Raw genomic sequence first — 57,536 nt, 5'->3', positions numbered from 1 at the left:
TCAAAATCCACCAAAAGGGGCAACCAGGCTTCTTTTTTTCTTTTTTCTTTTTTTTTTTAATGATTGAGTTCCGATAGTAAAAGTTGAGAGAGAAGGCGGTCTGAATGAAAGGGCTGGTCCACAGCAGCCGGCTGAGACTATTCCTTGTCAACATCCATCGTTGGGGTCGGAGGCCGACCTTTTAAAAACCGAGTAAAGTTTGACGACTTGAAAACGGATCAGTGAGGGCTGCATTTACTGGATTAATATCCTCCTTCATTCATGTATCTCAACAATTTAACGAATCAGACACTACTAGAACACCGCCATACGGACGGGCAGTTCCACGCATTGCTTATGTTTGATATGAGATCACTCGAACAACCCACCCGGATTTCTCGGAGGAGTGGTTTTCTGTTTTTTGTTTTTAATTTTGTTCAACTTTCGTTCGATGCATTTAGCCTCACATTTATCTCTCAAAGTGACATACTGACACCAGCGCCATTATCTTACCATTTATCTTCCCTCAAGAGATAGTATGGAAAATTGTTACTATATGATTCTCGATAGTTGATCCTGAATTTAAACTGTTGCTGATTTCATTTCACCCCCCTTGCGTACCAAATTATCTTTTTAACTGATCGCAATTCAATTAGGTCCACGGAATTAACTGAATTGGGAGTGCGCTAAATCCCTTTAATTTTTATAAAGGTAAATGAAACGGCAATATTAAACAATTAAGTTAGCGGATTTGCCCGGGCAAATGTGTGTGTGATTGAATTTTTACCAATTGCATGGCAAATATATGCCCGGACAAACTCACACCTAATACCTAACGACTGCAAAAAATAAAAAATAAAAAATACATAACAATAATAATCTTAAAATTTGTCGTTACTTGTTTGACTGCGAGCATTTTTCATTGATGGTTAATAAACAGGCCTTAAATTAATGCATGTAAGAAGCCTGTGATCAAAATGAAGAGTACAACTGGAGATCAAAGTTAGCAAGCTAATCACCAAGTGGAACACCGTTTGAACAAAAGGGGATGATCAAAGAAGTTGATAGAATTAGGTGGCGAACGCGGAGGAAAGTGGAGGGAAAATTCAGGGGCATGGTGGCCGAGAGGAGAAGTTGAAATTGAGTGTCTTAGAGTGACATATATTCACACACGTGGAATCATGAGTCGGCTATTGAGTTGAATATGTATTTATTATTTGAAGTGCCAGATCTCTATTTCACTTCCCATTGGATTTGGGTGTTCTGGTGCTGCGTGGAATCATGAGTCGGCTATCTAGAATGAATATGGAACCCTGGAAAGGTACGCGAAGCATCCAGTTCAATCCAACGCCAACCACACATGCACTTCCTTCTAAATGAATCCCACCATATATAGCCTCTTCTCTCTCTTTTGTGTCTCTCCCGAAAATTTGAGCCTCTTCTTGCTCGTTCTGGTGACACGCGTGTCCTGACGTCATTCGAGTGTTAAGTTTGACCCCCCCTTTTTAAAATCCATTCGAGTGCGTTCTATCAAAGGTCAGGAATAAGAATACATTTTAAAAAACACAGGAAGAAGAAAGCCAAATTAATTACTAATTACTCAAGCTAAAATAAAACAACACTAAGCTCGTGCACACTTGTATTTTCTTAGGTAAGGTGATCGAAGCAGTTCAGTTGTACACCATGCGACTAATATGATCGAACGGAAAACAGGATCGATCCGCTTATATGTATTTCTGCTCCTCAAGCTGTGTGCTTGGCAGGGATTCGTGGTGCGAAGTGCGAATATGTAATCACCAATCATTACACGTGATAAAATTTGTAAAAATATCGGTTTCTCATGTTCATAATTGCATGTTGATTTATTTTTTGTAAAGAAAATTCCATTTATTTAGGCGGCAAGAGACAACTCACGAGTCCCTTTCCGACGAGCCATACTCGTAGCTGGAACAGTGAAAGTGAAATGCAAGGGGTAGGGACGTGTGGTTTCCGCGCTAGCGGACTGTGTTATTCCTATTTTTATATATTGATCCTCTGCCACCACCTCAAATGGGTTAATAATATATACTCTTGGATGAAAAATATTTTTAAATAAATATCACTTTTTAATAAATTAATTATTTATTTTATAATTAATTATATTTTTATATTTATTATTATTTAATATGATATTTATTTTACTTTAAGATAAATATAAAGTGATTTATTTAATAAAAATATTTTTTTAAAAAAAGTAATAATTACATTTTAAAATATTAAAAATGCCTCATTATCAATATTAAATATATATATTTTAACAATATATATCTCTCACCAATATTTAATCGAGGATGGAAGAAAAAATTTGAATTGCAAATTTAGCGAGGTGACTTGGAGATAAAATAAAAAAAAGTTCTTTCTGCTTTATAAATAAAATTAGAAGAAGTATTAATTAACTAGAGCAAACAATTATCGTGAGAAAAAATCGTAAACCACGATGTTTTTGTTTTGGTTTCCTGTGTTTTGTATTGCGTATGCAGAACCGACTTTTGTGAGCCTTTTCTTCGAAGTTTTTTATGTGCCAAGCTGCGTCAACGGCTTTAATTATTTTGAGAATTAAAATTGTATTGCCAATCATTAAACATATAATAACCACCGAGGTCGAGGTTCAGCCTATGTACCCTATGGATATGGTGATCCCTGTGATACCCTACCTCCAATGGGCTGAATTTCGGTGAAAATTATGGAGGGCGACCTTAGATGTAATATTAATTGTGAAATTAGTATTAGTTGATGGCCGGCGATTTGCTACACTTTGCACGACGGTCGGTATAATAAAAAAAAAAACTATAACTTTTATTCCCTATGCTTTTTACATAATTTTCTTTTAACTGTTCCTACACTTTATTTTTGACATTATAAGTCTTTATAATTTTCTCCATTTACACTTTAAGTCATTACACTTTTAGAGGGATGACGATGTAGCATTAACAATATTAATTATGTTAATATAAATAATAACACTATTAATTATATAGTGACATGTCAGTTAGTTACTCGTGTATTTTTTTGGGGGGGAAAGAAAGAAAAGTTTATGTATACTCCTTTTAATTTTTATTATAAGAAACTTTCAACTATTTCACACACTTTAAGAAAAGTTAATTTTTTTTTGATATTATAAAAAAAATGATGTGTACTTTCGTTTTTATCCTGACTCGAAATAATGATACAACTGTATTAAATACTTTCATGATAATAAAAAAGAATAAAATTAAAAAATAGCTTAATTATTATAAAGTGTTTTATATTTTGAATCAAAAATTTTTTCTAAAATATGTCTTATAAATAGGATTCGGGGGAGTATTTTTTCAATAATCAAAAAGTGAAAAAGATTTCTCCCAACTTCAAATCTGAATAATATATTTTATATACATTGAAAAATAATAAATCATCCTAAATCTAATCTCAAACCTGACTTTGGAACACAAAATAACAAAAAAGCACCCTGAACCACAAAATTGTAACAACCCTGAAAATAGACATGTGATATTTTTTTTATAGCCTTAAATCTTACTTATATATATAATAATTATTACTTATATATATAATAATTATTAAAAAATACACATAAGCTTTTTTCTTTTTTTTCTTAAAAAAATACAACCAGGCACTAACTGACATGTTATCATATAATTAACAGTATTATTATTCACATCAATATAATTAACACCGTTAATACTACATTAGCACCCCTCTAAAAGTGTAGGGACCTAAATTACAAATGAAAAAAATTAAAAGAATTTAAAACATCAAAAAATAAAATATAAAAATTAATAATAATAAACTATGTATAAAGTGCAGAGGGATTGAAAGTTATCGTTTTTGTAATAGAAATTTAATTGAGTATATTTCTAAAATATCTGTTTTTTAATTATTTTTTGTGAAGTTCAGTGCATTGTTATTCCATAATAAAAGGCAGCGACAATGATAGGGACTGAAAACTGGTCTCCAAATCCCAACTTGGAACTCTAGTGCTTCCCACTCTGTAAATCACGTATCGCCCCATCTCTTTCGGCTTTGGCTGAAGCAATCCACTTCAAATTCAACTCTCAGATCTTCTTCATAGCTCGTCACCGAATTGATTACACCGATTATTAATCATGATCATCATCACATGGGTCTAATTAAGACAGTCTGTCTAGTATAGTTGGATCTAGTAGTAAGTTGATGAATATAGATTTTCAAAACTGGAGGTGTTAAAGGAATAATGTGAACTTACATTTTAAAAAAAAAAACCTAGAAAGGTGGAGCCTCATTAATAGTAATATATATAAATTGAAGGTGGATTAGGTGGCAGGCGAATTGGAAATGTGCAGGGCCTTGATGACCAGAGGGTGAGCCAAGAGCAGCACGTGATAAATAAGTTGAGTAATTACTTCGAATATTTGAATGTATAAAGTTGGATTAGGGGTTGTTTTGGTTTTGGATAGAGGCCCCACAGTCGAAAGGCAATACTGACTCGGACTGCTAAATAACACACAGCATTCGGTCCCAAACAAGCGTCGGTTTTACTGACTCGGACTGCTCAACCTGGATCCACCATCCTGCTCCGAATAAAATCGACTGACTAAATTGCAAAGCCCAAAGTAAAAACGTGGGATTCTTCTCAAGGAACCTTTTCAGCCCGAGAATGGATGGGTATTGTTAACATGTAAAGCAGGACAAAAGAGTGCGCATCGTTAGCTCAAACTAAAATTATATAATAAATACACTCCCTTGTGTCCTTGTTATCACATATTTATAACATTTTTATCTAGATTAAGAAAAGTTGTAACGTGGATTTATCTGTCCCAAAAAATATTCAAGTGTTTCAATCATACCCTTGTAATGTTCAGTTCTTTATGAAATATATCATGAGATGAGACAACGACTCAAGCCATGAGATCACTATTAAATTCGGGAGATGAAAAAAAAAAAGAAAATTATTTGTTATTCTAAGGCAACACCTTATAAACCTGACGAATATTACTCAACAAGAAGGGAAAAATCAAGGTGGATAGGCAAGTAACGCATCGCAACGTGTATGGGGGAAGGTGAGGGAGATGGGGTTACGATTGGGAATTATATGACTTGACATTTTGTACCAGTGATTTTTGTGGCAATCGTCGCGAACTTAGAGTAAATATATTTTAATTTAGTTCGTGATTGTACAAGTATTAGGTTATCTTTTCTGTCTTAATTTATAAGATGTTTTTATTTTTTTTAGAAAGATGTACATCCTTAAATATAAAATACATTGATAAAAATAAAGTTGTATTGATAATATTTTTTAATGTTATCATTATCGTATGTTCTATTTCTTTAATATTTTTTATAAATGAATTATTAAATAAATAACATTTTTGGAAGTTTATTTTTTGTGTTGAAACAATAAGGATACAAAACGTTTTTAAGATATATTAATGCGTGTGTGTGTGATTTTGTTCAGAAATATTTTATAAATTAAAACATAAATATTATTAGCCAAACTTATTTGCTCTTTGGACTCTGGACTTGTGTGTTCATGTGTTGTGGGTTCCCTGGAGCCTCACATCTTCAGCGAGTAGTGCTATCTTACCTGGCATTCTGGAAAGGTTGGAGATGCTCTCCATTCTGGCCATGTTGGTCCAAGATATTTTGACTTGTACTCACTTCAAGTACGAATTGAGTGGGGAAAAAATGAAATGTCAATTTTAAAGGTTAAGAGGCAAAAATACTTCAAATATTTTATGAAAGAGGCAGTGAATATTTTTACCTTTTAATTGAAGTAATGTTTTTCAAAAGTTTCCAAAGAGATGCAACTTTACCCTACCATTAATCTTTACTAACTTTGACTGTTAAATGTTACCTTTTAATCAAAAAAATTGACTAATGTGTCAACTGAGCTGGACTTTTACTCCTTCTTTCTCCCTCCCCCCCTCATTGTAACAAGCCAATAACATGTATTCATGAAAATCATTAGAGCAGTTCAAATGAGAAATCTAACAATAGGTAAGAGAAGGAATATGGAAACTTAGATAGGTTTAACAATATGTTAAATCACCAGCATATCGAAGCAATTTCAGCACCAATGGCAAGTCCTGAAACTTCAAGCTCTAGCTTGAAAAATGCTGATAAACTTATGAAAACTAAAACAATCAATATCAAATTTAGACGAGAAATTCAATAATAGATGGGAGAATCCCTTGTTAAGGCTCATCTAAATCCACTTGAAAACAACTATAATCAATTCTAACAAAATAAGAAAAAAGAAAACAAAAGCCATTTGATTATAGAGAGAGTGACCACTGAGACAAATTTCAAAGGTTCAAATGAACTTGAACATCCCCTAAACCTAAAGACTTAGGGTAGTTCAATTGTGTCACCTAAGCCAACATCATGTCTTCCTCATCTTCCCACACCACCACATACTCTTGCATGAACGCAGCCAAATGCATTCGGATCTATTGTTGCACGGCTACCTAAGTTGCTTTCATTGAGGTTTTGATCTCTACCGTCTAGCTTTCCATTAACATTGCAGTTGAACAAAGTTATCAACGTCCCCTGCTTTTCAAGCCGTCGCCAAGATATCTGAGAGGGTTGAGATGGGAATCCACTCATGAGCTTGAAAATTGACATAGACTAGGAAATATGCAAGCTTCAACAAAAGATTTTATGGCAGAAACAAGAGATAAATGACAGGAAGGACAAATCTCTATGGAAGAGGAAGGAGCTACACAAGGGAGGGGTTAAACTTTGAGGATGAAGGATATGACTGGATTATTAGGAAAGAGAAGGGGGAAGTTGACACACGAGTCTTTTGTTTCTATCAAAAAGTAACATTTAACGATCAAAGTTAGTAAAAATTAATGACAAGGTAAAATTGTATGCTTTTTAAAACTTTTGAGGCAATATTGTACTGACTAAAAAGTAATAAAACTTAGTGCTCTTTTTATAAAACTTATAAGATATTTTTATCTCTTAACTCTAATTTTAATTTTAGGTTAGTAAAATAACTTTAACTATTAAAAGAAAACTGAATTATCATAATATCTTTCATAAATTATAAATTCAAAGAAAGTATTTTTAAAATTTCTAACTAGGACAAGATCTATTTACTTACCTTTATATACTTAACATACTTTTATCGAATCAAATTAAGACATGTGAATTTTAATATGTTAATAATATTAATAATAAAAAATTATTATAGAATAAATAATTCACAATAAATATTTATGTCTTGATTTAATTGAAAACAAGTACCTTAAGTGTAAGGTTTAAGTTTTTTTTTTTGGGTAAGACTTATAAATTTAGCCTTGTATACTCAATACACTTATATCCAATTAAATCATGACAAGTAAATGTTAATGTGTTAATTAAATTAATAATAAGAATTTATTATATAATATATAATTTATAAAAGATCCACATATCTTAATTTAATATGAAATAAGCACATTAAGTTTATCAGGTTAAGTGTAAAAGTTTTTTTCCTATTAAAATTGTTGGGCGATTCCATCAATTTTGGGACAAATTTCCAAACTCGCATCATGTGAGTTCTCTATCCTGGCTACATCATTTTATGGAAACAATTCTTTCCAGGAAATTGAATGAGATGCTCAAAACTCCAACTAAAATGTATTTTTGAGATCTTAATTGCTTTCAATGAAACTGAGTCTGATTAGAGATATATATTAGGGCAAGACTTGTATAATTATCCTTCTATATTTAATATACTTTCATACAATCAAATCAAGACATGCAAATCTTAATGTGTTAATAATATTAATAATAAAAATTTATTATAAAGTAAATAATCATAATAGATACATATGTCTTTAGTTAATTAAAAACAAACACTTTAAATATAAAAAGTTAAGTAATTTTTTTCTTATATATTAACACGAGTCCTTTCCCCTTTTTTATCCCTTGTCCTCAAAAATAAAAAAGACATACCATTTTTTCCCAAGTTTTTAAACAAATGGATTCACTCATGCAGGATGGTGTACAGACTTAAAAGGCCCGAGAGATATAGGTCCGGCCCAGCATGCACACTTGAAACGAGACAGCGGCACCAGAATACCATTATTCATTTACTCTGGCGAAGGACAGAACAAAGATTCGCCAAACTTTAAAGAAATGAGCTGGGGTGGCATTTCGGTGAATGAATGAACTGGGATTATTTATTTGTGTATAACATCATTTATTATAAATTTATATTTTATAAATATTGATATAGTGATCAGAAATTTATTTTTTTAAAAATGAAAAAATAAAGAGAAAACGGAAACCAACTTTAAAGGTGCGGACCCAACAGGCTTTATATTGTATGCTTAAGATCCAACGCACTTTCAAAAAAATAGTAACAATAAATGCGTGCTTAGTTTTTTTGTTAGTTAAAAATTTATTTGACAAAAATTAATTTAATAAAATTTAATTATTGTAATAAAATTTATATTTAGATATATTTTTTTAAAAAGTCATTTTTAATAAATCAAAATTTGTTTGAATTATTTATAGTGAAATTTGCTTCAGAGTATACAATTATAAAAAAAAAAAGTTATGATGATTTTTACTTTTTGCTGTATAGATGTAATATACTTCCTTCATTTAAAAATAAAGATATCTTTCATCAAATCTCACTCCAATAAAATAATTACCTACTTTTAAATTAATTCTATATTTTTATATTTACCTCTATTAAATACTCTATAATAAATATAAAGTCAACATCAATAGGAACATTTTCTAAAAAAAGGCAATAATTATACCTCAAAAGACTAAAAATATCTTATATTTTTTAATGTCCAACTCCTCAAAAAATGCTTTATATTTTTAAATAGATGGAGCATTAGAATTAGAAATGTTTAAAAAATGTGATCAAATTTTCAAATAACATAACATTTGATATGTTAAATAATAAGAATAAAAAATAAATTTCATATATTAGAAAAAATTACAAAATAAATAGTTCAACATATATTAATATTAAAAATTAGCATGATTAATTGTTTAATATATAATATACATTATGGGCTCTAACTGAATCATGAATTGTATTCATCTCTCTATTAGTGCTATCTGCATGGTTAGTACTATCATCATTAGGGTTAATCATATTTTCAATTGAAAATATATATATGATGAAGATTTTAAATAATATGAAATTTTTATTTTTTAAACAATAAAATATATAAAATCTAATACATTTGACAAGAATAACACAAATGGTTTGATATACATTAATGATAAAAATTAGGGTCAATGGTCAAAAATGTCCTTGAAATACATACGAAGGGACACAAATAATCTTAAACTCAACTATGGGTCATTTATATCCCTCAATTTCAAAAAATCATTACTCCAATACATTAACGTTTAGTTAATGTGTGTTGACTGTTTGTTCATCTATAAGGCTTGAGATTTTGCATATTTAACAAGCCATATATGCTGGATTAATGGTTGAGTTGATAGATGTGTTGGTTTCAATATGTTACATGGCATTTTGTTTGGGAAAAGAAGAAATGAGGAGTACTAATAGGAATTTAAGTTAAAGATATGTTGAAGCAAACCAAAGAGACGTCATCTTTTGCATTTCTCCATCTGAGATCGAGTATGAGGTGCTTCTCAATGAGTACGACATCACAAGAAAATTTGGTGGGCAATTTTGCAGGTCCTTTGTCGAGTATTGGTCGAAGAAGGAGGGTCTCATTTAGAAGTCAAAGAGCTAGAGATGTGGACTACCTACCTCCACTAAGGTACTATTTCTATGGGGAAATTATATTGAGGCAGACATTATTGATGTTATTTTTTCTCATGGCTGGACAATGAAATGGAAAAAAGGTTGAAGCAGGTTATTCTCAAGCTTTTGGGTTATATTGAGAGGTTGATTGAAGAGAATAAAGGGGCTACGTGGATGAAGAGAGAAGGAAGAAGAGATTAATGTCATTACACACAGGTTTGAGGAGACGAAGAAGAAGTTGAAAATGACAATAAGAGCTTTAATATTGTCTTTGGGTGTTCCTTAGGTCATATTTAGTTGTTCCTTTCTTTATGAAAATGTAATATATTTTTGTAATGGTCATATAAACCCTTTATGCTTCTGTTTAGGATCGTTGAATTTTTAAAATTTTGTAAGAAGATGGATATATGAAAAATTAGTCATGTAGACCTTTTTTGTTTCTGTTTCTTTATAAGAAGAATTGTGTCCTTATGCATTTATGATAATGGCATATCTAGCCATGTTTCTTTATACCTCATGTACACACCCATACACATCTAGCTAAGCTGATGAAGAGTGAAACAAAGAAGAATGGAGACGAAGTGAAGTAGCTCAAGATAGAACAATGAACAACTAAAGTAAACTTCAATATATTGCTATCAAAATACAATAATGAGACAAATAAGCCTTTAAAGGTTGGCCAACAAGACAATAACATTAATCAATATTGTTACAAAGTTACAACATCTTAGATGATGGCTCCATACAAGGCCGAAGCAGCTAAATAAGGCCATAGTTGAATCACAGTTAGCACACAGAACACAAGTGATGGCTCCATACAAAACATAAAAGAATGGTACCAACATTAAAGTTTATCGTATACATAATGGCTACATACAAAAGGCAAACCTAACACATTAAATGACAATCTCTTTTCCCTTTAATCTTATTGTCTAACCATCCTTCACCTTTGACCTTCAAGGTGGGAGCCATTAACACTAAAATTTCCTTGCCATCTTGGACCAAGTGGTTTGAATGAGATGTTTGACGGTTGTGGAGGATATGATACTAAAGTCTCTGCTGCTGCCTTGCTTAGTGCTCTAATGGCCTCTAGGTTGTCTTTGAACATCTCTTTAAATGTATTCCAACCATAAAAGAATAACTTTTTCTTTAACTGCTCTTTCCTCCATCGTTTGCTCCAGTTATCATATATTTGTCTTACACATAATATGTGTTAGGCCTTAGGCAATACCTCCTTTTTAGCTAAGTGGAGTCCCTATGAATAAAAGAACTCAATAAATCAATACAGTGTAAATCATACTAAGTCAAAAAAATTTACTTAGTTATCTTTTACATATCAAACATCAAAGTGACAAGTGAGCCATCATCTAATTCAAGGAAAGTCTAAAGCCATTACAGAAACCATCTCCAATTATGGGTATTCTTCTAGATCAGACCAAAAGCAATAGGGTAGAGAGAATCATCAGCATCCAAAGCATGAGTAGTCAGTAGAATGCCTTTTGCTTTCCCCTTCAAAAAAGTGCTATCTAACCTAATGAAAGGCCTACACCCTTTTCTCCAACTAACCTACCAAAGTTCACATGGAGTAAGCTCTTGTAACTTAATTTAATCATAGAAAGCTATTTTAAACATACTAGGTCCAGATCTATATCTTTGATGCATTAAAGCATACTTACATACGGCTAAAGACTCTCCTTCCTTAGTCTATAGCTTCTTTGCTTAGCTCAAAGCTTATGTTAGATCTAGGATTTGAATCCCCCAATTCATAACAATGTACTTCAAGCCTAAAAAATTCATCCTTATAGTTCCCTTCCAATTCTTACATTATCCTCCTTTTTGCCCCTTCACACTTCTGTAGACTCACACTTAACTTGAACTCATGGTTCACATCTTTCTTCATCTCAAAAATCTTGTACTGTAGCCTCTCTTTAACTTTATGTACTGTGGCCTCTAGGGTTCTTAAAGACCTTTACACTTATGTTTTCCATATAAAGGGTCCTAATCTTCAGTCTAGATGAATTTTGATCCATGGAAGCAAAGAGTAAGAATGGGAATCCCTCCATATACCTGGCCTTGACCCTTGTTGGCTCACTCTTGATATAGGTTACATTTATATCCTTGGTTATAGCATACTTGCTTACGGCCTGCTTCAATTCTTCTCCATTGCTATGGGTCATGCCTAACATCAAAAAAGGCCTGTCTTCATCCTCAGGCTCTTTAACTTTAACATCAGCCCCATCTACATGCTTGGGCCCATCTTATCGCTCACTTCCTCTTTTTTACTATTATTGTACTCATTAGGACTGTCTCCCTCTAATCTTAAATGCCTAGAGTGTTTACTGTCTTCACTATCTTCACCTAGTGTTATATTCACTAGGTGACTTACCTTCGAATGCCTCCTGATCACCTCTACTGTCATTATTAGTCACATGATTTTGTCTAATACTTCTCTTTGGATTCTCAATGTCAACAAGCAAAAACTTTACATTTCTATTAATCTTCTCTAATTGTTTCTCATGCTTCTTATGCCAATTCAAGCAAGCTTTAACCACTTAGGGGCTTATTCGAGGATTCGCTGTGTGAAATTTAGAGATTCCTTACCTCGACTTCTAATGTGATTCTCTATATGTTGATTAGACTTCACATGTGTCACCCTCACTTGCGCAGCTCGTCTCTTCTATTTCTTATTCTCCTTCATGCTCGAGAAAGAGAAAGAACATACTAGAAGGACTAGGGTTTTTTCTCCTTTACACTCGATAATGTTTTGCCATTTTGTGTCTCTGATTGTCATGCTTGTAATTTCATCATTCTTTTCTTTATTTATTTTGGATACGTGCTCTTGAGAAGTTGGTTTGAGCCAAGTTTTTAAATTCCAAAGCATTTTTTTAAAAGTTAAAAGTTGAAAAATCAAAAACTCTTAAATTTTAATTCCCACCGATAATTTGATGAGCCCTTTTGAGTTTTATATAGTTCTCAGATCTCGCAAACCACAACAAAACAAAAGCTAGAGTTACTTTTTTTTTTTGTTGTTGGTAACAAAGGCAGACCCAGCCTGAAAAATCATCAGACAACAATGAAAATATAGAGAAAATTACACTAAATTAAGACCATCTGCCAAGACCATGCTAGCTAAGTTGGGAGGACATGTTCGAATCAGTTTGAACCCATTTCCTGATCCATGAGTGTGCCTTGCAAGATTGTCTGCATGCAGATTTCTCTTGGTGTGCTAAAGTTCCTTTCTGACCAAAGGTAAAAAACCAAAGGGGTGCGTATTATTTTGGTTTTTTAACCGCAAATGCCATCGTTGCTTTCTGTCTGCACATCCCTTACTTCAATTTAGAAATCATAAACTTTGTCATTATAAAAATATTACTTCTTTTTTATCTTATTTATAAATCACTTTTAACATATTTTATTAAAATTATAATTTTTTAACATTCAATAAGAGTATAAAAATAAAGATGCACGCAGTAAACAAAAAAAGTGCTTTACATTTATAATTATAAACAGGATTAAAATTAATTTTTCTTTTCATCCTATAAATAAAAAAAAAAAAGAAACGTATAAAAAATACATGCGCGCGGTATTTCACGTGGGATTTATTTCCAGTTTCGGGTAAATAAATATACACAGTTAATCCTAACTTTTTAAAGGCACTAGGGAACTATCAAATTTCTAGGTATTATACAGAGGCAATGGACTTGCTTTGCCTTCTGTTTACCGAGGAAAAAAAAAAACGTGTTATTTGCATTCCATGTGCCGTGCTTCCTCGGCCTTCTCGTTATTTCACCGAAAAGGAATTATTCATAGTAATATATGTAATTTTACAATTTTCTAGTATCATTACCAATGCAAACCATGCACAAGAAATAATATATATGCAGAACTAAAAGAATGAAGAATCGAATAAATTATATTTTTAGAATACAGGGTTGTTATGGTTTAATTTTGGACAAAGAAGCAAAAACATCTACGAAATCATCAATCAAAAATATCTAATAGCCTAAAGAGATAAAATGAGAAAAAATATCTTTAACATTATCCAAGTTGATATAAAAGTGATCAATCCGTTAAATTTTTTGAATGTTGATCATTTAGTTAATATCTAAATAGATAGATTGTTCATTTGTTGCAACTATTAAAGTAATATTATGAGTATTTCTACAATTTTTCTCACTTTAAATTACTGAATGTCTTTAACCAATGATTTTATAAGTATTTTTGCCTCCATTTTTAATCCGCGTTAGTGAATAAAATGAGTAACGTCTGTTTAGATGTTAGCTAAATAGTTAATGTTTGAAAGATTTAATTGATGGGTTACTCTTGCATCAACTTAAATAATGTTATTAGTATTTTTTTTTCTTTTTTTTTTTACTTTAGGTTATCTCATACTCTTAACTAATGATTTTATGTGTTTTTTTTTGCCCTCTTTTCCTTTGCTTTTACTCCATGAGAGAATTGCATGCACTCTCATGGAAAAGCACATGCCTCGGGGGAATTTTCCCGTATTTTTCGCTGTCATTCGTTGCGACTATAATTTTATAATTGGATGATGTTCGGGTTACGTAGAAGTTAGAGAAAAAATCATTAAAAAAAAAAAAACTCAACACAAGGATGAAGAGAAATTAAGTAAAAATTGCGTCGATAGTAACCTTTTTATACAAAGCGATGATATGGATTTCAGCTTAATCGGACGCGATAAAATTCCATAATACAGGTAGGTACATATTATCGTGAATAGTAGGATTGGATTTGGGATTTGATCTTGTTAACTTTGTATTTACACATCTTGGAATAATTTAATTACTCCCCCCCCCCCGGGTGCAATCAACCGATTTAATTATAAATGACTTGCCATTTTTAAATCTAAATTATATCCCTCAACCAAACAATATCGCTACTACAATTTTTTTTTATAGGAATGCTCATATCGAAATGTTTTAATAAAAAATGCTCTAAACTTATAATGTGAAAGATAACAGAGCATTTTTGAATACAAATGCCCCGACATGTTTAACCTACGGAGCTTTTTCTAGCAGAAAAGCTCGCGCAGGATGCATTTTTTTTTTTTAATTTTTCATTTCCAATCCTACCAGAGCGTGTTTGTGTGCAATGCGGGAGCTTTTTATATGAAAAATGCTCCTGTATGTTCATTATGTATTCATTTATTTTTATGTTTTTGGTTGAATGATTGTTTATTTTTTTATCCCAACCAGTTCCATTCATTTTTAGATCTATGCTAGGTCAGAGGGCTTTTCCTCTTTTCTTCGCTCGAACAGCTCCCTGTAGTCGCCGCGCCATCGTCTACTCCAGCCTCCAATGTCGACGTGGATCATCCGTGAAGCTCCAACCTACTATGGCACTGTCGATCGCGTGCTGTTCGCCTACAGGTGTGGAGCTCCAGATTTCGTGCAGAGCCATTGTCGACTCGTCCTCAGGCTCTAATCTTTAGCCAAGTCACTGCTGTCTCCTCCTCAGAAGCTGTCTTGCTGCTTGGCCATTGCTATGTACAGCTCGTTCGATTGTAGGTTTGTTCCATTTGAAATGTTGTGGCTACCTCCAGTTTAGTTTACTATTTTGCAGGGAGCATTAGGGCTCTGCTTTGGGATCTGATCTGATTTTCTAGTGATTTGAATGCTATTCATGCACTAAGATTGTTCTGCCCATCCCTCTACGGAATCAGAACATCTTATGTACAATTAGAACTAGAATTAGAATGTGGAACCCAGAGCACTTAACGTGTTCCGTTGTATAGCTGAGATATGGGTACATTGACGTGCGCAACGAGCAAGAGCCTTGCGAGAGATTATTGGTTGAGAGGTTGAAGGAATTCATTTTTGGATAGGGTTGGGTGTCACAGAGAATACTGATACAGAATGGTGAAACTAAGGTTGAAGATGGAGTCCAAGAGTCTTGTAGTGAAGAGAGACCGCAAAAGGCTGTTAAAAGAGACATTGAGGCCGTTGACAGAATGATGAGAGCTGATGTTGTTCAGTTGATTGGTGAGAGTGAGGTGGTTGCTGACAACTTTCTGAAGAAAAACTTGAGACAAAGTGACAAAGTGTTCAATATGGTTCCTCATAAGTGTTTGGTCAAGGTGGCTATGATATACGAGCTTTAAATCAGAGCACACCTGTTATACTATGCTTAATCACTTGCATGTTGTAAGAGTTCCAAAAGCCTTCTTTGGTAGAGCTTTGAAGTAAAAATTAATCTATATTGTACTGTAAGCTCCAAAAAAATTAACCTATTATACTGTGCTTAATTATATATGGAAAATTAGAATTAGAATGTGGACAATTTGTATGTATGATGTTAAACATCTCCTTATGTATAGTTAGTTACTGACAGATTTATTCGGTTACTTGAAGCAGCAGTTGGGTTTACTGTCGAAACGGTACTGCAATATAACAACAATAAATTTCGAGTTTGGAATTTAGGTGGGGACTTAAATTTCAAGTTTGTCCTTCTTATAGTCTTAATTTTCTTTGGAATGATTTCTGATTTACATCTGTCCAGGACTTTAAGGAGTTTTATTGATGAGCGGCACACAAGATTTGCTGAAATTGCAAAAGAAGCAAAAATAAAAGTTGCTGCAGCTAAGGAAAAGGTAGCGACTTATGAGGTTGTGCATCTTTTGTGGATGTATTATACTTTTTTCAAAATTGCCTACATAATTTGTGGATTTATTTTATCTGGAGGAAAGAAGTCTCAAGCAAAAAAATGAGGCAAGGGCCGGGTTCCTAAAAAGTAAGATCTGTTTCTTTAGATTTTCTGTTCAGATCATTTTGCAAAGTTCATGGCCACCCAGAGATCTCATTCTTCCATCTTTTGTCAAAGTTTGGATGCGGGTGCATGGTTCCCACATTTTAAAAATCATATAAGTTACTATTTGTATGACTACTTTTTTATTGCACGTTTGTATCTTTTTATATATACTTTATTTTTCCTTTCATCATTCTTATATGCAGTTCATTTTCCATGTTCTTTACATGAGTATCTTGATAGAAATGTTAATGCGAAATGATAGATTACTCCTGGCGATAAATGCATTTCTGTTCTATATGGTATTAGTATCTAGCTCTCTTTTTCAGGAAACTTAGCATTCTCCTAATAGGGGGAGAGTTGATTATTAGAGTTGACACCAAAGGCTCATATTACAATATAAGGGGGCTTCGTGCTAAAAAGTATTAATATGATTTGTTTGCTTGTGCATGCAAAACTGTAACTAAACTTCGGGTTAATCCAGGGCTACCTTTCACTGGTGTCGTAATATCTATCCTTTCGTTAAGAAAATCTGGGAGCCTGAACGTTGTTGTGGATAGATTTTTTCCTTTCTTAGCTGTTCTAGTTTGTTATGTATACTATCTTTTCATTTTGCTTTCTTAGCTTCCAGCAATGCTGCCTGCAATAAGAGGGAACAAGTGAATTTGTAGCATTTATGGATGATCTTTTGATCTGCTCATGCTGATATTTCTCTTGGCTCGGATTTTGGAGGAGCTAAACTTAGCATGGAGTAATTCATTGGCTTGTGCATATATTCTTTCTGGGTGTGATTACTGTGATAGTATTCATAATTAATATGACATTTATGGTTTAACTAAGTTATTTTTCCTTATTTTTTTGCAGATAGATTGTGAATGAGTACTCTACAATCGAATAAGAATGGTGTTAGGTGTACTTATTTGTACTTTTCAAGTATTTGAATTGTTCTAAAATTCTTAGATTGTAATCTACATTATATTCATGTCTATTGTAGTGTTGAAAATTTGTTGGTTGAACTTTTGTATATATAGTGGAATTGCTTATATACTTAAATTAATTATATACATATATTTTTTTTAATATCGGTCATGATGTACAATGTAGGAAGAGAATAGGAAAATGAATTTTTTTTTTTTTTGAAATAAACCTACGAGACCATTTCTTTGCTCCGGTACAGGTCTTATACACAAGCACTTTTTAGAGTAAAGGCTCTTGTAGGTCAACCTGCGGGAGCTCTTTTATTTTGAAAAGCTTCCGCATGTCAACCTATGAGAGCGTTTCAGCAAAGAGAAGTTCTTGCAGGCTGACTTACAGGAGCCTTTTTTAAATGTTAAAAAAACACTTCTATACATACAAGAGCGTCTATTTTCGGAGTGTTTCAAAAACGCTCTGAAAGGATAAAAATAAATGTTCCCTCAAAGCTTTTTATTTAGTAGTAGTAATATTATATTTATTCTTTATTTATTTTCATGTAATCATTTTTTTCTGACTAAATTATGTAACTTTTTATACCATATAAATTTTGCATCTATCAAATTGTATAATATTTTCTTAAATCATATTGCATCTTGTGACATGTATGAGTAAATAAATACACATGGTTTGTTCCATGAGAAAAATACACATGGTTTAACTATTACTTATCTACTTAATTTTATATACTTAATATATTTATATTTTATTAAATAATGATAATTCAATTTTAATATGTTAATAAAATTAATAATAAAAATTCATTATGATATAAATAATTTGTAAAAGATTAGTATATCTTAATTTAATTAAAAATAAATATATTAAATATATAAGGGTAAATATATAAAAAATTTTAAAAAATAAAACAACAAAATATCTGTATTTAATTCTTTTCTCCCGATAAATATGAACAGGGCATGAAAATGTGAATCACAAAAGAAGACTGAGCCATTAAAAAAACATAAATCGCGAAGTGGGAGTGGGAGACTGCAGCTCAGACACTTTGGTGGACCAAAATGCCCCTGCCCTTTATGAAGTGCTCGACATGAGAATAAAGATCCAGCGCTTTGACCCCGTTGATCTTGTAATAATGAAATTACGAGACTTTTTAGAAAGTAAGGGTGGCGGCTTAGACTGTAATCCAAAGCCACGCATTGTTGTCGATCCTTTTTCTCCATTTATAATCTATGTCACTCTTTCATATTTTGAAAGATAAGCGATGCAATCAGCTTCCCGAGTACGCTCGTTGAATCCATTGTTTCCGTCTTTTACTAGCACACTTCCCTCTTCTCTTCGCTTTCAACCTCGGTTTCTTAGGATCTCGAATCCATCGTCCTCATTGTTACTGGGGAATCCTTTCCTTACCGATCGATCTGCTCCAGCAAGTCTGCGCTCTCCTGGTAATTTCTCACCTCTCTCACTGATGTATGCGAATCCCACAAATTACCTTCAATATGCTTTCTTTGTTAAATCTGCTTTTCTGAAATATGCAGTCTTCACTGGCCAGTATTCTTCTCTTCCTCACAAAGTGAAACTGGGAATATCAAGGGATGGGGTTGTTTAATCATTGTATTTTGTTTTTTTTTCTAACCTCGCTTGTAAACTTACCCAACACCACTTCCCATCCTTTCTGTGAATTCGCACCTCCCTCATCCTCTTTGATTGATCGTTGTTGGGCAGCGGGTGACTCTGTACAAAATCAAGAGATGGCTGTGAAGGATGGCCGAGACCCTCGCATAGCGAAAATCTCCTCCGCAATCCGAGTCATCCCAAATTTTCCCAAGCCAGGTTAAAAAAAAAAAAAAAACTCACTGGTTATTTTTCTGTTTTCTTAGTTTCAGCATTATTTTCTATATGATGATGTTGCATTTTACTGTTCTCAGGTTTTTAGTTTTACATTAAAAGAAGCATACTTTTTGGGTCTTATCTTTGTACTCTTGATTTTGCCAGGGATTATGTTTCAAGATATAACAACCTTGCTTCTTGATACAAAGGCTTTCAAAGACACGATTGACTTGTTTGTGGAGAGATATCGAGATAAAAATATCTCTGTCGTGGCAGGTATTTCCGCAAATCTGTTTTCAAAGATTGCTGTTTAATTGGCTTTTGTTACCCTTGTTCGTTTAGTTTACCTGGATACATTTTTCTGTCTCTAAAGTACCCTAGTTCAGGACCTTAAGTTAAAATATCGAAGCTCCTTTCTCTTGAGATTGAAGATCGCTCAAGGAATACATAAATCTTTATTATAATGATGTCAACTTGTAGCCTTTTATATTTGTATAAACTACATTGTTCTTATATCTCCTAAAGCTCCTTTTCAGTTAAAGAGGAGCACATTACAATTTGGCTTATCTAAGTAGAAGGACAAGAACAAAGCTATGCAGAAATCTTTTGTTATTGAGAATAAAGATCCCCACTATCCCTTTCAGCTAACCATTTCCTGTCTGTTTTTTGTGTTCACTAGCAGTAACTCCGAAGTACTGAGAAGTAAAGCATTTATATGCTCGTAATAATGTGATAAAATCTAAAGTTTCTAAGTTTTATTTCACGTTCTTGCTGTTTTCTACATGAGTGTGTCAGACACAAGAGTGTGTGTGTGTGTGTGTGTGAGCAAGTCATTTTGTTTGTTTTTTATTTAGGTCTGAGTGAGCATGTTGTTATCCATTCTTTTTTTAGATGGTTTGTGAAACAATGATGATAGTGTTCTCTGTAAGTGGAAGCTTTTAAAGTTCAACCACTCATGCCATTGGAAATTGTATTGAATCAATAATCTTTACGTGGCATTAGCTCAATTACATGCCACTTGGTAACTTCTCTTCCATTATTAGAAGAAAGCAAGAGCATACTTCCTCACCAATCCCTACAAACTATCAGAATTTTTTTCCTTTCATTATATCTGTTTTATAATCTACTGAAGATACTCTGTCAGTTGTGCCTGACAACTGCATTGATGCAAAATGTAGGTGTTGAAGCAAGAGGCTTTATATTTGGTCCTCCCATTGCATTAGCTATTGGGGCAAAATTTGTGCCCATGAGAAAACCCAATAAATTGCCAGGTAAATATTTTGTGTTGTTCTACTGAAAGCACCACATTCAAGTTGGGGGAAAATTCTTTGCAGATAACTCTTGCTTGATGATCACATTTACTCCTTTGGTTCTATTTATAAGGCAAAGAGAGAAGAAAAAAATTTGGTCTTATTTATAAAGCACTTGTCAATTTTCAATGCTCCTCTTTACATTTTTGCCCTTATTAAATGCTTTGAATAAAAATACTAGCAATGAGATTTAAGAACATTTATTAGGAGTAAAGGAGGAAACTTGTTAAATTTTAAGACAAAGTTAATGAGGTTTAAGGTTTTTCTTGGTTCCGATGAAACATGTTGGAAGTGATTTATAAATAGCATTAGAGGAAGTAGTAAATAACTAGTATACTGCATGATGTTCCAAATTTGCTGTTATAAATAAGCTGTATCAGTATTTACTAGACCAAATGAACAAATATGGTATAGTGGTTCATGATATTATTTATCTTGGGTGAAGGACTTAATGTTATTAATTCATTAATTAACTCTCACATTGATTCAGCTATTTTGTTCTGATCTCCCATGTCTGTTAGAAGTTGAATGAATCTTAATGATAGGGACTGTTTTTCATTTTCCCTTTATGCCATGAAAGTTGTTTCAGGGTCTTCTGCATCTACCTTAAGTTTTCTCTCTTGTAAGAAAATCCAAAATTAAGAGATTGAACAGGGAAAAAATCACTAGAAAGATACTTGGAAGATTTTTATTCTTTCACCCCATGATACCTATGACCATGGCAAATCTGTTGTCCTCAAGATCACCTCTTGTTGCATTACTAGCTAGGCTACTTGTGTATCTTGGGAGTTGAACCTGCAATGTCCCCAGCTTGTTAACTTGAGTTTGGAAATATGAAACTTCAGGAACTTGAGTGCATGTCTCAAAACAAAAACTAATGGTGTGAGTCTTGCAAAGATCTTCTTTTGATATTTCTCTACTTCAAAAATACATATATATGTTTGTTAAATTTATTTTGAAGAAATTTAGTATATTTAGCATAAATTCACCACCACCATTTTCTGTGGCCTTGGTGCTGGTTAATTGTTATTTATGGCTATAAATATTTGAATCTATATTGTCTGCAGTCTTATAGGTTATGTGATACTTCACTGTGCCAACTTCCATTACTTGAAAAGCACCTGAGTGTTATGTGACAGATAAGAGCTTTAATGATTTTGTTTTGATTCTCTTTCAGGGGAGGTTATCTCAGAAGAGTATTCTTTGGAGTATGGAACTGACAAAATGGAGATGCATGTGGGGGCCGTAGAACCAGGGGAACGAGCCTTAGTCATTGATGATCTTATTGCCACTGGAGGCACCTTATGTGCTGCAATCAAGCTGCTTGGTAGTTGATCAAGACCTAAAGTTTCCCTTGAGCTGCAAAAGCATGATATTAACTCCAACATGCATGTTTTAAGAGAAGCTAAACATCTTTTCCCCAATGTATGGAAGAGATGAATAACTTGAAAGTTTCTTGAAAATTCTGTTTAGCTTTCTAACTCTTTCTAACGTTTGAATCATATTAAAATATTTGAGGAAATAATGGATTAATCAAAACAAAATTGCATCTAACCCAATGAAATGTATTTAAAGAGATTAAAAAAAAAAGGATTATATTGAGCTTGAAATGAGTTGCACTGTTTGTGATTTGTAAATAGTCAGCTTCTTTTAGAATTTATTTTTATATAGATATCGCTTATTACTCAAGAAATTTTCATCTATGTTTTAGCTGGATCCTACCCAAGCAGTCATCTCACTTGTATGTTTGGTTTTATATGCTGGGACCTATCTTTTGAAAGATAAGTGCTGGTGGAAGGATGGCTGCTTGTATTTAATGTGGGGTCTGGCTGATTGTATAATCAACATCTCAGAAAGAAAACTTGATGGAATAATCAGGTTTGATGAATTTGTGAAAATGAGCAAAAATATTGGACTTAAGCCTTTCCTTATAAACTCTTATAGCTATCTGTTTCACAGCTTTCATTTTTCTTTTTCAAGAAAAAAAGACAGATCATAACGCACATATTGTAAGGATAGAAACAATTGGTGACATTGCTATGAGTACTTAGCGTGGTATTACCTGATCTAAATACTGTATGCTTACATTACAAGTGACTTTTTCATGTGGAACCATGTTTTATCATTGGTGAATTTTCTTCTTTAACATTAATGTTCGGCACATTCTTAGTTATTCTTTTTATTCTTTGCTGTAGAACGTGTGGGGGTGGAAGTGGTTGAATGTGCTTGTGTGATTGAGTTGCCAGAGTTGAAGGTATGCCCACACAAGTGCAAATACAGTCTATCTTTCCATGGCTATTAGATGTTTGTTCAGCTGAAATATATAATCTCCACAAAATCTAATGCATGTTATAAAGGAAACTTGTGTACAGTGAAGTTGTTTTGTGTTTCACGGGGATTGAGAGAGGCATCTAAAATTGATCAAATGGTCTGCTCTGTAATTTCCTGTCCTTTTTTAAAAAAAAAATTAACACATTCATCTTCGTAAATTACATATCTAGAAAGAGCAAGCAATAGTTTATCAAAAGAAAAGGAAAAGGCAAGCAATATGAAGCATGCAAGTAAAAAGTGTGCTTGTCATCTGCAGCATGTCATTACAAATTCGGGTAGTTCTAGAGGGCATGTAAGTAATCTATTGCTTTCCTTGAGAGGGCATTAAATCAACAAACACAAATTTTTTACATAGTCATCATTAGTGGTTCGGTCTTTGACTAGAATATAGTAACGGCATTTGCGAAGCAAGCTGAAGACTCTCGGAAAATTATTTCAACACCTCTTTAAATGTTTGTCCTTTTCGATTTGCTGATGTTTTCGTAGTTTCTCCCATAGAGTTGCACTCATGGCTCTAAATGCTCATCTGCAAAATTCTATATTTGAAGAAAGCTTATTATTGCTGCTTAATTTTGTGCTGGAAGGTACTGAATAAAGTGTTCTTGTAAATGGAATACCAATGTCTATGGATCTCATCTTTTACCATAACTGCCTTTCAAATTTAGTCCATAACTTGTCCCTGTAGGCTATTTTCCGGAGTGTTGGGGGTGATGAATTAACTTGCACAAATCTTGCTTGTAGAGCGGAAATTCGTTGTTACAATGAACTAATTTTCTTCCTCTGTCTGACTTATTTCAGGGACGAGAAAGGCTGGGGGACAACCCGCTATTTGTGTTAGTTAGTGCAGCTTGAGTTCGGAGTTATGATGTTTACTTTTAGCTCTTAAAAAGACGTTGTGGGTTCTCATTTGCTTGGAGCTTTGTTAGAGGCTTCATATTTCCCTGACGTTCTCTTGATATTGAAATAAAGTGGGGGCTTGGGTTGAGTCTGTTATGGCTGCTGAAGGGATTGATTTGTTAGGCAAGGCTTGTTGAGATGAGTTCATTGAACATTGACGCGCCTAAGGCACGTGTTGGACCTTTCAGCTTCAGCTTTTGCTATTGCATGGTTGGTGAATGGATTATTGAGTTGTGGAATATACTCACTCCGTTTTTAAATATAACAGTAACTACAAGTGTCTTCTTGTTTTCATATAAGCAACACTATAAACTTGAAGAAGTATTTATCATATTTTTCTCAAATTGTTATCATAAAGTCAATATTTATTTTCACTAAACAAATTTATTTTATTAATTACATGAATAATCTAGTTCAATTTTTTTAAATTTCAAACTTAATTATTATATTTAATTAATTTTTTTTAATGTGTAAATTAGTTTTTTTTTTCTATATTTGAAAACGGAGGGAGTATTATATAAATCGGTTATCAGCATTTAGTATTTCATTGGATTGGATGTGACTCTTGAGAGTTGCCTTCCTGATTAACTTGCCAGGTAACTTGTGTGTGTTCGTGTTATATGCTTTTACATAAAACCAGACAATTTTTGATATAACTTGTCTGCTATTCTGACCTATGATGCAATCGAAGCTTCAATGGCGTTCTCAGATGCTTCTCTTCCAGGAGAATGAATTGGCATTGGTTCACTTGTTTTACTGTATTGTTTCTGGTTTGCTTTTGTTATCTTATTTCGGTGGTTGTTGAACTTTTCGTTGCTCTGTAAGTTGCTTCGTTTGTACTCTCCTTTATGTTTTAATGCCAATGAAGCTTGTCGTCCGAAAAAAAAAAAAAAAAAGGAGTCAAACAGAGTGAACTTGCTTTGGCAACACTAATTTAATTTGGTTCCAACGTTAAAGGTTACGATAGACGCTTAAATATACAATTTTGAATTTAAATTTGTGTGAATGCATAATATATCTTTAAAAGGTTATCTCTAATTAGGTTTGAATGTCACTGATAGTACAGATATTAAACATTACGTGAGAGGAGTGTGTAAAAGTCCTGTTTTATCTTGTTGACACATAATTGTATAAAAAATAGTGAAAGTAAAAATAAAAACAATGATTCAGATAAGAGAAAAGAAAGGAAGAAAGTTCAATGCAGGCTATAAATATATTCTTTCCCGTGCTTAATATAAGTAAGGCAAATTTAGTCAATTTCACATTTATTAAAAAATGATAGTTATATCATTAAAATTATTAAAATTATATATTTTTTTAATTTTACTCTTCTTTTTAATTAATAATCATAATAAATAAGCGAGGGATAAAATTTAAAAGGATATTAATTACTTTAACTTGCTTGTATATTAAAGATAAAATAATATTTTCAAAATTTGTCATCGTAAAAGCCAGAAAGAATATAGGCATGAGTGTGTATTCTCACTGTAGCAAATATTAATGTGGTTCATGCCATTTGGATCTTATGAAGGTATTGGACACGTTGTTATGTGCTTAAAATGGCTCATCATCATCAATCCACGCATCCCTGACCTGGAATGATTTTAGATTAGTCAGGGGGCTGATCAGCCTAGCCTATTAAGTATTTGAATAGTACAACCACAAGACATTGAACCCAACAAATGCAAAGTTGATGTCTTTTTTTTTGTGGGTAAAATTAGTTGATGTCTTTAATACAGTAGCTATCCCTCTCTGGGCCCACGTCAAGGAGCCCAAGATTTGGGGCTTCATTGGATAATCAACATCTTTTTGGACTTTTTGGACAGTCTAGTTGAAAACGGACAGCATAAATATTAAGATCCATAACAAAATATCTTTAAAATAGCAGCCAGTAATGCTATTTAATAGAAGGGAACGACTAGCTAGAATTTTGCGGCTACACGAAGGTTTTTCCACTAGTTTTACCTCCTAACCCAAACATGTGTTCTGGTTCTTCTTAACTTATCGGTGTTTGTTTATAAAACATCTGACCTGAGTTACAGGATCCAGCAAACTGTGTCTGCATTTTCATTACAAGGTTTGATACTGTTAATCTAGTTATCTCTGTGAAATTCATGGAACTGTGTTACGGGTATCATGAGATTTATTATTACATTTTGTTAATAAGATATCTTGATCTTTAAATTTCATACAGCACAAGAAATACAATCTAATTTTCAATAGATTGACACATGCATGTTGTCTTCAGGGAGCAAATAAAAATGTCAACACGTCAATGAAATGACAGCACTGTCGGGAATACAGTGCACTGACGATGAATCCAAGTAACAAACTTATTTAGGGTGCTTAAAAATTTGAATTTTTTTTTTGTTTGAATTTTAAAATGGGCTAAACTTATATACTTAAAATATTTATATCCAGTTAAATCATGACATGTAATTTAATATATTAATTTAATTAATAAAAAATTATTATAAATAAATAATCTATAAAGGATTCACATGTTTTAATATAATTAGATACAAGTACCTTAAATATATAAAGTTAAGTATACAACTTTTTTTTAAATAATGAGGACGGATGAAAATTCAATGTTCCTTGCTTGCATCTAATAGTTATACATAAAAATAATAATTATATTAACCAACCCATTTAAAAATAATGAGAAAAACTAAAAAATTGAAATTAATGTTTTTACCCCCTTGATGATTAATCATCAATATATAATATTATTAGTTATCGTTGGAAAAAAAAAGTATATTATTAGTTATCAATCAATATCATGAAATATAAAATTTATAAAAGGTTATATTACTAATTATATATAATTGGGCTCATTTTTTAGATTTTTGATAGTAGAGATTACCTCATTTGAGATGGCAAGGGATAGATTTTCTCAGTTAAAGTGCTAGTTATATAAGAGTTGAACTTTTTTTTAATTCACAATCACTCATTAAAGCAATGAGAGCTCTTAACAATCAGTCAATTTTGATTGAATTATAGTATTAATAACATATAATATAAATATATAAATTATATTATACTAGGATAGTATATATATTGATATGGTGATGTTTAAAATATTCAAAAATCATTATTAAATGCATTAGGATAGTAGGATTAATTATGCGATGGGGGCGAAGCTCATTGTTGAAAAATGGAGGGGAGGACCGGGGAGGTACAATTATTGGCTAGAATGTTGATATTGTTTCAAAACGAAAGAAATTTAAATTGGAAGAAATTTATTAATAATCAAGTTTTTAATAAATGACTTACAAAAAACGACTATAATATCCTTCTACAATGCAACTTATCTAGAGGATAGGAGAAAAAAAAAGCACACATTAAAATTTAATATTTTACGATTTCATGTTCTAAAATGATTGTAGTTTGCATCAGCATGGAGTTTGATATAACATGTGTTGTATTAAGAAGGGCGGCATCTTATGATTTCATATATAGGTATAGATTTTATTAATATTTGAGATACATAGTCCTTTGGAAAAGGCAAATTACATATTTTGCAATTTGCAAACATTCAATCATATGTCTAGAAAATAAATTAAATATGTAGAATCATGTACACGGTTTATCATTACATTTTTTTTTAATTTTTCTCTAAAGGCATTACATATGATTCGTTCATTTCACTAGGAGGATTTGAACCCATTGCATGCAATTAATTTTGCAATTGTAAATTATTTGAATTTAAAGATAATAGAGTCGGTAATTCAAGCCAACCTAAACCCGTTCAAAAAAGTTAGGGTTGGGTGTGACTATATATACTTTTTCAAGAGGATAGGATACTTTAAATCTAATCTAAATAAACTTGATTGCTGAAATTTTTAGCTCTATATATATAGAGAGTTGGCAATTTTGGTCAAGCCCGACGGATCAACCTAAACTCAATTGAAAAAAGTTAAAACTGAGCTTGGCTATATGAATTTTTAAAGATGATAGGATGTTTCAAGCCCAATCTAGATAATCTCAACCTGAATCGAGCCTAACTCACCCAAATTACCGGCTCTATAAAATCCTACTATGAACCCAAGGTCATTTATTTATTATTATTATTATTATTATTTTGTTGCACGTAACAAGCCTTTCCAAATTTTGAGTATATTCTCTTTAAATTTTAAGTCGTGCAAATAAACCCTCGATATACCATATATTCTTTTCAGTAAAATGATGAAAACACTAATGGCTAGGGAATATTTTCATAAATGTAAAAGTTTAGGGAATTTATTGTACATTTTTAAAATTTTAGAAGATTATTTGCATAGAATCTAAAAATCATGAATGTTAATATGTAATTGAACTGATAATTTTTCAATTGAAGTAGCTGAACTTTTAATATTTTCCTTTTCTCCACCTGGTATTGTTGGCCAAAAAAAAAAAACACTAATAGCCCGTTCGGGCTTAGTTATTGGAGAGAAATGTAATGATTTATGGAGAACAAAATAAACTGAAACAAACTTGTAGAATGGTAGAGGGATAGAGACAATCTAAAAAAAAAAATTTAACGCTTGATGGGGTTAGAGGGGTGAGAATGAGAATTGCTATGAATAAAGCCATAAATCCTTGTTCCCATTCCATCACTCCAAGGCTTCCCTTTTTTCTATAATTTTCATCTCTATCAATACACAATCTTATTTTAATTTATTTTGTTTACCATCCATGCATGTCTTTCCTTTTTATTTCATCCCAATAACCAAACCAACCTGACTTCACCCCTATTCCCAAAGTTCAATGTAAAAATATCCCCATGGTTGTCACTCTCTCATAGGCCATTTAAAGAATCATGCTTGGACTTTCATAATATGGACTTGCCACCATCCATGTGGGCATTAAGTAAATATATTTTGATGCAAATTTTAAAATAATTACTCATTCTCTTTATCAGGGGAAAAAAAAATAATGGCTTACATAAAGGATTGAGGAGGCTGTTGTCATTGGCTCCTGCTTTTCCAACCTCCACGACATGTCACTTAGGTCTCGTACTTCCAATTATATTATCATACATGCATCCCACAAGAATTATGTGACCATATTATAATGTCTTCATGCACTTCTTTTTCCAATTTATTAGACATCTACACATAAGCCCAAATATTTTAAGCCTTGGGGGTCTCATCTTTCTTGGCCGATATCTTAATACCCAATTCCATATTCCTTTATTTATTTTTCATATTATAAAGTAAAGTTTCCTGCTTGCCTTTTTTTCAAGGCCGGGTCATGCTTGTCAAGCTCTTTAACCCATGATTGGCTTGCTATTCCATAATGGCTTAAACTATCAACGACGTGGATTTAAGTAAAAAAAAAAAAATCAAAAACCATGTGCATTACACGAATTCCAGAAAGATTATAATGGCCATACACACACAATGGGCCTGTTTATTTAAAATTAAAAATAAGTAATGTTTAAATAGTCTAGATATTTCATAAAAAGAGATTATTTTTTGATTGGTTACAATAATAAAAAAATGATTATTAGTTAGTTATTTTTAAATTTTATGATATCTTCTTTAATTTTTATTTTATAAACATAATTATTATTTAATTATTTAAAAATTTTATGATATCTCTGCATATTTATTTTTTAAAAAACATTCTCTCTCATATATCGCATCAAATTATTTTTAGAAATTATCAGAAGTAGTTCTTTTTAAATGATTCAAAATATACTTTTTGTGATTATTTTTAAATGTTTAAACAAACATATTAAAAACTTGCAAAATATATATTTTTAAAAAAGTAATTTTTTTATAAAATAAGCTGAAATAAACAGATTCAATATTGAAAGGTTAGAAGGGTTATGACCTTATCAGTCCCTTCTTTAAATTTAAGAGTGCATCATCTATTCTGTATTCAATTTCTTTAAATTTTAATTTTTTAGCTCGAGTCATTATAGAATGTATTATAAAAAATTGTTTAAACATTTTTTCGCAAAGTTATAAAAATGTCGCACGTAACTTGTCAATATATATCTTAAAAAGAATAATGCTATATAGACTAAAAAAGGAAAAAGGCAAAGCTATTCTTCCCAGAATGATACGTACTCTATAATATATATTGCATATAAAATTTAGAATTAAATTAAATTATATTATCTACGATTTGTTTACATTAGGGTTCATATTTCATCATGACATTGATACTAATTATATATATCTTATCTTAATTATGCGTTGTTTCCCCTTGCCAGCGTCGTAGCCTTTGCTGACAATGAAAGGTTACGGTCTTTTTAGGGCAGAAGCTCCCTTCCTTCGTTTGGTATAGAGAATAAAAAAAAAAAAGGAAAACAGAGAAAAAAAGTATCATGTTTTATTTGAACACTAATAATAAAATAATAATAATAATATATTAAATATAGAGACGCAGGTATTCAACTTTTATGTTGTGTATGCTTAATGTATTTTTATTCAATTAAATTAGAATGAATAAATTTTAAAGTATTAATAATATTAATAATAAGATTTTATTAGAAAATAAATGATATATAAAAGGTTACTTATTTTAATTTAATTGTACACGAACAGTTTAAGTATGAAGGAGATTTCTGGCCCAAAAAAAAAGCATGAAGCTGGTGATCAATGAGGAATAAAATCAGATTTTTAGGGTCTCCAATCTCTTCTTTCCTATTTCGTTTCTAGATTTTATTCTCTGCCCCATTTTTCTTTTCCGCCCAGACGTTTGGGATTATACATTATAGCGTTTCCTGTAGCCATTTCAAACTCAAAAGGTCGTGCTATGGCCGGTGCAGAGAGAAGAGACCTTATGATCTTTCTTCGAAGAGATGTGGTTTTTAAAAAATGGGGAAAACTAATCCATTTTCGACGCGTGGACAGGGGACTCGCGCGAGGATAGGCGGAATCTAAGGATACCTAACATGACTGTAATCAGTGTGTTTAATGCCTTTGTTTTTGTAGTCTATTGGATTACGAGAATTTTGTGACGATGGATTAATCTTAGCTGAAGATATAACAGCTGGGTTCTTTGCTCTGTCGTAGATACTGCACTGCTGGCTCCTTAAGTTTATATGCGAATCATTAACATTACTATTTTTTTTTTTTTTCCGTTTTGCTATCTCATTTTACTGCTACCTATCAAATACTTGCAGGTTTGACTTTGTAGGGTTTCGGGAAAGGTTATCAACCGGCAATGTCAATGCCGTATGGAAGAGTACATTGTTGCTGTCATTGAATTTGGAATGGATAGGGCAAGGTATCAATAGAATTAGGAACTAAATGGCGCGAAAAGCTCATTCCTGATATATCCATAAGATCAAACTTTTCTTGAACTCAAAAGGCTCTACCCATATCATGATCAGTAACAACTTTGTATTGTTTCTGGCAAAAAAAAGGGGGGGGTGGGCGCAACAGCAACTTTGTTTTGTTCATGCACTGTGCATGTTAGAGGCTGGCACTGTGAGGTTTTCACTGGGGGAGGGGATCCTTCATTTTCCTTCAGTAGCTAAAAATCGATTCCCACTTCCATGCCTGTTTAAGTTCTACTGTGAATCGTTAATGTGTTGATTGGCAGCCTAGATGATATGATCTTTGAGATATGACAGCAGAGAGACTCGAACATTGTTAAATTATAGGATTATTCTTTACGCTTAGGATCTGGAGAACGACTGACTGAACTGTGCATTGAACAGTGATATTTCATTTTAATCTCATGACAGTATATTATATTGCTGGCATATTTTGTGGGTGTTCGAGCAAAATGGGAGAGCTCGTTAGGCTGAGGAGACAATGAGCGAACTCCACGGTCTATGTCGGACTTTAAAGAATGTCAGACTCATCCCCACGATGTGGCCTCCCATAGTTTTTTATTGTTTAGTATTTGCTAACAGAATTCTTTCTGTTTATTATATTCAGGGGAGACTTTCACGTTCTGACAATATCAAAAACGCGCATGCTTTTCCCCTCCTTAGCCCTAACTGTACGACTACTGCCATCAATTGAGAGACTTATTAATCAAACAGTTAGTCGCCTTCAATGATTATTATTAGACTTCAGTTGTCTTTTTGATGACAGTTTTAAGAAGTCTAAGGTGTTTAAATCCCAAAGGCCACTGGGGCATTGTATTATTTTAGTTTATCATGATTCATGACCATGAACTTTTGTATCCCTCTGAGTTGTCATATGCCTGGTATTGGCCCCACAGTGGACTCCTATGTTCAGTTACAGAGAACTAGGACCTACCCGAGCACAATGATAATGAATTAAAAAATATTCACAAACGAAGTCAATCCTTATGCTAACACTCTTTCTTGGCAATCGGTATAAATGTGTTCCTAGTTTTTGTTGATGGCAAGCCTCCTTTAAAGTGGTATTGGACCACAAAAGAACAGCAATTATTTTCCTCAGGCTTCTAACTGTACAGAAAACAATGGAGCCACTTGGAGTCATCCCTGATGGGGAAATGAGTTGCTTTCAAGGGATGTTTGCCTCAGAAGAGCATGATTACTTCTCACAGTTTCTTGGCCAAGGCTCACTTCCGCTTGGGGAACATGATCGAATGCTCATGGGAACAGAATCCATGTTTTGCTCTGCTCCTGAAGCTGGGGAAAATGGATGCATGTTTAATTCTTTAGATGCTCTCAACCCAGGTTTGCAGTTTATTTCTCAAGAAAGTAGTTTTAGCGGTGACTGTAGCGGCGACGCTTTCTACGTTGCCAACCACGGTCATTTGAACTATGTCAGTGATCCTGATCAGGCTCTAGCAAATGATGCCCGCATGTTCATGAATGTTTGCATGATGCATGAGAAAAACACTGGCACGTTCAACCCGTCACCAGGAAACGTTTTGGTGGAAGAAACTGTTAGCTACAATGAAGGTAGGAGAGGGAACAGATTGGAGAATTCTAATCTAAGTCAAGCTGAGTTTACAGCTTTTGCTTCCGAGCAGATGCACCTCAAAAGGAAGTTTGATATGCTAGAACTGGAGGGTTCAGCAGATGACAAAACAAACACCAACTCATCTGAGAATCAAAAGAAGAAACCTCGTGTTTCAAGAGACGTAAGTGTTTTATTTGATCCTACATTTTTGTCAACACTCAAGATTAAGGGTGGAAGCAGGATTAGAGTTTCTCTCACTGTAATTTTCGAATTCAGGTGCAAAAGAGTAAGAAAAATGCACAGCAAAAGAACCGAAAGGTTGCAGGAAATGGCCACGCGGCAGAAGATACTGATGCAGGATTACATGGGCAGTGCTGCAGTAGTTACAGCGTAGAGGACGATAATGCTTCTCAGGAAAATAGTGCAGGAGCTTCCTCAGAGTCTAAATCACCAGTGACTCACAACACAAATGGAAAGACCAGATCCAATAGGGGATCAGCAACAGATCCCCAGAGCCTTTATGCCAGGGTAATTTATTTGTTTCTTTCACCACAAAATATATTCTTCCATTATGTGACAACATAATATATATGCTGTATATGATACTCATTTTCGTTATGAATCTTGCAGAGAAGAAGGGAGAGAATAAATGAACGACTGAGAATCCTACAGAATCTTGTTCCAAACGGAACAAAGGTGATGATAGTTTATATTAATTATTTATTTATTTTTCCTTTGTGGGGGTGGGTGGGCCAGTAACCAAATCAATTGGTTGGGGAGTAATATAAAAGACTTGGATCGCTGATTTATTTTGCAAACGGTGGTTCAGGTTGATATAAGCACGATGCTTGAAGAGGCAGTCCATTACGTGAAATTTTTGCAACTCCAGATAAAGGTAATAAGAGGCATAAATTGCAGAAGACAATTCTTTAATATGTAGATATTTACACGAACGAAAATTATATATAATGAAACTAATTCGTTTAGCATGTTTTATTTTCGTGTAGCTTCTAAGTTCTGATGACCTGTGGATGTACGCTCCTATTGCTTATAATGGGGTTGACATTGGACTGAATCTCAGCCGCGGGATTTCTCCACCAACACGATGATGAAGGAAACCAGAGTGATCCTGAAATGTCACTTAAGTAAACGAGAAAGGAAAATAATGATATATGTATATGTTCTAACTTGCTATGTTCTAATATGAATGCTGCTGCCCTCTTGTCCATGAAGACAATTCTCACATTCACGTTAAGTACCTCATATCTGTGACCCCATTAAATGATAATGCGACCGTAGGCGTAGCCTTGGTTCTTTCCAATATCTTCTGTTCAAAGAACTGCGAATTTAGTTAAAGTCAAAACATGAAAAATATTAAACAAGCGGATTTATATATTTTTCACGGTGCATGTGATGCTTTGAGTGTTTTAACTGAGCACTTAGTAAGTCCTATCCATATTCCTTGCAGTAACATTTTCCACCCTACTGGTTCAAATCCGAAACAGCTTAACAGAAAAACAAGATTCTTATTTTGAGACGTGATCTGTGATCCTCATTAAAATCCCCGAGGATGAGGGTGATTTGCCGGTAGGCCGTGAGAGAGAACTACAATTGATGACAAGCATGTAAATGAAAATAATTCAGATCAATAATTTAATATATTTATCAAACACAGATTAAAAAATTGTTAAATGAAAATTGGATTAACGTCACTGTTTCTTGCTATGAAATATCTCCTAAAGAGGCGAATTATTAATTCAAATACTTTACTGACGAGTCAACTAAAGCTAGCATAACTTATAAAATAGTAAATGAGAGATAATAAATTATATATATTGTCATATTCACGTGTTTTTAAATATATAATTTCTTTCATGGTTATAAAATAAATTAACTTGGCTATTTTTCATTTGAAATGTAGAGAAAATGCGATTCTATAGCGTGCTAAAAGATAAATTCCTTTAAGTTGAGTATACGTAGCTTTTAATTATATTCCAACAATATAAGCCATGAAGATTGTTTAAAATTTATTCTGAATACATGGTCGCTGACACTGAATCTTTGAAAAGCAACAAGAGTATATTATATATCACAAAGGCACGAATTATTGTTGATAAAGATGGTTTGAGGTTTTTTTCATCGAGAAATTGTTTGCAGATGTATTTACTGAAGCGCACGATAGGGGAAGTGTCTCCACTCACCATGTGCTATATCCTAAGCTCTTTTTTTCAATGGCGATTTCAAAGAGACAACTCTAAGTAAAATTTAGTAATTTCTTTCTTTCTTTGTTTTTCTTTTTTAGAGTGCACATTCAAACTTCTCTCATTCGAAACTTGAATTATGTGTAACCCGGAAAGAAAAAGAAATCAAATTGAATAAACAAGCTAGTGAGGAATCCGAGTATTTGGAATATAATTATTCCTTTTCTTTGACAAACTTATGCTCAATGTCGGCCATCCTTGCCCGTAAAAGGTTATTTATACTGTATTTTTGTCTAGAGTGAAAAGTTTGGCACTCACAATTCAACACACACACGCAATACAATGTAACAGTGTTCATAGATTTGATTTGGTTCAATTTTAATAAAAAATTGAATTGAACTCAACCAATAGGTTCATTATAGTTTGGAATCTATTTAGTTTTTTTTTTCCTTTGATCAATTTAGATTAAGTTTGAACTCTTTTTATAAGATATTTTTCATAATCATTATATTTGTGTACGCACATATTTAATGACTGATACTTTTTAACTATTAGTTACTATTTAAAATGAAAAAATCTCTTGAGCACAAAAGAATATTTATTGACAACTATTGAGCATATTTAACTACTAAAAATAAATATGTTATATTAAAAATACTTGATTATAAAATTAATAAATTATCATAAACAATTATAGATAACATTTAGCTAATTGTAACATATTTTTACTAATGATTTACAAATAATTAAACTTGGGAAAGAGCAAAAATCCTAGGTAAATTTATATAAAAATATATAGTAAGATTTGGTTTGGTTTGATTCAAGTTTTCAGAAATGAAAACCTAAATCAAAATGAACCAACTAATTTTGTCAAGAGATAAACCAAATCAAACCTCATTTATAATTAGTTTTAGTTTGATTCATATCGATTTGGTTTGATGTAATTAATTTATATTGTTATATATATAAGATTTGGATTGATTTTAAATCCCCTTACACAATACAAATGTATATTCAGGGGAGGTTGTCAAAGTCATTACCAACTCAAGGCCTAGTGTAATCATACTCCAAGTTTGATTTAAGCTCAAATATTAGTTTGATTTAGAGATTATAATTAGAGATGAGAAAATGGGTTGGCCTAAATATAAATGGCTTGATTTTAATAGGTTCAAACTTGAAAAATCTACTTATATCAAAAAAGTTTTATTTATAGAGTTTGGCACGGGCCAAAGGCTGGCCTTGCAAGTTTTAAGTCATTTTACATTTTTTAAATGTTTTCGGTTAAATGAGTACACAAAATAAAGAAATAAATATTATAAAATTTTGAATTTAAATAATAAATATTAACAAACTAAATTATTAATTATTTTTTGTAATTATTTAAATCAAATCATTATTCTATAAACCTCAATAAGACAATAACATTTGAACGTTAATAGAAACATTAGAATCACGGTCATGATTATGCAAAAAAAAAAAAACTTCTATTTCAAGTAATAAAATTTTACAATTTATAAATTTTTAATTTAAGTCATACAATCTCAAATAATATAAGTGTAAAAGCATCCTTTTGTCAAAAAAAAAAAACAGACAATTTAAAAATATTAAACACACACGCATATCATAAATCCAATCATTCTCTAGTTGAGCAATATATCAAACAATATTTTCAGAGATAAGATAAAGAAATAATTATCCGATATTAAACAAACTAAAATATTATGCAAAGTTACATTTTTTTCAAAATACAATAACAATTAAGTGTTTGAAATATTATGAATAATGTAAAAAAATCAATAATATAAATATAATAATTAATATTTTAAACAATAAATAAATAAAAGGGTTTAAATTGGTTAACCTTTGATCCTATAAGGTCGACTTATTTAGGCCATCATTTTATTAGAGTTGGCTCTTATATATTTATTATACATTTTTAAGATCTAAATTTTGATCCTAGCAATTGCCAAGGTTAAATGACTTGGGCTAGGGGCTTGTTTTCTGGCTGCTCTAATTTCAAGCTGACTTGGTTTACAGAGACGATAATAAGAAAGCTAATTATTTGGCTAAATAAGCTCATAATATTCTCTGTGACTTTATTTTATATCAGGAACCGTCTCAATAGATGTATTTTTGGTTTACTGAGGGGTCCTTTTGAGTTTTTCTTTATTTGCAGCCCTTTATGTTTTTGTGAATGAAGTTTCCTAGTTTTTATTAAAAAAAAAAAAAAAAAACAAAGAAGAAGTTCAAGTTGACTGCAGCAGAGGGATGCGAGGCCCGTACAAGAGCGGATCTTGGTTACACGTGGGTTTATACGATTTTTTGTGGCGCCTGCCCAACTTATAGCCTTGCCGGGAACAGAGAACAGGCAAGCAGACAATGTTCCGAGGCTGCCCATCAGAACTCAGAAGTTTCCTTTGATTCTGGTTTGCGTTGCTAGTGGGGGACGAACACCTTGACCACCTAGCTTCAGGGTTGGTTATGCTTTATATTTCTACTGGAGGAACTTTGCTCGACGACCTAACTACACTCTAATTAAAGTATTGGGTAATCAGCATTATTTGCTTGGTGGTGGAATCATTGTGCTTCATTTGTCATCGACTAGTGCTGCTTGTACGATGTCGAATCGTTATGGTGTGGGCAGGCAAGAGAGAAACAAGGGTTTCGTCAAAGCCCAGAAGAAATTTGTGCCTAGAAATTCGAATACAAACCCTAGCGGGTCAAAACCAACTCTCTCAACCTCCCTCAGACAATCGAATTCAATGAAACAATCGGATGGCCGTGCTGGGAGCAGCGGTTCCGTTTCAACATCGATGGGCAGGGTTCAAATGGGCGAGAGTGGAGAATGGGTGTCCAACCGAGACCAGGGTGGTAATTTTGTGAACTACTTGCCACAAGACGAAGCAGTGGCTACTGGGCTTGGCTCTGAGGAAGGAGGATTGGATCCCATGGAATCCCAGAGAGTTGTTGATCTTTTAAATAGAGAGTTGTCTCGTTTGCTTCAGTTGAAACCGAGGGAATTTTGGAAAGAAGGTACTCATCTACAATTATTTCCTTCATTGCTGTATTTTTTTGATTCTGTACACGATGTTAAGTTATTATTTACGATCATAAGATGTTTCATTCGAGATTTTTATGGCGCCTGAAGTCATATCATTCGAGAAATTTAATTGCAATGAAAAGTGAATATGTTGAAATTTAAACTTTTTTGGTGTGGTGGGTGACTGAAACACACGGTCTTCATTCAACTTGACTGCTGTGCAAGGCCTGGCTGGAACTTCAACTGGAGTACTTGTAGAGTAGTTCTTATGTATAATCTTCCAAAATTGTCGAGTAGACTCAGGTTTCTTGTGGCGATGGAACTTTTATTCCATTAAGATCAACTTCATTTAATTTTTTAAGTAATTGGCATTGTTATCCATTTGATTCGTAATTTCATGAGTAGCAAAGCTTTTATCATATCTAGGGAAACGAAGGTCTCTCATTAAGCCTCAACGGTTAGAGTGCTTCTTGAGTGCATATTTTTATCTCTCAGTTCTCTATTGCTATGTTATTTCTGGAACATTTGCAGTGGCTACTGATACCTCCTTGCATGAGTTTCTGGACAGCTTCCTACAATTTAGAAGCAGATGGTATGATTTCCCATATCGTGGGGCCAAGGATATAGTCGCTGGGGTTATTGTTGGAGAGCTTGATTTAAGCCGTCGTGTTTTTATGGTATTGTATCGCATGTAAGTTTTTGTGAAGCTAGATTGTTATTCTGGGTTTCTAATTATGTTTTTTCCCCCTGGATTTTTGCAAACTGCACGTTTCCACTGCTCTTATCATCATAAATGTGTTTCTTGTAGTTCTTCTAATAAAGATCCAGGCGTTCAGGTTGCTCATACCCTCAATGTGAGAGACCATGAAGGTGGGTCTTCTCTTATCTTTCCCCAATTTATTGAAAACAGAATGTAGTTTAGCACAGAAATGATGAGCCTTAATTTATTTGCTGCAACATAATTTGTTATAGCATATTTTTCAGTAACATGGTAACAAGATAGTTTTATGTTATGGCTTCAGATTGGTGCTTTGCTAATGGCTGTTTGTAGGGATTATCTAATGATATGCTGATACGCAGACGCAGAGCAATTAGGCAACTTTTTTGCTGTTTTATTCCTCTACTTTCATATTACTTTGAGAACAAATTCTGATGTGGCATGGAAGATTAATTGAAATTAATTGTATGCTCCTGCTCTGCAAATTTTATGGGTGCATCAGAAGTGATTGGCACATGGATTGAGTAAGACTTGTCAGTCACCCCCAGTAGTGGTACTGGATTGTTAAAAACATGCATCGTTGTGTGAGATGTTGCTTGTAAACTAGTCCTTAGTGTAATTTTCAAAACAAAATAGCCTATGTAGTACAGAATTATTTCCATAATAGGCTAACTGTTTGGTAGTTACTTAATATTTGTATAGTTTCTGATTCACTGTTGTTCACTAATTCTGCCTGTAGTTCTTTTGCAGGAGAAAAAGTTGCTTGACTTGCCAAAGTTGTTAGATATATGCGCCATATACAGTCATGAAAATGAAGAGTTGACAAGATTGCTTGTAAGAATTTTTTTTAATAATAATGGTTTGCTGTGTATGAAGAACCAACTTCATATGCCTTAGGTTCCATAGGTTTTAATATATAACTTCAGAGCTTCTACCGAGAATTGCTATAGGAAGATTTTTTTTGTGACAATTTACCCTTAAAAAGTCTTATTTTTCAAGAATATTTTTAAATCATGGCATCGACCCTGTTATTATTATTTGTCTGATAGTCTTGGATCTGTCAATTTTAGTGATATGTTACTATGAAAGTGCCACTTATTTTGTCTACTATGCTAAGGTGTTTCCAGAATGTGAGTTTGCCCTTGATGCTTTTTAGTTTTATTGTCACCAACAATTAGATCCAGCAGATTAATATCTGTTAATTCTGCAGTGGAAACGCGTCAATCCTTGTTGAAATAAGATGAATATTGGTGCTTGATCATCTCTCTCCCCTGTTAAATCATAATATTATACTAGATTGCTTGTTTTGCTACGTTGTCTATTTCAATTGTGCCTTCCTCTGAGGTTGCGGGCTGACATGTGTAGAATGTTCCCGAGACAGTCTGGTTACTCCGTTATTGTCTGTGGTTCATGTCAACAATACTTTCTCTCATGTTCTTAACGCTTTAGATTGCCAAGGTTTACTTATATTGTTTTGGTCCTTCTATTTGTCTGAATCCAAGTGATGAAGTCTGAGTTTTCTACAGTACCTTCTTGTGCTTGTTAGATATCATAAGTATAAATTATAATAAAACTGTCCATGGACCTTGACATGGAAGATTAAAACTATATATTTAATGCAGTTTATGACATAATACAAATCCTATGTAAATAAGTGCACGGGAGTTCAATCCTTGCAGTTCCCTATTCTTCTTAATCAAACAAAGAAAAAATTTGTATGCAGTAATTTCCTTATTTTCAAATCATAACATGTTAAGTGCATGATTTTTCTATGATAAGATGATCAGTGTATGGTTTTTGCAAACAACTGTATGGTTTTCAATTAAATCATACACATGCCATATTATTATTGAGGAGTGATGCCCATATTGTTTTGAAAGGAAAACTTCGACAATAAAGATATAGGAAATTAATTGCATATATGTCTAGTCTTTAAACAAAACTTAAGGCACAAGATAGGTGCTTTGCCCTCTATTCACAAACCTACTCTCAGTAATAGCTTAATTTTTTGAATTAACGTCTCTATTGGTAAAAGCTTCTGTGCTTGCTTTTCTCTCTTCACCTCTCATGTCATCACATCTTTCAGGTCAGAAATGCTTTGAATGCTCAGCCTTGGATCCATGATAATTTGACAGCTGTGATATCACATTTTCTTGGAATTGCCCACACAATGCATGAAAGATGCAGCTCATCATTGGAGGTACTTGTTGTAAATTGACAATGTTAAAGCATGTTATGTCCATGATTCATCAGTTTCTTTTCTGTATCTTTCTAAGCTTTCGTTAGTTTGTTCTTTCCATTGCAAGTATAAATTATATAAGGAGTCTTATACTGTTTGGTAAATTAGAAATTAAACCATGGTGTTAAACTGTTTGGTACAGTTATCTGTAATTTCACTTGATGGATATCTTGCTGTAAATCCTATTCTTTTTTTTTTCCGTTTAGCAGTAGTTATTTAGCAGTAGGAAATCAATTCGTGATTGTATAAAACTAGTGTGCTTAGTTTGATCTTGGTTTAATATAAATTGGTGAGTTTTTTGGAATATGTTTTGTTTAATTTTGAATTAAATAAACGATCCTAAATTGATCTTATTCACTTGCTAATAAAAATGTTTCAGTTTAGAAAGTTATTTACTATTGATTTAACTCACAATAGCAAGTTAAATGAACTCTAGTTACACTAATGTAAATTGTTTAATTTTTTTTCCTGGGATTATATGCAGGTTTTATTTTCTTCTGGAAAACTTGATGATCACATTGCTGCTCGGCTGCAAGCTGATCTGCTTGAGGTGAGTTTTTGTATGATGCGGAGGCTGTTTTTGGTTAATATCAATATTTTGAATTTAAATTGGATAAAATGGAAAGGGAGCAAACCTAAATGAAGTAGTAATGTGTATTCTGGGGAGAGCATTGATTGCGCTAGGATTATTCCTTTCAGCCTTTTATTTGAGATTCTGTTAGGACCCAACTAAATGCTTCCAAATAGATTACCAAATGACTTAATAAAGAAAAGGTTTACTCTCTTTGTTAAAAAATATAAAGTATTTTTAATCGAATTTCATCCCTCAATAAAGTAGTTATTATCTTCCATATTTACCCCTATGTAATAGGGTGTTTCATTCTAAAATAAATATAGAGTGATTATTCATAGGGGCACTTTTGAAAAAAATGCAATGATTACACCTTGAAATACTAAAAATCCTTTAAATTTTTTAACATCCAACTTTTCAATAAATACTTTACATATTCGAATGGAGGGAGTATAAAGGAAGTTGAAAAGAAAAGTCAAAGTACATTACTTCCAGATACAACACCTATTGATTAATGAGACGCTTTTGCTATAGAATACTAACACCAAACATAGATGATACAAATGACACTGATGGCTGACTACACTGATTACAGTTTCAAAATTCTAGCAAATAAACTGAGTAGAAGGACTTGAACACTTACTAAACAAGCATTCCCTACCAACACAACAACGCAGAAGTAGAACCTCAAATACAGCCAATTTTCCTACATTCAAGAGGTTGGCTCTCTCCACCAAAGTTCTGACCCAAGATTCTTTTCTGAATTTCATTCTTCTCAGTTCATTTCTCTATACATGCACTGGCAACTTTTTAACTGCTCCTTACCTTTCATTACCCCCTTCTTTTGCTTCTTCACTTTTCTATCTTGTATATAAGCTGCTGTTTCAGTACCCATTTTCTGCCCCTATGCTGCTCCTCTATGTCTCCGTGTATGTGTCTTGGTGGCAGTAGTGAGTTGGGACCTATCAGACTTCTTCCTTGAATAACCATTTCTCTCCAGTCAAGTGTGCCCCCTGTTATATGGCTGGCATTGGTTTCCATCATTCTGTTTAATTTCCTTCTCTCGTGTGTGAAGTAGCCCTGGTTCCAGCAAAGCTTGGAAATTATCACAGGCATGACCTAAACAATACCATAGCTCCAGAAAACATGCATGCATTGCTGCTGATGAGTAGATTATTAATATGTTCACCGTCTCTCATATAACACAATGCCTTTCCTCTTCCCAGACTTTTTATAATTCCTCGTTTAGTTTCTGCAGTAGTGTTCAAGGAAGAGAATATATCCAATCGCTATTTAGTTTACTCTCAAATGCAAAATGCTCAGCATTTGTTACCAAGTTCTTTGGGTTTTCTAAACATAAGTTCAATGTAATTTGTTTCTATAGGTGATCGACTTTATAAATGATGCAGTTGTATCAATGGATGCTTTTGTTAGTGCATATGAACTGGCAGCTGTATTTTTTTCTTGCCCAGTTGAAATAAGGTATCTTCTACAGCTGAAATTAGTGGAATTTTACTTTTAGAATGAGTGCAGCAATTTTTCATTTTAAGAGTGCCATTACAGTGGAGTTATCATTTGGTATTGATTCTGGTTTGAGGGGATATTTGTTATGCAATCACATATGGTATTTGTGCTACTCATGCTTAAATTCTGAGGAATATCTCTTTCATAAATCACTTGTCAAACCCTCTATAATGATTTTTGATAACGTCAAAAGTTCTCCTGGTAAATTTTGATTTCTGTTGATTTGCATTCTTATAGTTCTGGAAATGAGGAGCTGCTAAGCTTTCTCGCTAGATTGCATGATTCACTACTTCCATCCTTGCTAAAGGGCTTCCATACCATTATTGTTGATGAACAAGATGGAAGAATGTCAATCATTGTTGTAAGTTTGAAGATGTTACAGATGAGATTGGTGAAGTTTGGTTGGCAATTATTGCACTTTTGCTATCTTAGTGATGAGGTGTTCAGAGATAACTACCCTCTTCCCGCTGCCACAAAAATGTTTCCTGCCACTGTAGAGGACCCAGTTATCAGAGCAGATATCCTGGTTCAAACATTAAGAGAGATCAATGCAGTTTCACTACAATTACAGGAAAACCATCAGAAGGAGACATTTATTCAACATATTGCAAAGAGTTACAACATTTTGAAAAGGGTTGAAAGCTTACGGGATGATGGTAAATGATCTTGCACATACACTAGTTTTACTTGCAGAAGAGTTTAGTATGGCTTTACTTGCACGAGTTTTTGTTGGGCTTAGAATGGTTTTGTGTAGAAGTTTGATGCTGAAAAGTCTCTTCAAGTTGGCCTAAAACTTTTCTGCTCTTGTATTTTATAGAAGGGAATTTGATCACTTTGACCTGTCAATTAAGTTTCTCTCTAGCAATTGTTAGCTTGATTTTCTATCAGTCATAGTTGGTGGCATTCTTGCACCTATTCTTTTCTAATTGAGTTGCTTTCATTCAGGTTGGATATTCATTGATGATGAACAGTTTCAGTATATGTCTGGGATTATGAATTCTCCAAAAGAGATTTATAAGGATCCACAGCCTGCAAGAACCCCTATGGAGAGCAAACCCTTGCAGACGGATGAAGATGCTGCTATAATTGAGTCCAAAATCAGTCAAATAAGGGACCTATTTCCTGATTATGGTAAAGGGTTTTTAGGTGCATGTCTTGAAGTCTATGATCATAATCCGGAAGAGGTCATTCAAAGGATTTTGGAGGGAACCCTCCATGAAGATCTGCAATGCTTGGACAGATCGCTAGATATAGTACAACCAGCCCTGTCTACTACTGCTAATAGAAATGATAAAGGAAAAGGCAAACTAATAGACTCTTTGTCAATGCCCTCAAATACTGCAGCAGCTTTTAGCCGGAAGCAACAGACAGAGGGACCATTGGTTTCATCCTCCGTATCACTTGGAAAATATGTGAGGAAATTTAAAGCTGACTTGTCCGATGCGAGTATCCTGGATGAAAGGGATGAAAAAGACTCATTGAAAGCTGCTGCCCTAATCTCACAATATGAATATGAAGACGAATATGATGACTCTTTTGATGATTTGGGTTTTAGTGTGGCAGACTCTGGAGTAGAAGAAAATGAAGTATTAGGGGACGCTGTGAAACCAGGTAAATCGTGGCTTACTGGGACTGGAGAGACTGCTCAAAATGCCCCAAGTTCAAAATGGGGCTCCAGGAAAAAGCCCCAATATTATGTCAAAGATGGCAAGAATTACAGCTACAAAGTGGCTGGTGCTATAGCAGTTGCAAATTCAGATGAGGCTTCACTGGTTAATCAAGCTCAAGAAGAATTAATTTATGGTCTTGGACGTGGTGGCAACCTTCCTCTTGGTGCGGTAAAGAAGCTGGCAGATTTCTATAAGGACGACAATGACCGATCCCCAGGTCCTGAAACACAAGGGAGGGGGAGTTTGGGCAATTCTGGTGGTAGGGGGGGAAGGAAGGAAGGGGGAAAGTCAAGTGCTTCTCAGGACAAACAATCTAATGCCTCTGAGGGTGAAGGAAGAGGTAATATCTCGAATTCCAGAGGCAGGGGAAGGAGGGGAGGAGGAGGAGGAAGGAACAACCATTACAGAAAGGACCGAGCCATGAAGAAGCACTTCTCTGGGTTGAGTGGTTATTAGAAGCAAGCATATGCGAGTCTCATATACATGTTCCTTGTCAAATGTTCCATATGCCCATTTCTGCCCTTGATGGATAGACATGGCGCGTAATACGTTAGCGACGGTCAAACCTTCGCCGCTTCTGGTATTTGCGTGCTCTGCTTTTTAAGTTTTTGCCCGGAAGGGGGGAAAATATCTTTTTGTCAAAGGATTAAAGCAATCCAGCATGATATTGAGAAGCGTTTTAATGCAATGTGTGTTACATGAGCAATCAAGGAAGGGGATACTAAATTACTTTTAGGTAGATAAATAATATCGAGTATTTTTCTTTTCAATTTTGGATAGCATCAATCTGTATGATGCAAAAAAATTTGAATTACAGTGCACAATCTATCTATTTATCTAACTATTCTATTCTAATTGAATTGAATTGAATTTTTTTTTTAAAATCCGTCTTTTTATTGTTGATAAACAGTTGCCTCGTGTTTTGTTTTTATGTTAGTGTTATTCATCCTTTTGTGGGCCCACGTTTGATGTGAAATTTTGTTACAGAACCGAAATCAAATAGACGTGGAAAAACAAAAACATAAAACTGACACAGTGGTGCTCGAGCCAATATATAATGGCTAAAAAAAAGCAGCAGCAGCCAAAAACTAACAATTAAAAATAAAAATAGGGAAAAACTAATAAAGAAAAAACAAATCCAAACCATTATAAATCAGTAAGGATGGATCTAAGTAACCAAAAAAAAAAAACAAAATAGCTACCATAATCAAAATCCAATCACAACCAAGGAGAAAAAATCTACAATCTTTATAAAGGAAAAGGAAATCCAAAATCCATGAAGCTACAAAAATTAAAATCAAATAAAAAATAAAGCAAAAGCTATTAAACAATTATTACGGAATAAAATATCAGAAAGCATTTTGGAGAAATAAAATTAAAAAAACTCATCAAAACAAAAAATTAGACAAATATACAACACATTCTTATAAATGTACAGAGATTCAATATTCATTAAGAAAAGCAATAGAAGAAGATGATGAAAAGGAAATAAAAAAAAAACTGAGAAAAGAGAAACTCCATGCTTGACTTCATTAGTCGTTCCGTTCTCTGAAAAATAAGACGATCAAGAGAGAGCATATTTAAGTGACAACAAAGTTTGATGAGCATATCTGTGCCGAGGACGAATGTTCGATGAGAAGATATGTAGTCACGGTGAGGTAAGAGGCAAACCAAGAGAACGAGCGAAGTTTGAGAGAGGGATGAGAAGAGAAGTAATAAAGAATGTTAAACCCATATTTCTTTTATTCTTTATTTTTAATATGCAAGTGATAAAAAATTTATATAAAATATAAATTTTTTAATAAGAAGCATTTTTTATGAGATGTGAATAATATGGCTTATTTTTCAGATTTCATGCACTTCGAGGTGTTATTGATAACATAACAGAATAATAACAATTTATTATTTATTTGTTAATATGCATGGGATAAAAAATTTATATAATTTTTTTTCTATATATAGGGATCTTATTTGTATTTTCAGTATGTATAAGAATAAAAAATCTTATAAAAAAATTGGTTTTTAAGTTTTAAATTCATTATAAATGATAGACGTGACATCTATTTTTTGTTTCTTGAATTTTTATATGATAATAAATTGTTGAATAAAATATTAAGCTAGAAAATATATAAAAGAACATTTTATTGTTTAAATTTTAACTTGTGTGAAGATAACACGTCATGAAATAATTTGTTTCTTTTGTTCCATATTTTTATTTTTTACCCTTTCAACATGTTTTTACCTATAATAAAGAAGCAAGTGATGAATATGGAATGTGCCATAGTCATCTGAGGGCTCATTTGTTTTGCTTTTTAAAAAAATATATATTTTGTGAGTTTTTATAATGTTTTTTTAATCTAAAACAAAACGAGTCGTTCATATAATATGAAGGAAAAAATAATTTAAAACAAAAAGAATTTGCTAGGTATTTTTAATTTATATCGATATAAATATTGTAGACTAGAATGTCTAAAAATATGAATGGAACGAAACTGGACAACAAATAAATGAAATGAATGAAGGAACAAAATATTACATTGTTTGGGAGTGTTTATTGGAGGGATGGATGATTTTGTTTAATTTGAGAATTATTATAAAATTAATATATTTAAATTAGTTATAATTATGTAATTTCAGTTTTAAAAAAATAAAGTTTTAAAAAATAAGAGTAAGCAAGCAAGATGAGATAATTTTGTAACAATATTATTTATATTAAGTTATTGGTTCATTGACCACCAAATCAAAGTTAGAAAAAAAGAAAGAGTGAATCTATGATAGCTAATAATAACTCGAAATGTCATCCCAAAATGTTTCAATCTCTCTCTGTTTTTTTTTAAAGAAATATATATTCCACAGACAATCCATTTCCCTCCTTTTCTTTTCCTATTTTTTGGTCCAACTCTTTTTTATTCTCCTTAAATTAAGGATTAAATTTTCCATGTATCGCACAGATTTAAAATCTGATTAAAGTTTAAAAAAGATTTTTGTTTTATAGGTATTTTTGTTGCTTTCTCAATTTTTTTTTCATTTTCATGAACTTAACATTTTAAATCTCAATGACTGTCTCTCAATTCAATTACAAGTGGCGCTTACAGCAGGAAATTTGGATGCATCTTGACAAATGCTTCTAGACGTATCAGGATGCATTGAAGCGTGCAGATAATGTTACTTTAATGATTTAATTTAATCACCAGGGCGTGTCAGCCATATGGCAATTGAGACAATTTCCTTAGCCTTCCAAAACAATTTCTTAATACCCCTATTATATATATAATTAATATTTATATTATTATATATTTAATTGTAGATGAAAGAGAAATAAAAATTATTAGTTGTTTTTTTGTTGAAAAATTCCAATCATTCCAAATATAACACTAATTATTGAGTGAGCTCATCATTTACATGAAAAAGAATAGTGCAATCCATAACACACTAATTTGCAGTACATTAATTTGTTCTAAATCCCTTTCACAGTCTTACTTTTTGTTCTCTTCTTTTCTTATTCTAAAGTCTAAAATGTTGACAAATATTTGTATCAAAACTTTGTGTAGTTTTAAGACCATCAAAATGATACCTTTAAACTTGATTAAAATCTTGTTTATAATATATATATATATATATATGTATATGTATATATATTTGCTATTGGCTTTTTACATTAATAATTTTTATTATTAATTTTAATTATATTCTTTTTGTTAAAAATGTATAGCCATCCCATATCAGTATTAATATTTACATTTTATTCCAATATACAAGATGAGTAAAGGCACCTTATCAACACTAACTTTTATCTCACTATTACATTAATTTAGTATTTTATTCAAATCATTATATTATAAGATTTCAATATATAAATTTGTAAGAGATGATAAGTGGATTTAAAAAAAATTAATTACATATGCTAGGCCCTGTTAGATTTTACTAGTAATTTTGTTTCAGGCCTCAAAGCTTTTTCACACGTCCCACCTAACCATATGCATAATGCTCTTTTTAAGTGTATACAAACCAATAAAATCTTTGTAAGGGGAACCCAGGAAATAACGCAAAGGACGAAACTCGATATTAAACTAATGTATTTAAGGTTTTTTTATAAAATCAAATTTAAATAAATAAATCATAAGTGTAATAAATTAATAAGAATTAGGGCAGGTGATGTGATACATTTGGGAAAAAAAAAGTCATTTTGTTTTAATTTGAATAAAAATGTAGTATCCCCTCAGAGCCCAAAACCTGTATCACGGGATAGAGACCTCCTGCCTGAGAGGAAAGCGAAATTTTCGTAGACTAAGAATAAAGAAAGAAAGACAGGAAAAGTAAAAGGAGCACGGAAGTGAGGGAATTGGCTTTGGATGTGGCTCAAAATTTAATTTAAATGACTCAGACTTTACAATGGGAAAAGGTGAACGAAAAGTTTATCAAAAATGTGAAAGTCAATGGTACCTTCTTTTGTTGTTTAGGTCGCTTCCAGTTCCTGCGGGTTTAAGCAGCTTTTCTCTATTCAGTATTTACTCACGGCAGCAGCGCATAGGCTCGCTCGCATCCTGTTTTTGCTTTCCACGCAAAACCATCCGCACAAAACCATTCTGATTTCCGATGAAGAACTCCGGCAACCACGCCCTCGTCGCCGTCCCCAGATCCCCTGCCAAGTCTTCTTCAATGGATCACAAGATTTGGAGCAGGTTGCCGCCCGAACTCCTCGAGCACGTCCTCTCTTTCCTCCCTCTCAAGACCTTCTTGAATCTCAGATCCACTTGCAAGGCCTTTAGGTCTCTCATTTTCTCTCCCTCCTTCATCGCCAAACACTCTTCATCATCATCATCTTCTTCTTCGACTTCTCCGCCTTTCTCGTCGTTTTTCTTGTTGTCTCATCCCCAATTTCACTGTCAATTTCCTCTCTACGACTGTTTGCTTGGCAATTGGCGTGACGTCTCTCTCTCTTTCTCCGATTTATTTCACATCTCCGCGCACTCTGCTCTAATCTCTTCCTCTGGTGGCCTTTTTTGTTTGTCTGACTTCAGTTCATCTTCCCTGCTTGTTTGCAACCTCCTGGCCAAATCCTGCAGAAAGATCGATCTTCCAACAACCTACTATCGCCTGGAGCATCTTACTCTTGTCTCTACTGCGATCGGTTACAAGATATTCGTTCTCTCTTCTGAGTCAGCCTCGAACAGTGCCTTCGTCTACGACTCAGTTGCACTTTGTTGGGAACGATTTGATTGTTCTGACTTGATTCTCAGCGACAACTACCACCAGCAAGGTGTTTTGTACAGTGGGGGTTTATACTTTACGACTCCAGAACCATTTTCAGTGGTTCGCTTTGATTTTGGGAGCGGAAAATGGCTGAGGCCCAATACCTCTCTGCCCAGCCACGTCTCGTTTGTTCGATTGGTCAGTGACGGAGAGAAGTTATATCTGGTGGGGGGTATAGGAAGCAATGGAATCTCAAGGAGCATAAAGATATGGGAAATGGGTGAAATGGGGAATTGGGCGGAAGTGGAGACGTTGCCAGAGTTGATTTGCAGAAAATTTGTGTCGGTTTGTTATCATAATTACGAGCACATTTACTGCTTTTGGCATCAAGGTATGATCTGCATTTGCTGCTATACATGGCCAGAGATCTTGTATTTCAAAGCTTCAAGGAGGACTTGGCATTGGCTTTCCAGGTGCCCCTCTTTGCCCGAGAAATGGAGCTGTGGTTTTAAGTGGTTCTCTTTTGTTCCCAAGCTGTATGCGCTTGTCTGACTCAGTTTCTCTTCATCTTGACTTTGCGTATCTTTCACTGATCGTGTAATTCTTTTCACATGTTAGCATGTTGTGTGCTTTCCTGAAATCTGCTAAATTTTGGAATCCAGTTTTGTTCGTGTGCCTTGTGTAGGGATAGATGATCCTGCCTGTCGAGAGTGTATTTAAGTAGGATTGTTTTTGTATGAATTCACTGTACATTTTCACTTGATGTGACATATTTCGAACTAAATTTGGGTTGCCGTATTTTTTTTTAAATTTTAACAATTTTAATTCTAAAAATCTTGTTGACCCTTCACGTTGAATGAGAGGAGGGTGGGCAAAAAAAATACTCCAATATAAATTATTTTTTAAAAAGTTGAATGTTAAAAAATATAATACTTTTTAATTTTTTAAAATATAATTATTGTTTTTTTTTAAGTGATCTTAATGATGAATGATTTTATATTTATTGTAGGGTATTTAATAGTGATAAATATAAAAAGATATGATTAATTTGAAAGTAGGTAAATACTTTATTAGAAATAAGATTCGATTAAAAATGCTTTATATTTTTTAACGGAAAGAGTATTAAAAAATAGAAGAATTTTTTTCTTTTTTAAACAAAATTATTCTTTTAGTTTTCCCCTCCTTACAGAAAAAATAGAAAAAAAAAATAAATGATGAAAAATATCTTTTTTCTAGTTTTCTCTCATTTCAGAAAAAGCCCAAATATGTGCTCTCCTTAGCCCTTACCTATCAACATGAAAAGATCAAAGTTTTAGCGCGTGCAATTTGCACAAACAGACCAACAAACTCACCAGAAATATTGACATTCTTTTGCTGCAACGATTTGTGTTGATAAACATCATGGCACAAAGTAACCATTTGCCGCACGCCCATTGAGAAACTTTGCATTTTGTGAAAAATTGAGTTTCTTCCTTGTGATGTGATTGGCAGTTTATTTGGCGTCTCCTTTCTATCGACATTCATTTTTATTTTATTTTTGTGGAAGAACTGGATCGTCTTTATATTTATCGACAAACAATTGACTTTCAAAATGCGCAGGGACGAATTCGAAGGGCATGGATTCTCTCCTCTTTCTTCCTACCTTCTTCCATTTTTTTTCCTTTTTAACCATTATATTAAAATTTAGACGATTTGATTTGATTTTCTATAAAATTATTATTAAATTATTAAATTATAAAAAATGTAAATAATAAAATTTAAACTACTAAAATTTAATAAGAACAATTTTAAAATACAATAAAAGTAAAATAAAATGAAATATTTTGAACGAGATCAAGTTTAGATTATCAAAAATTATGATCTAATAGTTAGAAATTAAAAAGAAGAGGGGAAGGAAAATGAGAGAACCCTCTCCCGAATTTGAATTTCTAACCTCATGATTATAAATGACTTCTCAATTTATTGACCGAGTAAAATGACCATTGTTCTGGTATAAAATATTAGAAAAATCCTATACCAAAAAACAAAAAAGATTAGAAAAATCCACCAACTAAAAGAAAATATAAAACATTACCGGCTATTGTTGAGTCAAATCTTACCTCTCCTAAAATATTAGTATATATTTAAAAAATTGAAATTCATAAATGGACTTTGTCCGGGATACGCCCAATAGATCCCGCTGATTTTTCTATCGCTTTCTTTGAATACTGGCTTAAAGAAAAAATAATTTATTTAGCATATTGATGATTTACCGTATGAAAAAAAAAAAATACTCTCTTTTATGCTTGATCGTCTGAAAAAACCTTTTTTAATTTATTCTTCTGAAATAAAGCATCTAAATTTAATCTCTTAAACAAATTCCTTTTAACAAAGTCAAACAACTTGGAATGGTATTAGTGATACATTCCATGTTTTTATCAAGACATGCTGCACCAGGCAGCCCTGACAAGAGTGTCCATCTAATTGAAAATCCGAAGAAGAAATTTGGAAATTTCAGACAATAATCAACAGGTCAACATATTACTGATTTCATTTGACAGGAAAGCAGAGTTATTAGAGAAAAATTCCAAATGCTTCAGACGGGGCATGTATCAGGCAGCATACAAGTAATGTGAGAATTTGGAAAATTCAGACAATAAATCACCACTATATATATAATCGATCGCATTTCCTTTTCCAATAGATTTTAAATCACGCTATCAATAGCGTAAATCCATTAAGAGAAACCTTTCAAGTACCAACTTTGAATAAATCAATTGAAAATAATAGGAAGCAAAGACATTACATTCTAAATTTCCTACACTTTCTAATTATCATCTTAATTAATTCAAGAGAGATGTGAGAATAACGTTTAAGTATTATAGCTATTTATGAATCCGTATAACTGTTTCAAGGCTTGAGAGCCAGTGCTAAGCCAAACTTGGGACTCCTCTCCAAAGCTTGGGTTTGAAAGGCACCAGAGATTGTCAAGAATGATTTGGGAATAACCTCGTGCTGCAAAAGAGCCGTAAGATTGCCGTGGTTGTTCAGCTTTGCCTTAACGAACGTCTGACCATTGATTATATAGGAACATCCAACTGTCAACGTGTTCTCGTTTGTAGAAAATCTTCTGCTAATCTCTCCTACAGCAGCTCCCCCATTTAAATGATCAAGATGATGCAAGTACGATGCCCTCAAGGAGTCTCCTTTGTCAGCACTGAAAAAGTGAAGAAACTAATTATATCTCCAAGTAATAACATAAAACTCCATCCTAATATTGAACTGATTCATGCCCGAAATAGCTTGTACATATCTTGATAATCAATGTAAGTAATAATTCTTCAAACTCATGCAACACTATATGAAAGGCTTCATCTCATTTACTCAATCAAAAAGATGCATTAATTGTGCTTATTTGAACAATCAAACATTAAAGCACATTGAGTACTTACAGAATTACTGAAGCATTGGAATTAGGCTTCGTCAAGCTCACCCCAGCGTTGTACTTTGCAAACTTTCCAGTAGCAGGCAAGAAGCTCATTTCGGCTCCAAAGGCAATGCTGGGTGTTCCAATTGTTGCAGAAAAATCAACAGCAGGGGATTGGCTTAGACCAACAGCGGTTGTAAAAGCCACGTGATCATGAAGATACTGAACTTCTAACTGCAATTAAAGGTACAATTATGATTTATCAGAGAAAATGATATATCAGAGTCAAAAAATTGCATCTCAATAATATAACAGTACCTTGCTTGAGCTGTAATCAGGTAGTTGGATTGAAGCTATGGTTTTTGTAGAATGCACAATATCTGGTACTGTGACTGTTGTCAAAACCTGTCCAAAAAAAAAAAAATCATTTACTATCAAGGCAGAATTCAGAAAAAAGACTTTAGATTTCGAAATTAATGAAATAGAAGCCAGGAAGCTATACCTTAGATTCAGTATCAACTTTGACATCAATTGTGCTATCATTGCACCTAAATTTTGCTACCACATCCCCAGAGGGCAGTCGTCCTTTCTTCACCAAAGTGGAGTTCAAGTCCTGGTGTTCGAGAGGTAAAGATTACGAATACTTGTCAGAAATGAAACATGCGAAAGAGGGAAATGAACATACAAAGCTGCAAATAAATTCGAAAATAAGTCCCTGCCTCTTTGAAACACAAAAAGTATTGGGGAAACACACATTTAATTATATAGTTTAACAAGAAATCACAACATACAGAGCGGAACTGGTATGCCATGTGTTTATATATGCAAGGCAGATCTATTCATCAAAACTCCCAATATCAGGAAATAAGTACAGGGGGAAAGACTTGCAAAGCAAGTGAAAAGATGGAACTAAACGAAAAATTCCCGCATTAGATAGTTTTCGCATCCTATTGATTCGGTAATCAATGACAAAGCAATTCATGAATTCATCAGTATAGAGACAACAGACGACAAATTCATACAAATTAGAAGTAAATACAGCAAGTTCGGAATCGAGATCGGAAATGAAATAAACGCACCAGGACATTACCGCTGGAGGAGGTAACGGTAATCCTCTGTTCAGAGGTAAAATCCTTGTCGAGAAGATCTGGGAAGGCAAACAGATCAGGGACAACAGGCGCAGAAACAGAAAAGGAAATGACCGCGAGACTTACCTCTAGATTTCTGGCCTATGGCCGAGAAGAGTCCAGGTCCCTTGCTAGACATCTCAGCAGAGAGGGAGAGAAAGAGTCTGTACAATAGAGAACATAGAACTCAAGGGTCTGGGTTTGGGGTTTATGTAGGGTTTCCACTTTCCAAAACCCTTCCCCCTCGGCGGGCTGGGCAGAAATTTTGGATATTTATAATTATGAGTTTTTTGAAGCCGTCTTGAACCAAACTTACAAAATGCCGTAAAATCAGAATCGTTTCTTGTGAGAGAAGAGAACCACTTCATCATGCATCATGGCTTGGTTGTCATTAGTATTAGAAATTAATTTGTCACACGTACTGTAACTTACTTCCACGAGTTGAGGTATGGAGGTCCTCTCAAAATTTTGATGGACCCATTTAGAACTTCGAAATGAGACGAGGATTTACCTTTAGTGATGACGAGATTGACCTATCAAATTTTCATACGAATGGAAAGAAGAGGAGAAAAACTCAAAGGAGAAAAACAAAAAGAAAAAGAAAACATAAAACATACATTCAAAATATTAATAATCCATAATAATACGACTAAGACTCGTGTCTAGTTTTGAAACATTTTAAATATATACTTTCTAAAATAGTTATAGTCAAGTTATAATTCATTTAAAAATAATTTTATTGTTTTAAAAGTAGATAATTTTATAGTTAAAGATAGCCTATATACATGAAGGAATTAAAGCAAGGCACACAGTCATGGCCTGCAAAAGTTGAAGCAATTATGCTGGGAGTGGGAGGGGCGGCGAGGCTGGCTTTGTTTACTTTTGGATTCACGAGGATGAGGGCGTGCCTGGAGGCTCATAACGGTGGGAAGTTTGACCACATTGGAAGTGAGTGGGCTCGTTATGTATGTATGCGGGGAGATGCAAACTCGGTCTTGACAGACATGAGCTCGAGGAGGCATTGGTTAATTAGTGGCTTTAAATTAAAATCTGGAATCAGTCTCGGAGAGGGAATTCCATTGCATCTCAACGCCTTTTGGTTCAAGTCATCGTAGATAACCCAGGACGAGGAATGACGTGAAGGTGAAGGGAAGCAGGCTTTGCTCTTACGCCTTCGACACCTGGCTCCATATAACTCTGCCTCCCGCAGTTTTGTTGAATAATCACAAGATTCCAATGCTCCCGTTTACTGATTTAAGTTTACCAGTTCCCCTGCCATTTCTAAAAACCCTTCTGTCATTTGCATTGCTGGTCCTACGTATCATTCACTAGTTTGAGCGCACAAGGATTAGCACTATCTCATAGTTTTATTTTGCAAGACCTGCCTTTGGCTCTCAATGGTAAAGGCTGGCCAGCGGCTTTGGCCCTTCTTTTTTTTTTTTTTTTTAAGGATTAAGATTCAATTTTACTCCTATATTTATTTTTTAGGAGGACTAGGTGGGATAAATTTATTCTTGAATTATTTTTTCAAGAAACGAAAAACCCCTTCCATTAATGAATTATTAACTTTGCAGTTATATGTCAACGTGACATGTGCGTAGGACCCATGCACAGTGATATGTAAGACTCTAATTATGTGTATTGATGCTAATCTACCCCTTTCTAAGAGCGCTAAGCATCCTAAAATTTTGTTAAAATAAAATTTAAAAAATATGTAAAAATATTATGTATTTTAATATTTAATAATTTAAATATTATTATTTAAAATATTACATTATCCAATTTTATATTTCAATATTTTATAATTTTGTGTTAAAAATGAAGGAAATGAACCTCCAAATTAATAAAGGAATTTTTTCTTCTCATCTCTCCATTTTTTTCTATTAATTAATTTTTTTAGCACATTAATGAAATAAGCGATATTTTTTAAATAAACATTTTTGTTATTATTTTTTTGGTCTTGATTGTCATTTTTATTTTATTTTACTCCTAACACTGCGGCGTACAAAGAGCATTAAATTTGGGTAGTGCAATATTTTGGAGAAAGATTGTTAGTTGACTAAAAAATTAAGATACTTAATTGATATTAAAAATATAAGTAAGTTTTAACATGCATAAAAAGTGTGACGATTTGGGCATTGTCTTGGAAAGAAAGTTGAAAATTGATATATATAAAAATTAAGCAGTCATCAATAAATTTATAAAATGTTAATTTGAGTTATTAATATTTAAAACATAATTTTAAATAATAATATTTAAATTATTAAATATGAAAATAAATATGAAAATATACAATATTTTTAAAATTTATTTTAATAAAATTTCAAAATGCCTAATGCTCCTAGAAAAAAACTATAGAGTGCTTAGCGCTCTTGAAAAAAGAGTTAAGAAATAAATTAGCATCAAATGATATAGTCAGAGTCTTACATGCCATTGTGCATAGGCCCCATGCACATGTCACATAAGCATATAATGGCAGAGCTAACGGTTCATTAATGAAGGAGATTTTTTGCTCCTTGAAAAAATAATTTAGGAATAAAATTACCCTACTTAAGAGTATAGATAGAGTGTTTATCGCTCCTAAAAATAAATATAAAGACAAAATTAAACTTTAACCCTTTTTTAATTTATAAATATAAAAAATATTTATAAGTTTAAAAAAATTATTATACATAAGATTAAATTTAGAAAAATAAATTTAAATTAATACACATCACAATAAATATGTGAAACTTAAACATTCAAATCCAATATTAAACAATAAGATCAAAATTAACACTAATAAAAATTAAATTTTATTAATATTATTAACTAAATCTTAATAACTAAATAAATAAGGGAGGAATCTAAGGTTTTTATTTCTTTTTAGTTAGAAATTTAGCCTTTTATTTTTTTTCAAATTGAAATTTTTAAGAAAATAATAAAAGGCTTGCTCTTTTACTTTTGAATTTAAAATAGCTAGTCTTTTTAACCTGAAATTACTATTTTCTATCTTAAAATAATAACTCAGCTTTAATTATTTTAGATCTTAAAAGTACTGGCCAAACGAATTCAACTCCAACTGACAGTTCAACAAGTATGCTCTATTGCCTTCGTTTTTCCAAATCAACAAAAAGTGAATTTATAGACAGAGACACGAGACAGGATTTTACTCTTTCTAACTTCAGTAACAAAGAAAATTCAAAACTAAAAAATGCTGACACGCGTTGGGATGACC

General features: G+C 32.9%; 5 protein-coding genes and 1 long non-coding RNA gene across 9 annotated transcripts; 5 read left to right on the top strand and 1 right to left on the bottom strand.

The window, feature by feature from the left end:
- The first annotated feature begins 14,799 nt into the window (after positions 1 to 14,799).
- LOC129300646 (uncharacterized) lies at positions 14,800 to 17,564 on the top strand. Of its 3 annotated transcripts, XR_008590808.1 has the most exons (4): positions 14,800 to 14,865; positions 14,965 to 15,249; positions 16,096 to 16,161; positions 16,241 to 17,564. It is a non-coding gene; the product is annotated as an uncharacterized LOC129300646 (long non-coding RNA). The 3 variants fall into 3 exon arrangements; XR_008590805.1 differs by lacking the exon at positions 14,800 to 14,865 and having other exon boundaries at positions 14,876 to 15,249; XR_008590812.1 differs by lacking the exon at positions 14,800 to 14,865 and having other exon boundaries at positions 14,876 to 15,885.
- Positions 17,565 to 18,561: 997 nt separating this feature from the next.
- LOC129303426 (adenine phosphoribosyltransferase 1-like) lies at positions 18,562 to 24,025 on the top strand. The gene is made up of 7 exons (XM_054942722.1): positions 18,562 to 18,861; positions 19,142 to 19,249; positions 19,412 to 19,522; positions 20,425 to 20,517; positions 21,734 to 21,883; positions 22,752 to 22,810; positions 23,686 to 24,025. Exons 1-7 carry the CDS (start codon positions 18,681 to 18,683, stop codon positions 23,737 to 23,739), a joined length of 756 nt encoding a protein of 251 aa, XP_054798697.1. The 5' UTR covers positions 18,562 to 18,680; the 3' UTR covers positions 23,740 to 24,025.
- Positions 24,026 to 30,385: 6,360 nt separating this feature from the next.
- On the top strand, positions 30,386 to 33,867 carry LOC129302137 (transcription factor bHLH84-like). 2 transcript variants are annotated; one of them, XM_054940813.1, is made up of 6 exons: positions 30,386 to 30,817; positions 30,905 to 32,811; positions 32,907 to 33,158; positions 33,261 to 33,326; positions 33,460 to 33,525; positions 33,638 to 33,867. In XM_054940813.1, the coding sequence occupies exons 2-6, from the start codon at positions 32,182 to 32,184 to the stop codon at positions 33,737 to 33,739; spliced, it is 1,116 nt and encodes a 371-aa protein (XP_054796788.1). In that variant the 5' UTR covers positions 30,386 to 30,817; positions 30,905 to 32,181; the 3' UTR covers positions 33,740 to 33,867. The 2 variants fall into 2 exon arrangements, with proteins under 2 accessions (XP_054796788.1, XP_054796787.1); XM_054940812.1 differs by having other exon boundaries at positions 30,386 to 32,811.
- A 3,280-nt stretch (positions 33,868 to 37,147) lies between these two features.
- On the top strand, positions 37,148 to 45,477 carry LOC129302136 (uncharacterized). Its single transcript, XM_054940811.1, has 9 exons — positions 37,148 to 37,864; positions 38,403 to 38,562; positions 38,680 to 38,741; positions 39,329 to 39,423; positions 40,676 to 40,789; positions 41,313 to 41,378; positions 42,784 to 42,881; positions 43,161 to 43,579; positions 43,869 to 45,477. Exons 1-9 carry the CDS (start codon positions 37,450 to 37,452, stop codon positions 45,047 to 45,049), a joined length of 2,610 nt encoding a protein of 869 aa, XP_054796786.1. The 5' UTR covers positions 37,148 to 37,449; the 3' UTR covers positions 45,050 to 45,477.
- A 3,529-nt stretch (positions 45,478 to 49,006) lies between these two features.
- Positions 49,007 to 50,620, top strand: LOC129303793 (F-box/kelch-repeat protein At5g43190). The gene has a single exon (XM_054943312.1). The coding sequence runs from the start codon at positions 49,190 to 49,192 to the stop codon at positions 50,336 to 50,338; it is 1,149 nt and encodes a 382-aa protein (XP_054799287.1). The 5' UTR covers positions 49,007 to 49,189; the 3' UTR covers positions 50,339 to 50,620.
- A 1,817-nt stretch (positions 50,621 to 52,437) lies between these two features.
- Positions 52,438 to 54,592, bottom strand: LOC129303919 (mitochondrial outer membrane protein porin 2-like). Its single transcript, XM_054943502.1, has 6 exons — positions 54,407 to 54,592; positions 54,272 to 54,339; positions 53,695 to 53,805; positions 53,511 to 53,597; positions 53,218 to 53,426; positions 52,438 to 52,982 (listed from the first exon to the last, which is right to left on the bottom strand). The coding sequence occupies exons 1-6, from the start codon at positions 54,456 to 54,458 to the stop codon at positions 52,676 to 52,678; spliced, it is 834 nt and encodes a 277-aa protein (XP_054799477.1). The 5' UTR covers positions 54,459 to 54,592; the 3' UTR covers positions 52,438 to 52,675.
- Between the last annotated feature and the right edge of the window lie 2,944 nt (positions 54,593 to 57,536).

Source organism: Prosopis cineraria, unplaced genomic scaffold (assembly GCF_029017545.1).
Source record: "Prosopis cineraria cultivar Desert tree isolate PC_DT_omini unplaced genomic scaffold, ASM2901754v1 PC2, whole genome shotgun sequence".
NCBI lineage: Eukaryota > Viridiplantae > Streptophyta > Magnoliopsida > Fabales > Fabaceae > Prosopis > Prosopis cineraria.
Note: the sequence above shows the minus strand (reverse complement) of the source record. Positions and strands in the feature narration are given on the sequence as shown.

Excerpts from the sequence above, each read along its gene's own strand:
- LOC129303793 (XM_054943312.1), top strand. The coding sequence starts at position 49,190 with ATGAAGAACTCCGGCAACCACGCCCTCGTCGCCGTCCCCAGATCCCCT.
- LOC129302137 (XM_054940813.1), top strand. The coding sequence starts at position 32,182 with ATGGAGCCACTTGGAGTCATCCCTGATGGGGAAATGAGTTGCTTTCAA. Across the intron at positions 32,812-32,906 it reads AACCTCGTGTTTCAAGAGAC|GTGCAAAAGAGTAAGAAAAA; the intron begins GTAAGTGTTTTA and ends TTTCGAATTCAG. Across the intron at positions 33,526-33,637 it reads TTTTGCAACTCCAGATAAAG|CTTCTAAGTTCTGATGACCT; the intron begins GTAATAAGAGGC and ends ATTTTCGTGTAG.
- LOC129303426 (XM_054942722.1), top strand. The coding sequence starts at position 18,681 with ATGCAATCAGCTTCCCGAGTACGCTCGTTGAATCCATTGTTTCCGTCT. Across the intron at positions 20,518-21,733 it reads AAAACCCAATAAATTGCCAG|GGGAGGTTATCTCAGAAGAG; the intron begins GTAAATATTTTG and ends ATTCTCTTTCAG. Across the intron at positions 22,811-23,685 it reads TTGAGTTGCCAGAGTTGAAG|GGACGAGAAAGGCTGGGGGA; the intron begins GTATGCCCACAC and ends GACTTATTTCAG.
- LOC129302136 (XM_054940811.1), top strand. The coding sequence starts at position 37,450 with ATGTCGAATCGTTATGGTGTGGGCAGGCAAGAGAGAAACAAGGGTTTC. Across the intron at positions 38,563-38,679 it reads TTTATGGTATTGTATCGCAT|TTCTTCTAATAAAGATCCAG; the intron begins GTAAGTTTTTGT and ends TGTTTCTTGTAG. Across the intron at positions 38,742-39,328 it reads CAATGTGAGAGACCATGAAG|TTCTTTTGCAGGAGAAAAAG; the intron begins GTGGGTCTTCTC and ends TTCTGCCTGTAG.
- LOC129303919 (XM_054943502.1), bottom strand. The coding sequence starts at position 54,458 with ATGTCTAGCAAGGGACCTGGACTCTTCTCGGCCATAGGCCAGAAATCT. Across the intron at positions 53,806-54,271 it reads CCTCCAGCGGTAATGTCCTG|GACTTGAACTCCACTTTGGT; the intron begins GTGCGTTTATTT and ends CTCGAACACCAG. Across the intron at positions 53,427-53,510 it reads CTGATTACAGCTCAAGCAAG|TTAGAAGTTCAGTATCTTCA; the intron begins GTACTGTTATAT and ends CTTTAATTGCAG.